This window comes from Solanum stenotomum, chromosome 6 (assembly GCF_019186545.1).
Source record: "Solanum stenotomum isolate F172 chromosome 6, ASM1918654v1, whole genome shotgun sequence".
NCBI classification, from domain to species: domain Eukaryota; kingdom Viridiplantae; phylum Streptophyta; class Magnoliopsida; order Solanales; family Solanaceae; genus Solanum; species Solanum stenotomum.
Window position 1 is genome coordinate 11,664,793 of NC_064287.1, and position 72,089 is coordinate 11,736,881.

At 37.0% G+C, this 72,089-nt stretch overlaps 1 protein-coding gene and 1 pseudogene across 1 annotated transcript; one reads left to right on the forward strand and one right to left on the reverse strand.

The window, feature by feature from the left end:
• Nucleotides 1-32,092: 32,092 nt before the first annotated feature.
• Nucleotides 32,093-32,590, reverse strand: LOC125868487 (uncharacterized). The gene is made up of 2 exons (XM_049549119.1): nt 32,470-32,590; nt 32,093-32,379 (listed from the first exon to the last, which is right to left on the reverse strand). Exons 1-2 carry the CDS (start codon nt 32,588-32,590, stop codon nt 32,093-32,095), a joined length of 408 nt encoding a protein of 135 aa, XP_049405076.1.
• A 79-nt stretch (nt 32,591-32,669) lies between these two features.
• LOC125868488 (serine/threonine-protein kinase BLUS1-like) lies at nt 32,670-57,497 on the forward strand (annotated as a pseudogene).
• The last annotated feature ends 14,592 nt before the right edge of the window (nt 57,498-72,089 follow it).

Genomic DNA, 72,089 nt, shown 5'->3' on the forward strand with positions numbered 1-72,089 from the left:
TAATGCAAAAGAAATACCAAACTCAAAATATTAAGTTGAATCTAACTATGTCTGAATTAAGCCTCTAAACTGACTAGAAATGTTGGGACATGCCCCAACTAGGTCTAGCAAAACTGAAACTAAAGACTAAAAGCGATAAAGATAAACATGTCACTAGTCCTCGAAGAATGAGGACTCACCACTGATGCTGAAGATCGGGAACCGATCTAAGCGTGATCTGGATGCTGAGAACCTAAACCTACATCACGAGAAGATGTAGCGCACGTATGCGTCAGTACTTGAAAGGTACTGAGCATGCAGGATAGAGTAAAGCTGAAATAACATATAACTGAACAGAGCAATAAAACAATGAAATAATCTGAACACGATATAGATACTGAAAATACTGAATACTGAGCTAACTGATGCAATGACCAAATTTATAACATGTTGAGACTGAATACTGACTGTACTGAAATATGGTCAATGCAAAAGAGTTTGACTAAACTGTGGGAGCTACTAATAACCGACATAAAACCACATGAGCTAAATGTGGAGTCCGATGTATACGCCCCATCGAGAGGACCCAATATACCCTGCCAGATGTATAGAGGCATGCTGGTGTGATCACTAAATTGATGTTGCCCACAGAGGGGACTTACACCTACGTGGCTCGTAGTTCTGGGACTATATGGGTACGCTGAACCCTAGTCCAACTCGGTATTATGCTACTCCCAATGAATTAAGTGGTTAACTGGTTATGCCTGAATTTCTGTAAATACTGGATAGCTTGAAACTGAACATGCAAACTGAGAATGCAATAATTAATCTGATAATGATGCATTCATGAACTGAGGCATGTATAACTGAATACTGAAATATCTGGCCTAGCATGTGTAGTTCAAGAACTAAAGAAATACATAGCTAGGGTTCTGAAATTTATGCGATAAACTGAGCAATAACATGAAAATCCGATTTGGAACATCTAAATAACTAATTCATGATGATCTATTGAAATTCTAGAAACCCTATGTCTATTCATGATAAGGGAATCAAGAAACTGACTGAATTCTAGGGACCCAATGGGTGAAAGGAACCCACAAGTGAAATCCCACATACCTGATGACGAATTCCACGGAGAAATCTTTCAATTTCGGGGTTGGAACTGATGGAACCTGCTGCGTTCTTGAACTAGGGTTCTTGACCTTTTTCTCCTCTCTTGATTCTAATTTTCTAAGTTTTGATTAAGGATTTTGACTAAGGTAAGTTCTAGTTATGTTTCTAGGCTTAAACTGACTAAAATCTCATGATTTAGGGTTTAAACGATGTATCTTAGGGGTTAAACAAAATAGGAAATTACCAAAAGACCCCTGAATTAACTGCTGTCGGAGTGACCGACGGAATGGACTGACGGGCCGTCTTTTAATCGACGGTCCGTCGATTGGATCCGTAGGTCGAGTCTGCCCTATAGGGCTTCACTAAAACAAGCATAACGTTTTACTCGGAGGTCAGAATTTAGCAAACTCGGTGGCGTTGGAAAGATAATTCAATTATATATCTAACCATAGGTCATGGGACACATAATTCATTTTGTACTAAGAGTTATGACCATCTGAAGTTGACCCATCAACAATTTTCAGCTAACTGGTTGCTGACCCTCATCTATTGTCAGACCTACGGACCGTGGATCAATTGACGGTCCGTGCTGGTCAACCGTAGTTTGTGTCAGAGGCTGGGTAAAGGAGGTCTTGATCCACGGATATAGACCACGGACCGTTGTCTAATCTACGGACCGTGGGTCTGTCCGTGAGTCAAGACTTAGCCGATTTTTCTGAGCTTGGCTGGGGAAGTTTTCTGTCACGAACCATAGACCTGCAGGACGGATCATGAGTCCATCTACGGTCCGTGGATGGTGTCCGTGAGTGCCACCACCTGTAACACCAGAAATCTGAAATCTCTATTTTCGCATACGGGGTGTTACAATTTGTCTAGGACCAAATATAATTAACACAACAAATATACCACATATAATAAATAATTCTTGTGCTTTAGGGTTAGAAGTAGAAGAAGCACTTGGTTATTTCTGATCTCCATAACCTCATATTTAATTCTTGTTGTTTCTAATGTTACTTTGTTCCCAAATCAATTTTTTAGTGATGGAGAGACCTTAGTTTTGTCCAACCAAAAATTTGAAATAGGATTATTTTCATTCTATTAGAATGCTTGGATGCAATAGTTATCAAGATTGTGGTACCAGAATATAAGGTTTGTCTGATATGGGTTGACAATAGATTAATAAATCCACTTAGATATGGTGAAATACTTGTATTCGACAAAAGACACATTTTTTCAAGGTTTTATAAGAACAATCATATGAATTTATAATTCAAATTGTTCCCGAACCAATTTTGCAACTCCTGGGTTGTTGTTATTCATTTTCTTAGCACAACATCTCTCGATTGAATATTATCTTTTTGGGTAGCATATTTTTAAAGATATAAAAGAATATTATTTTAAATAAAGTAAGAAGTTAAAAATAAATTATTTTCAAATATAGAAACGTGTAACTTACTTTATAACATAAGACCATACTAATATAAATAAAGTAAGAAGTTTAAAAATAAATTATTTTAAAATATAAAAATATATTTCTTTGAATATGGAGAAATTTAGAAAAACCAAACAATTAGAACAATAATTTTGAAATTTCACTTCATAAAGTCTCATTAGATAGAGAAATTATCGAAGATGAAGAAAAGTCTGGTGAATCGAGATATAGATTTTAGTGATGAATCTAAAATTAAAAATATCAAAATTAATTAGAACAATAATTGAATTTTCTAGTGTAGTTGATGATTTAACTTCATAAAATTCCATCAAGTTATAGAGAAATTACCAGTGATGAAGAAGAGTCTGATGAAGCGAGATAAAGATTCCAATGAAGAGATAACTCTTAGCCCATCAATTATGTTGACAAGAGAGAGAATTTGACAGAAGTTCCCAGAGAAAATGAAAAATAAATAAAAACTATTAAGACTTTATGTATTGAGTTTACTTTTATAGTTTAAATACTTTTATTGTATTTATGTTTTAAAAATATTACATCTTTATAACTTATACATTAATGTTGGCACTGTTAGAAACTAATATACCCATAATTAATGTCAATTTTAAAAAAGGACTCAATATAATTAATATAGTATTAATGTTGCGTTGACACAACTCTTCCTTTCATCATTCACAAAATTGTCATCCCTTTCAAACAAAGTTGACAAATCAATCTCACTTTAACACATAAGCCTACTTAATGTTTACGCCTATCATTAGTTAAATATAATGTAAAAATAAGAAACATATAACAAATTTAATTTGTAAACTTATCATTTGATAACCTCTCTTTGCATTGCGTTTTTCTATGGTCTATATGGGAGAATTTAAGTTATTTTCGATTTTCTGCACTCTGTCTCGGTCATACTAAAATATCAATTCAATTATATATACAGAATACAGCCAAATATGAACAAAATTAGCAAAATTGGACAAAAACGGTAGAAATTATGGACCAACATTACAATAAGAAGTTTTAATAAAATAAATCAGATATTAGACACTAAACTATAATAAAATTGGACCAAAACTGCATAAAAACAGAACAAAAAAAGTTAGAGAAGAACTAAGTTAAAAAATAGACAAAAACAACAACAAATTTGGACAACCAACTACATTTCACCTTTCCTTTCCTTCTATCCTTCTTTTTTTGTTGTTCAGTTCGATAGAATTGTTTAGAATCTTGTCATAGCTTTCTATTTTAATAGATATGAATATTATAGAACATCAATCGAATATCATATTTGTTTTAAGATATTAAAGTAGTTAATGTCTTAACTAAATAATAGACATGGGATTGAGGAGCATAGAATTAGGAAGTCATCAGTTAGATGAAAGAACAGGACCACCTTTGAAAATAAAAAGGAACTCTCTAGGCTTGAGCCGCATTGAATCCTAGGATGATCTATCTAATATTAGGGGAATCCTCAATAGTGGTAACATTTTAACATTTCGAGGAACTGATACTTGTACTAAATGTTCATACTGAAAAAATTGACTCCTAGATCTGAATTCTAGGAGGTTGCTTTTAGAATAAATTCTTTCTTTCTCATCAACTCAGAAAGATGTAGACATTGATGTTCGGGACAGTTACTGAGGTATATTAATGGTAAAAATAAATAAATTTATACTATAATGACAGATATATTCCAGAATCATCTATGTATGTAGATGGAGTAGAAGAGAAGGACGAAATGTGAAGGGTTAGGGTTCTTGCGGGAAGGACAAAGCAGGCCTCTAGTGATCCTTATCTCAACACGCTACATAGATGTTCATTCACACCATCGATCTAAAGTATTTTCACAAACGAGCAAAAGCTAAAAGTTAACAATCAATAAAACTAAATCAGTAAAAATATTTCAAATTATGCATAAATTTAAACAATAAAATATAGGTGGAGTGAAAATAAAGAGAATTTTCTTTATAAAATTGCTTCCTTCCCTAAATTGTTTCAAATTTTGCACAAACTAAAATCATCAAGAAAATTGATTGATTATTAATAAAAAAATTGACTTGAAAATTTAGGATAGCGAAGATTTGTTACCTAAGAAAAGTGACTATACCATTTTCGCTACTATTGATGCTCGAAACGTTGAAGTAGTCAAATCATTTGTGAGTGAAGTAGCGATCCTGGGTGAAACAATGATTTTGGGTGAAGAGCAGCGTTGCGACAATTTCGGGTGAAGCCAAATAAGAGAGAAAATGTTTTCATATAAAATAGGGTTTTGATAGAAAAAAGAGACAATAATTAAAAACAAAAGAAAGGTGAAATTTTAATACCCACCTATTTTTGTCACAATATTCTAGGCCAACAATATTTTACATCAATTTCTTATACATAGAGATTTTTTTATTTTTTTTTATAAATTTTATCATAATTTTTTAAATCATGACTAGATGCATTTTTTTTATCGTTAGGTGGAAAATCTATTTACAGGAAATATGTATACTTCATTAATTTATTTTATTTGGCACTGTGTTTATGAAATTAAACTTTTGAAACTTTGTAATTTTAAGTATAGGATGATATTTTAAAACTAAAACTATATTATTATAAATAAAGTAAGAAATCAAAAAATAAATTACTTTTAAGTATAAAAAATATGTCACATTTTTTAGGGAATTATGAAGAATAGAAAAAAATGAAAAATTAAGAAACAATTACAAATTTACATTAAAAGAAATTATTAGTCAGTTTGTAGTCAAGATATGCCAAAAGACTGTCAATTCTTATAGGAGCAAAATCTTCATATCAAATCACAAATTAAATGTCTAGCCAAATTAATGCAATTAAACTTTACCACAAAGTACAAAAGGGGAAGGAAAACACAGTGGTTGATGTTCTTTCTAGGTTACCACCACTAGTGGAGATGAGAATTCTTACTCTTTCAATTGTGAAAACTGACCTTCTGAAAATTTCTATGCCGAGTTGGATTTCAGATCCTAAAGTTTGTGTAATAACACAACCATTGGGTAAAATGAATAAATAATATCCAAGGTATACTTTCTTACATGATCAATTAAGGAGATAAGGGAAATTGGTCATTAGAGCAAATCCTCAATTAAAAAACAATATATTCAACTTTGGCATAACATTATTGTGGGGGACATCCTTGTATTGAGAACAAAGTTAGTTACATTGTTTTACTAGAATGGTTAAGAGATGATGTGCATGATTATGTCAAAGCATGTACTATATGTCAAAGACACATTAATATGCAAAATAAATCATACATTAGGCTTCAACAACTACTAAGTTTGCCTTCAACACCATGGAGCTACATCAGTATGAATTTCATAAACAAACTTCTGAAGTCCGATGGGAAAATAGTGATATGGATGGTGGTGGGTATATTGACAAACTATATGCACTTTGTGTTCTAGCTCATCCTTACTCAGCTAATAATGTAGCTTAAAAAATATTTACAAACTACAATGAATGCCTGAAGAAATTGTGAGTGACAGAAACTTTGTGTTTACAAGTAGGTTTAGCAAAAATAGATTGCAATGTTACGAGCGACTCTCAACACTTTAGCTATATGCCACCCACAAATCTATGGTCAAACATAAGTTGTTAATATATGATTGGAGACCTATCTTAAATGTTTTTACTTTGATTCACAGAAGAATTGATCTACCAATTTAGCAGTTGTTGAATGGTGATATAATACCATTTTTCACTCTTCTATACAACAAACCTATTATGAGGCATTATATGTCTAACTACCTCCCTTCATTTGCAATATATTTCTGGAGATTCAGCAAATGAGAAAGTAGGCAGGACATTTCTTACAAGTGAGTTTAAGCTACGACAATTGATGTATCACTTGTAGAGGGATCAACAAAGAATGACCGGTCAAAACAACTAACACAAGTCTAATAGATAATTTAGCATTAGGGATTAGGTGTATCTAAATTTAAACCATACGAACAAATTACTCCATCACGAAATTATTTTACAAAAGCCTTTGCTAAATACTATGCACCTTCTCAGGTTCTCGAGAAAATAGGTGTTGTAGCATACAGGCTCTCAGTCTGAAGACTATTCTTACTCCATTCTACATTTCAAGCTTATCAACGGGAAAAGTATGATCATTTGTCAACCTTCTCCACCAGTATATATCTAGTCCCTACTGTCCTCAATCAATTAAGATTATGGTTAGAAGAACGGTTCAAAAGAACAATAAGGTTATTGGTCAGTTAAGATAGAATGATTTGAAAGGGCAATAAGGTTATTTCTCAGTTTAAGGTTCAATGGACTTAGTCACCTTCAAAACAAGTTACTTCGAAGATTATCATGCCTTGTTAGTTAGATTTCCTTCTTTTCTTCCTTGAGGTCAAGGAAGTTTTACATGGATGGACTAATACGAGGGATGTTATACATCAAGCTTCAAAAGTATAGATAAAAGTTGTAAGTAAAGAGTAGTATCGTTAATTACTTTTAATATTTAAAAATAGGTCTCAAAAGTAAATACTTCGGGGGGGGGGGGGGGGGGGGNGGGGGGCATTTGAAGTGCCTAGGAGGTGGAGGTAGATTATATTTCAATATCGATCCCTATCAACAACCATTTTCAATTTGTCCAAACTAGGTAGAACTTTATCTTTCGGGTCAGGTCTATCTCTATGTCAAGAACGCAACGAGTTTTCATCAGTTCCATCCTCAAAATCGAAATATTTCTCCATGGAATTCATCAACAGGTATGTGGGATTTCACTAGTGGGTTCCTTTCACCAATTAGGTCCCTAGATTTCAGTTTGAATCTTGATTCCCTTAATATTATCTAGACCTAGGGTTTCTTGAATGTTAGAGATTGATGGGTTTTAGCTGTTGGAATGATCCAAATCAGATTATCATGATTTTAGTATCGTTTTGTGTAGATTCCTTCATAAATTCCGAACCCTAGCAATGTAGTTCTTTTAGTTCATGAATTACACATGCTAGGTAAGTTATTTCAGATATACATGCTTCAATTTATGAATGTCACATTATCAGTTATAATTGTTGCATTCTCAGAGTTTGCATGTCAGTAATTGAGCTATCAAGTACTTCACATTTTAGTGTTTATACATTCTAATTGGGAGTAGCTTAATACCGAGTGTACTAAGGTTCAGTGTACCCAAATAGTCCCAAAACTACGTGCCCCCATAGGTTTATAAGTCCCCTCTATGGGCATTCAGATTTAGTGATCACGTCAGTTATGCCTCTATACCTCTGGCAGGGTATATTGGGTCTTCTCGATTGGGCGTAGAAAGTCCAAGGAGTACGAGGGTGGACGAGTAGAAGAGATTATCTCACTATTTTCCACAAAGTCAAAGAACACGACAGAGTGTTGAATGAGATAAAACAAAATGCCTCACTGCTGAATCAGATGACTGCTTCCCATTCCCTATCTATTCAGATACTGGAGACCCAGATGGGTCAGATGCTGCCTCGTCTCTACACCACAAATCAATATTGAGTGGGGAAGTCGTGCTATGACGTAAACTAAGGAACTTCTTAGGAGGCAACCCAAGTTTTTACGGCTTTCTTTTTGTTTTACAAATAATCATGTGTTAATTTTGCAGGTTGAAGTGTAGAATGTGTTTGAAAAGTGAAGATTGACGAGCTAAATGTCCAGTCAACAACTCGCCAAAGAGGTCGGTGAGCTCGACTTGGACCGCTGTTGGACTTAAGGAATTTTGAAATTGGAGTCTGTAAAACTCGGTGAGCCCATGAGCAGATTGGTGAATCGTCGACCAGGTCGGCGATCAAGATTTGGTCCGCCTTTTGGACCCTCATATTAACTGAATGTTCTGTTAAATTTGGGGAGGTAAGTGCCCACTCGGTGTGTCACCGAGTGGGTCGGCAAGCAAAACTTATGTCGTCGAATGGGCGAGAACTGGATGGTTTTTAAAGGCCAAAAGTTCAAAAGTTCAAAATCTTTCATATTCCCTCAATTTTCACTTTCCAAACTAACACCCGCACTAGTTTCCCATAATTTTGCTTTATTATCGTTTTCTAGTCATCATTTGTGTGTTCAGGGTTGGGTTCTTTGCCGCCTAGGTTTTCAACTTGGTTATTCGGCATATAACATTGGTTTTTCGAACCCCAAATTCATATTTTGCGATTTTACTCATTTGCAAGTGATTTTATCTTAGTGATGTGTGCTTGGCCTCTCTGATCGTAATTGTATGCTTGAATGCCTATTTTAATTTGAATATTGTGCCTAGAATGCCTATATTGTTGATTTCCTGAATATTTTGTGCCTTAAAATGGTTCGAAATTGTTAGGTTGTGTTGGGTTGTTGTTGGGTCTAGTTAGGTGAAGTCTATGTAACCCACATTTGAGCCAAATGACGTATTTTACCCAATGACGGAGCAGTTGACGTCATTTTTAAGGGCAAGAGTCGTCAAATGGCCAAATTTGGCCAAACCGGGAGAAGTCTGAGTACCCTGGGGTCATAGGTGTAATGGGTTTAATTTTAATTGAATGAGTGCATGTTTGATTTTGTTTTTGGGGGCTGCGGAATTGAATTTTGAAGTCGAGGTTGAAAGTAGGCACGTTGGGCCATTTGGTGAGCTGGGTCGAGCTCACCGAACCACTCGATAGTCCACCAAATACCCCTTATCGCCCTTAATTTCTTCCTAAATTTTGAGTTTGGGGTCTATAATTTTTGGTGAGAAGCCGGAGTTCACCAAGTGCACTCGGTGACTCCCCGAAAGTCCTTCTTGATCGCCTTTTCTATACCCCTAACCCCTAAAATGCACTGTAACTTTCGGTGGGCTAGTCCTTGCTCGCCGAATACTGTCGGTAATTCACCGAAAGGCCTATCCCATCGCCAACATGCCAATTTTTCTACGATATTTTGAGCCAATCTTTTTGGCGAGCCCGATTTGGCTTGCCAAAGTGATTCGGCGACTAGTTGATCGGTTTAACTAGTCTATCTTGCACTATTTCTAATTTCTTTTAATCTTTTTGCAGACATGGCGAGACCAAAAGTGGCCGGTAGAGACATGCCGCCCTGTAAGCAGAACAAGGGAATAAAAATCAACGAGTATTCAGCTGCATCCAAGGCAAAGGTTACTAAACTTCCCACAACAGGTGGGAAGGGAAAGGGCAAGGCACCTGCACCTGCGTCACTGGAGGCCAGCTCTGACAGTGACAACATCTATACCACTTACCTCACCACTTCTAAGAGTGAGGGTAAGCACCAGGAGCATCAGGCTGCAATTTCTAAGCCTGAAGATGGCTACAGGCAGCCCAGAGAGCGGAGCTGAATTCCAAGAGGCTAAATGATCCATCTAGGATCAGGACCACGCAGGCCAATACTTCTCTTCCCGCTCTAGCATAGGTCGTGGTCTTAGCACCACCGGTAAAGAGACATCGTCCCCGTTCTATGAATAGACTGAAGATCAAGGGATTAAAGACCATCATAGAGGAGAAGAGGTTGTCTACTAATAGTATCATAGACAGGTATTCAAAGATTATAAGCTGCCTGAGGTTGCCCAAATTTTACGTATTCACCAAGCCCCGTGGCCCGTACATTCCAAGTTGGTTCAGAGAATTCTACAGTGCTTACAGTCCCCTTGTGCCACAAGAGAAGAAGCCGACAACCAAATTCAAGTCGGTTGACTTGTGGTCATTAGGGGTAGAAAGGTAAACTATGAAAGTGATGCCATAAATGCAGTCTTAGGTATTTCCACACAAATTGGGGATTCCTGCCAATATCTGATCAGAACAAAGACAGTAGAAAACATGAAAAAGTGGTTGGCTCCACTAATATCAAACAATACTCCTAAATGGCTTGAGATTGGAGCACCCATTGAGAAGAAGAACCAGAACATAGCAGCAAGGTTCTTGTTTGGCTTCATCAGCAGTATCATTATACCATCCCAAAATGAGTCGATTCTCCGCCACGCCAAGGCAACCTGTCTAGGTTGCATCATTGATGAGACGAGGCTCTATTTGGGGATGATTATGGCACAAGAGATGATCATGAGGCCAAGCAGCGCAAAACCTTTCTCCTCTTTCCGGTGTTGATCACTTAGCTTCTGCATGCAAGCTCGGGTGCTTAGAGATGAGAAAAAGGATACGGAAGTGACTCCCATATCCTGTACCAACATCCAGAGAATTGAGGTGGAATACTTGAAAGATGAGGCAGAAAAGAAGAAAGAAGCCCCGGTGGATACATCCCCGGTTGTTGATCCTCAAACACTACCTGCAGAGGCAGCATTGCCTACTCCGGCCCTTGGGCCTTTAGGTACATCTAGTGCTTCTCCTTCTGTTACTCCCAGTTCCTCTACTCCTTATGTGCCTCCTAGATCTGGTACTGCTGCTGCTGTTGGCCGACCTCCATTCACCCAGGCTGCATTGCTACGGTTGGGCAACTAGCCCATTCTTCGAATCGTCGTGCCGCCAGACATGAGGCCACTATTTTGGGCATGATTCAGATAGCCCTCGCTGATGTTGTGACACGTTTGAGTGCTACTATTAATGCCTATGCGGCTAGGATAGCGGTGTGCGAGCATGGCCAAGGGGCCACTAAGGAGGTGACAGTTCTAAAGGCTGCTATTGATGCGTGAAGGAGAGATGTGGACCAGCTGAAGTCCACTGACATGTCTATGATTTTCGACACAATGGAGATCCCAGAAATAGCAGTTGAGCCAGATATGCCTGCGGATGTTCGAGCTGAAGAGGTAGCTGATCTCGAGTCTGAGGCAGAGACCGATGAGGAGCAACGTGGTATTGATGAGGAGGCTTCCTATGAGGGCCTGACAGAGTTGAAGAGGTGATGATAGATTCAGTTGTCCGGATTTCTTTAACAGACACCAACATGGTAGGATTTACTATTGATGTGACTTCGGGCACTAATGCCCATGATCAGACTGCTGTGACACTAGGCACTGATACCTCAACAGATGGAGTGACTGCTTAGACATGAGCTTCTTTAATCCCTCTCTATCCCTTTTTATTAACTTTTGGATATTTTCTTGCAGTTGTGGATAAACTGCTTTTTGTTTTGTGGTGGGGTGAGGTATTTCCATACCTACCTCTTGTGTTGATACATTTTCGATATATATTGGGTTTTGTGATACATATTGTGTTTTGACACTGTTTTTGTGGATGTTTGAGCTTCTGGCTCCTTTTTCTGAATGTAAATGATTTTTGGACACTTCCAAAAAAATTTTTGCCACCTCTTGTGTATTTAAATGTGGTTGTTCTTGTGCAAATTTGAGTGTTGGTTTTGATCAATACCGATGACTTGAATAGTGATCTCAATCGAACAAAAATGAATGTGCGGCTACGATGAGACCAAATGAAGTTGCATAGACAATATGTGAACTTTGTGCATCTCATTGTGACTAGCCGGTTATCGAATTGACTCTGTTGTGATGAATATTGCAAACTAGCGAAAGTGGGGAGTCTTTTTTTATATTGGTTCCAATGCCTTGTGTGATGAGCTTACCGTGAACTATGTGTAATGACACCTAGAATTTGCCCCGTTGGTCCGGTTGACTAAGTGATGCAAGCTCTTGAAATGATTTTAGGAAACAATTTTAAAGAGCGAAACAATTTGACATTATACCTCTTTTGTGGCCTACCTTGTGAGTGTGTGAACTTTGTTTGAGCACCTTTGAGCCTTACCTTTTCTTGGAAGAAACGTGATGCAATTGTGACCTCTCTTTATCCCTTCACCCTTAATCCTTGTGAGATGTGATTCGTTGAATAGTCAACTTAGGCCAAAAGCCTAAGTTGTTGGTGTGGTGAAAAGAGAAGGTAAATCAAGAAATATGAAGAAATTCCCCTCTACCCATGGTTATGAAAAAGATAGAACCCCTCCATACAAAAAAAAAAAGAGAGAAATAAGAAGAAAGAAATAAGAATGAAAAAGTTTTGAAATAAAGTTGCAAAAGAAAATGGGGTGTCCAAAATTTCTTGGAAAATAAATAATAGGGTGAATTTTGAACATGAATGATATTGTTGAAGAAAAAGGAAGAAAGTGTTGTTCATACCACATTCCATGAGGATAGCAGCCACTGAGCCTAAATGACCATATCTTTACACTCAGCCTCGTTACAAGCCTTGAAAAGACCTTTGATCTTGAGTGAGCTGAAACAAGTGTTGATTGGAAAATAAGGGCAAACCTATGGGTGAAGTCATGCATGTGTTCATCTTTGTGAGCATGAGAGTTGTTTTTGATTTCGGAACTATAAATTGTTGAACCATTGTGTGTGAATATGGAATCATTCTTTTTGTGAGGGAATTTGAGTACTTTTGTTGAGCTTGAACTTGCATTTGAAGCAAGTATTGTGAACTTGAGATTCTTTGGTAATGGTGAGTCACAACTTGAACCATTGAGTGCACAACTGATCCTTGCATGAGTAAGTTGAGTCTTGTTGTATGCATTCATAATTGAGTCTTGTGTAACACTGTTTGAGACATCCTTTTTAAACTGCTGAACTTGACTTTTACTTGAGGACAAGCAAAAGTTTAAGTAGGGGATGTTAATGAGTCCACGTTTTGGACTCATTTAGGACTTTATTTGGATAGATTTAGTGTCCTCAAATGCTTATTTTGTGCCAATAACTGATAAAAAATTCTTGATTTTCAGGTATTTGAACGAAGGAACAAAGCATGTACACTAACTTGCAAAAGAGAATGAAGCGAGCTGAAAGAAGGAAGAAATGAAGGCCTGGTGATCGTCGAATCCCTGTGGCGAGTCGTCGAATGGCCACCATCTCGCCTAAAGTTCTAGTGTGCCATGCCCTAAAGGAGAAAATCAAGTTGGTAAGAGAAAGGACTTGTCGGCGTGTTGCCGAGTGGTTTCGCGATGCAGTGTTGGATCGCCCAAAGTTACAAAACTTGAGGATGTTGAAGGCCAAAGCAAAAAGGCGATGGAACTGACAAAAGGGTGAATCGCCGAGCTGATCGGTGAGCCTGACTTACTGCGTCGAATGGCCCTCGCAGCATATTTTTGGGCGACTATAAATACGTTTTGAACATCTAGGTTTAGGAGGATCGAATCATTATTATTATCTTTTACATTGGGAGATTGAACTCTGAGTATTCAAACTAAGTTTTCCTTAGCTTTGAAGAATTGAAGTTTTCCATTTTTGAGAAATTGGAAGTGGGTCTTTGAGATTTTTTAATTTGGACCTTTGTAAAGACGAAATTAATCTTACCCAGTTGATGGAAACACAATTTGGTAACGATATTTATCTTTTTATGATGTCTAGCTAAAACCCCAATTCTTGGGGTGTGATTATGGGCTGATTTAGCTTATGGGTATTGCTAATTGTTAGTTTAAATGATGTTTAGAAGTGATTTCAACCATTAATTGTGGTTAAAATTAAAGGATTGTAGTTGTAAATACAGTTCTACCTTTGTGTTTTTTGCTTGCTCGAGAGAGAGGTTTTAAAACCAAGATTATTGATTTATGGTCTGTGGGTATTGGGTTGTCATGGGGTCAACTCAAGAGAGTGAATCCTAAACCCTTTCTCTCGAGAATCCTAAACCCTTTTCCACACATTCAGCTCGAGAGAGAGAGTGAATGGACTAAGGCGTTATTCTTATTTTGTATGCTTGATGTTCGAGAGAAATTGACTTAATTCGGGGTAAATTGTTCTAGAGAAAGTTTACCTCCTCTATAGTCTAGCATATTCACTGATTTACTGCTAATTTTTAATAATTGCAATTACCCATTGTCTATATTAGCCTATAATCGAATCACATCCCAAGATCTCATCTCATTATTGTTATTCCGTATTATTTGCTACTGCTATAGTTGATAATTACAACCAAAACCCCCATGTTATTTGACATTCGTGTCACCCCCTGACTTGAATTATGTTTTTATTTGATAATGTTTATTCCTATGATTAACTTGAGCATATTCCTACTTTCCTATTGAATCTTAAACATGTACCACTCCTTGTGGGATTCGACCCCAACTCATTTAGTTGGGTTATATACTGACTAACGATCGTTGACGCTTAGAATTGGATGAAGTGTCCTTGATAAAGTTATTCAATCAGCGACTTTAGCAGATTTTAAGTCAGGGGTCGTTTGGTCTTTTCCTTATGCATTGGACCCCTAAACTCCGTAGTTTTTGTAAGTTTTAGCCTAGTAAACTAATTAGAACCTAACCTAATCAATTATTCACCAAAAATTCATCAAACATAGAGCAAAAATAGAGGGGAAAGTCGAGATGCCCTAGTTCAAGAACGCAACGAGTTTTCATCAGTTCCATCCCCAAAATCGAAAGATTTCTTTGTGGAATTCGTCACTAGGTATGTGGAATTTCACTAGTGGGTTCCTTTCACCCATTAGGTCCCTAGATTTCGGTCAGAATCTTGATTCCTTTAATATTATCTAGACCTGGGGTTTCTTGAATGTTAGAGATTGTTGGGTTTTAGTTGTTCGAATGATCCAAATCAGATTATCATCATTTTAGTATCGTTTTGTGTAGATTCTTTCATAATTTCCGAATCCTATCAATGTAATTTTTTTAGTTAATGAATTACACATGCTAGGTCAGTTATTTGAGATATACATGCTTCAGTTTACGAATATCACATTATCAGTTATAATTGTTGCATTCTCAGTTAGTATTGAGTTATTCAATACTTCACATTTCAGTCATAAAATTTCTTACATACATTCTAATTGAGAGTAGCTTAATACCGAGGGGACTAGGGTTTAGCGTACCTGAATAGTCCCAGAACTACGTGCCCTCATAGGTTTCTAAGTCCCCTCTATGGGCATTCAGATTTAGTGATCACACCAGTCATCCCTATATAGCTTTGGCAAGGTATACTGGGTCCTCTCAATGGGGCGTATACATTAGACTCCACATTTAGCTCATATGGTTTTATGTCGGTTATTAGTAGCTCCCTTACGGTCAAATTCTATTACATGTACCATGTTATCAGTTACAGTCAAATTTCAGTCTCAGCATGTTATAAACTTGGTCATTGTCTTCAGTTAATTAATGTTCAGTATTGTCAGTATAATATCATGCTTCCCTCTTATCATTGCTCATATATATGTTTTGGTTCAGTTATGTTTATTTTTCAAATTTATTCTATCGTGCATACGCAGTACCATTCAAGTACTGACACATACTGTGCACTACATTTTCTCGTGATATAGGTTCAGGTCCTCATCTTCCAGATCAGGCATAGATCGGTTCCCGATCTTCAGCTCAGGAGCATCAGTGGTGAGTCCTCATTCTCCGAGGATGACAAACATATTTCCTTTGCTTTGAGTCTTAGTTTCAGTTTTTGTTAAATTTAGCTGGGGCACATCCCAGCACTTCTAGTCAGTTGAGGCTATTTTCAGACATAGTTTACGGGTATTCCCCACCATTTCAGGTTACATGATGATTTAGCGTACGCACAAGTATTTATTTACATCAATTTATTTAGTATGCTTATTATATGCCAGCAGGGTTAGCTTGGGGTAACTCATGATCCTAGGTCCCATGTCCGCGTCCTGGGGGTAGCTTCGGGGCATGACATTCTTTATCCAGCAACTCCACCAAGTTATCCTCTTAAATAGCCATTTTCTACCATGTGGGCTAAAGCTATGGCTTATTTAGCAGTAAGCAATTGCAATATGACCATCCCAATTACCTATTCATTCATATATCCCCCCCCCNCCCCCCCCCCCCCCCGCCCACCCCCCAAAAAAAAGTGCTTCTTCTCCTTCTCACCCTTCTCTTCCTTCTCCTTCATATGTGTATACCAAACATGACAAGAAGTTTAAGTGAAAGAATATCTAGTTTATCCAACAAAGCACAAGAATTATTTATTATATATGGTATAGTTGTTGTGTTTTTTATTTTTAGTCCTAGACGAACCATTTATATAGTTTGACCAAATTAAACAAAGGCTAGGGCTAGTGTCATGTGGTATTTTAGTCACAAATCCTTAAACCTTTCATCCTCATTGTGACTATAAAACCAAATGACGTTAGCTCTAGTCTTTGTTTCGTTTGGCCAAACTATAGGAATTGTTTTTCTAGGACCAAATATAATTAACACAACAAATATACCACATATAATAAATAATTCTTGTGCTTTCTTGGATAAACTATCTATTCTTTCACTTAAACTTCTTGTCATGTATGGTAAAAATAGAAGAAGGAAAAGGATTTAGGGTTAGAAGTAGAAGAAGCACTTGGTTATTTCTGATCTCCATAACCTCATATTTAAGTCTTGTTGTTTCTAATGTTACTTTGTTCCGAAATCAATTTTTTAGTGATGGAGAGACCTTAGTTTCGTCCAACCAAAAATTTGAAATAGGATTATTTTAATTCAATTAGAATGTTTGGACGCAATAGTTATCAGGATTGTGGTACCAAAATATAAGGTCAGTTTAATATAGGTTGACAATATATTTATAAATCCACTTAGATATGGTGAAATACTTGTATTCGATATAGGACACATTTTTTTCAAGATTTTATAAGAACAATAATACGGATTTATAATTCAAATCGTTCCCGAACCAGTTCTGCAACTCCTGGATTGTTGTTATTCATTTTCTTAGCACAACATGTCTCTATTAGCTCTGAGTGACTATTATCTTTTTGGGTATCACAATATTTTTAAAGCTATAAAAGCATATTATTTTAAATAAAGTATGAAGTTAAAAATAAATTATTTTCAAATATAGAAACGTGTTACTTACTTTATAACATAAGACCATACTAATATAAATAAAGTAAGAAGTTTAAAAATAAATTATATCTAAAGTATTTTCATAGAATCGTAACATTTATGAGTTTGATCACAAATCACAAAAGAGCCAAAGCTTAACAATCAATAAAACTAAATCAATAAAAATATTTCAAAATATGCATAAATTTAAACAATAAAATATAGGTGGGGTGAAAAGAAAGAGAATTTTCTTTAAAAAATTGCTTTTTTCTCTAAATTGTTTCAAAATTTTGCACAAACAAAACTCATCAAGAAAATTCATTGATTATTAAACAAAAATTTGACTTGAAAATTCATGATAGCAAAGATTTGTTACCTAAGCAAAGTGAATATACCATTTTCGCTACTATTGAAGCTAGAAACGTTGAAGTAGTCAAATCATTTGTGAGTGAAGTAGCGATTTTGGGTGAAACAATGATTTTGGATGAAGAGCAGCGTTGCGGCAATTTCGGGTGAAGCCAAATAAGAGAGAAAACAATTTCTTATAATATAGGGTTTTGATAGAAAAATGAGACAATAATTAAAAACAGAAAAAAAGAGGTGAAATTTTAATACCCTCCTATTTCTGCCATGATATTCTAGGCCCACAATATTTTACGTCAATTAGAGATTTTTTTAACTTTTTTATAAATTTTATCATAATTTTTAAATCATGACTAGAAGCGTTTTTTTTATAGTTAGGTGGAAAATCTATCTACAGGAAATATGTATACTTCATTAATTTATTTTATTTGGCACTGTGTTTATGAAATTAAAATTTTGAAACTTTTTAATTTTAAGTATAGGATGATATTTTAAAACTAAAAGTATATTATTGTAAATAAAGTAATAAATCAAAAAATAAATTACTTTTAAGTATAAAAATATACGTCACATTTTTTAGGGAATTATGAAGAATAGAACAAAAATGAAATATTAAGAAACAATTACAAATTTACATTAAAAAAACTAAAACAATATAGACGGTTAGTCAGTCTGTAGTCAAGATATGTCAAAAGACTCAATTCTTATCGGAGCAAAAGCTTCATATTAAATCACAAATTAAATATATAGCCAAATTAATGCAATTAAACTTTACTATAAAGTACAAAAGGGGAAGGAAAACAGAATGATTGATGTTCTTTCTAGATTACCACTAGTGGAGATGAGAACTCTTACTCGTTCAATTGTGAAAACTAACCTTCTGAAAATTTCTAAGCAAAGTTGATTTCAGATCCTGAAGTTTATGTAATAACATAACATTTGGATAAAAAAAAAAAAAATCCAAGATATACTTTATTACATGGTCAATTAAGGATATAAGGGAAATTGGTCATTAGAGAAAATCCTCAATTAAAAAATAATATATTCAACATTGGCATAACATTATTGTGGGGGACATCCTTGTATTGAGAACAAAGTTAGTTACATTGTTTTACTAGAAAGGTTAAGAGATGATGTGCAGGTTTATGTCAAGGCATGTAATATATGTCAAAGACACATTAATATGACAATACATCATACATTAGGCTTCTACAACTACTAAGTTTGCCTTCAACAACATGGAGCAACATTAGTATAAATTTCATAAACAAACTTCTTGAGTCCAACGGGAAAACAGTGATATGGAAGGTGGTGGGTATATTGACAAACTATATGTGCTTTGTGTTCTAGCTCATCCTTACTCAGCTCATAATGTAGCTTAAAAAATATTTACAAGCTACATTAAATGCCTGAAGGAATTGTGAGTGACAAAAACTTTGTGTTTACAAGCAGGTTTGGCAAAAATCGTTCGCAATGTTAGGAGTGACTCTCAACTTCCGTTACATACCACCCACAAATTTATGGTTAAACATAAGTTGTTAATAGATGATTGGAGACGTATCTTAAATGTTTTTACTTAGATTCATAGAAGAATTGATCTACCTATTGAGCAGTTGTTGAATGGTGATATAATAATACCACTTTTCATTCTTTTATACAACAAACTTCTTATGAGGCATTATATGGTCAACCACCTCCCTTCATTTGCAACATGTTGCTGGAGATTCAGCAAATGAGAAAGTAGACATGAAATTTCTTACAAGGAAGTTTAAGCTACAACAATTGAAGTATCACTTGTAGAGGGCTCATTAAAGAATGACTGGTCAAAACAACAAACACAAGTCTGATAGATAGTTCAGTATTAGAGATTGGGTGTATCGAAAATTAAAACCATACGAACAAATTACTCCATCAGGAACTTATTTTACAAAACTCTCTGCTAAATACTATGTACCTTCTCAAGTTCTCGAGGAAATAGGTGTTATCGCATACATGCTCTCAATCTCAAGTCTATTGTTACTCCATTCTACATTTCATGTTTATCAGCAGGAGAAGTATCATCATTTGTCAACATTCTCCACCAGTATATATCTAGTCCCTACTGTCCTCAATCAATTAAGATTATGGATAGAAGAATGGTTCAAAAGAACAATAAGGTTATTGCTCAGTTAAGGTAGAATGATTCAAAAGGGCAATAAGGCTATTGCTCAGGTTAAGGTTCAATGGACTCAGTCGCCTTCAAAACAAGCTACTTGGAAGATTATCATGCCCTGTTAGTGAGATTTCCTTCTTTTCTTCCTTGAGGTCAAGGAAGTTTTACATGGATGGACTAACACGAGAGATGTTATACATCAAGCTTCAAAAAGTATACATAAAAGTTATAAGTAAAGAGTAGTATCGTTAATTACATTCAATATTTACAAACAAGTCTCAAAAGTACATATCTTATTTACTTTCGGTACTCATTAGTTAATTACATTGTGCTAGATGGTTATTTCCTACTCTATCCAATTAGGGAATATATATACTTGTAATAGCTGGTTTGAAAGGCAATCAAAATTATCATCTATCTTTTGCCCTAAGTTTCCTTAGCTAGTAGAAATTCTTGAATTGAATTTGAGTGAGAAGTATTTGTGATTCGACAATATCATATATAAGGTCATGTCTTTAGTAAGTTGGAGATGCTTCATGTCATGTCTAATCACCTCTCCTCAATATTTCTTTGATCTACTTCTACCTCACCTAAAACCATCCATAACCAATCTCTCACACCTCCACACTGGGATTCTATTCACATATCTGAACCATCTCTCTCACTTTTTGCATCCTTACCTCCATCCAAGTCACTCGCACGTTGTCCTGATATCTTCATTTCTAATTCTATTCTCCTAATATGCCTTCACATCTAATGTAACATCCTCATTTATGCAACTTCCAAGTTTTGAACGTGAGAGTTTTTGACTGGTCAATTCTTTGTCCCATACAACATAGTTTGTCTAACCATCACTCTATAAAACTTGTCTTACCAATCTACCAACAAAAGTGAGTCACTCCAATTTGAAGATGAGCAGCAAATTGGTTCAGCACACACAGCCCACTTGAATGAAAAGTAACTATGAGAATAATTTTAACCGTAGAAAGCAGACAATTATATTACATCAATTAGTTAACCACAAAAGCACTGTGTTGACGTGGTCAAACCTGAATTCTTTTTACCAATTGCAATTTTGAAGAATAACGTAAGATTTGTGACAACACTTACTGACTGGAATTCAAAACAAATTATCTACTGGTCTCAGTAGATATTGCTTCCCAAGAATCCACTCTCTCGAGGTTTCACACCATCAATAGTCGGAGTGATACCTCTGCTATTCTTCACATAGGCCACATATTCACCATAGTGCATAGTAAATAATGTGCTCTGGTAACGAGCTAGATGGATTCGCTTTCTCAGTGATTCAGTTTTAATTCCATCGTACCCGGCTTTTCTTACGAGTCAATTGCTTCAATCTGTGTCCAACCTGGGGACAAAATTCACGAAGTTCATCATAGAAATTAGCCAACTTCAGAAGTGCCAGACAAGTTTAACGGAAAAAAAATGATGCACCACATTCTTGTCAGCGATGAGGCTGAGAGACAAAAATCACCTTCGTGAGAAGCAATCTTAGGCAGGTATGTGTCACTTCTCCTTGCTTTATAATCAGGGTCAGTAAATTCAATAATGATTCCATGCCTTCCCACCTGGAGGAACCCACTACATTCTTCAGAATATAGACTAGTACATCCAATAAAGGAACAAAATAGAGTAGGAGAAAGAAATGCAGGTAGACGACATTTTTATCTATTGTGTCAAAAGCAATAATGAGAATCTTTGCAGTGGAATCATGATCACCTAACCATGCACAAGAACATAAGAGTATCATGACAATTAATCTAACAATCTGGATTGTGGGCAAGAAAAGACAACTTCTGTTTGAGCTTCAATTCACATGATTTTGGAAGATCTATGAGTCCATGGACAACTGATCAAGTCAACATGTTCCAAATACAAATTTTGAAGAGTACCTATATCCAAAGAAAAGCAAACAATTGTATCTAATCTACGTTCATAGGAACTCCTAGGGATTACACAATGAATGAAATGTTCCAAAAGAAAACAAGCTTCTTTGTCTTTTTTGCCCGTCCAATCTGAGTGTGGATTAGGGAAGCATTTCTTCTTATTTGAAATATTTTGCTGCTCATGAATTTGGTAGACTACACGATGATGCAATATAATAACAGAAAGATATGTCAAGCATGCATATATCCCCCTTGCTTTAAGAAACAGAGCAAGTTTGAAAGTAATACCTCCCAGTCAAAGTAGTTGGCTGCAGTTTATTAATTAGTTAGAATGGAAACTGTACATTCTAGAAAAGGTAATTCTTTAGCTTGTATTGGGGCGAAATGGTGGTCCCTGAGAGCACCGCAAATGGATTTTAATTTCAGTCAAAATATAACTATGAATATGATCACATGATATGATAAGCTTTAGTGTAGGCAGGAATAGACCTAAGAAAGAATAAAAGGCAAGCAAACATTACCTAAGAACCTAAGAGTCCTAAGAAAATGTTATAAATTTATATTGTATCGAACAAGGAAACACTATGTATAATCGCATTTGCACACAAACAGTGAATTCTGAAGACAGATCTCAAGAATTAACTCTGCAGCAATCAAATATATTTATACCACTATCTAATCATGAATGTAAGTACTACACCATTCAGCAAACAGAGCACCTTCAGACTCCTATCTCGCTCATTCTCCATAGCTGCAAACAGAGAACCTTCAGTGCCGGAGCAAGTAAACAATCCTTCAAAAAGGTTTTTGCCAGTAATCACCAGCATTCAGATATTTCACATGAACAAACTTTTAAGAATGAAATGAACACCAGTGTCACATAATGAAGCTCAACTATCTTACTCATTCTCCATATCGGCTGACAAGAATGAAATAGCATTGCTAAAAGAAGAGAGAGAGTTTGTCGCATATAACATACTTTAATCGTAATTTACCTTGTCAGAGCATAATCCTTAAAACCATTAATTAGGCAGTGAGCTTCAAGAGTGCCGATGCATCCACGTAAACGAGGCTCCCGACCATTCACCACCTTGCTCCAAGTCACAAACAATGGGCTGAAAATTGAAATGCCGTTTGTGCCACATGTGAACAAAGCATCCACAGCTATTTTACGCTTTGGTTTGGCATTTCATGCCTAATAAAGGAAAGACTAACAATGAGACATCAATTTGGTTAGCTTACAAAAAGGACAACAAAAAAACTTAACCTAGTCAAAACCGATACATTGATGCACTTTTCCAACTTAATTAAATAGACTCCTAAACTCATTGGATGAACAGACTGAAGAAAATGGGATTTATGCCTAAAGCAATCCTAGAAGTTAGCTCATAAGGTATGTAATGCCCGAGAATTTATAAGGAGATAACACTCAACTTCCTCAACCAATGTGGACACTTGAACACCTACAACACACTAGAACTGGACAGTTGATGCGTGGACAATATAACATTGGGGGTCTTAACATTGGAAAACCAAGACCATATACGTAGACAATAGCTTATTCCCTACAAATGTGGAACTCTTAACTCACAACATTATAAAAAAACTAGCCACAAAGAGGGAAAATTATAAAGAAGAGAAAGCTCCCAATATGTTTAAAAGAAGTGGCTTATATAAAATACTACGCGGAGAATGTTTGATGTAAAGTGAAAGATCATATTCGTAAAGCTATCATAAATCAACACTAATAAATGGTTAGAAAAGTGATGCAATTGGTATTAAGGAAAGTCTTCTGTTTTTCTTATAAATAAATAAGACAAGCTAAAGAGCATAGGTTGAAATAAGGCTGGCAAACGGACCGGTTTTTGTCCGGTCCGGTTCCCGTACCGGTAAGACCGGTACCGGTTGAACCGGTAAGGAACCGGTCTTATAGGTACCGGAACTGGTACCGAAACAGAACCCGGATTTTTATCCGGTTGATTCGGGTTCGGTAAGAACCGGTTCCGGTCCGGTTCAACGGTCAATTTAATTTTTTTTTTTTTTTAATTTTTTTTTAAATGTGAACGTTTTAGAGCCGTTGGGCCCTTTTAGCCGTTGGGCTGGGGCCCAAAACGGCTCCAAACAGCCCCCCACCCCTCTCTACCCCTTAACACTATAAATTTACTCATATATTTTCATTTAAATCACAAATTCACAAACTATTTCCATAATATCTTATAAAATCTCTTAATTTTCAATCTCTCATAAATTCATAATTATTATTTTGTGATATTGACTTGGAGTTCGAATTTCGGAGATTTATTTGAAGTAAATCGGAAGCTTCAATTGGCATCTCTCAATTTCGGCTTTGGTTATACGTCTACTTTTACGTAGACGTTCGGTACATTCGGTCCAACTTTAATTTTTTATTTGTTTATTAATTAAGTTATTTTATTTTTTTGTTATATTATCTTTGCTTGTTTTTCATAATATTAATTATTTTAAACTTGAACATGAATTTTGAAAAATATAGTGGTAAAAGACCAATGTCGGAAAGAAAAAATAATAGGGAAGGAGGAAGAAGTTCTAATTCTAAAAATTTGCCACCTCCTAGATTTAGAATTAATACTAATGATTATACTCATGTTGATGAAACTTCTTTTACACGAGACTCACGACCTATTGAATTTAATTTCGAAAATGAAGTAGATCATGAAACTTTAAATAGATGTTTTACTAATTTTGAGGAAGAATTAGATGAGGAAGTAGAAATAAATGAGGAAGATGATGAGACCCCTACCCCTACTAGTCTGGCTACCGAATTACCGGAACAAGATGAAGTCCCCTCTTTACCTACTTTTTCAAAGACCGTTGTACGTGTTAAAAGATCTTTAGTATGGAAATTTTTGGTACAAAATGAGGAAAAAACTACTGTTACTTGCACGAAATGTAAATTGATCATGAAACATGTAACTACGGGTACACAAGGGGGAACGGGACGACTAAGAACACATTTGAGAAAGTGTAATAAAGAATTTGCTCGCCTAGATGATATAGAAAGGGCTAATAGAAATGGAATACCTCAACCTGAAAATTCTATGGGAGCTGGAGGTTCTAATATGGTTCAAAGTGTATTAAATATGACTAACCCGGCTAGCCGAAGCACACACCGCACATATAGTAAAGAAAAAGATCGTAGAGAATTAGCTAAAATGGTTGCTGTTTGTGGTTTGCCTTTTTCATTTCCTTCACATCCTGGTTTTATTCAGTATATTCGGGAATTGTATAACCCAGATTATGAAGGTATTCCAAGAAGTACAATTAAAAGTGATCTTTTTAAATATCAAAAAGAATATTGTCATTTTCTTCGTTGTTTATTTGTTTATTATGATGGTAGATTATCTATTACTTCTGATATGGGACGTAGTCCTAATGGTAATGATTATTTTACAATTACTGTCCATTGGATTGACCATGAATGGAACATGCAAAAACGAATATTAGGATATAAATATGTTGAAGAAACTAAAACCGGTGCTTATATAGCAACAAAAATAGGCTCTATTTTACAATTTTATGGAATATGTGATAAAATAATGAGTGTCACTTTAGATAATGCTTCTAATAATTTAAAAGCAATTGATTATTTAAAATGTAGACTTTGTCCAATTGATAATGATTCTTTTCATATTAAGTGTGCCGCACATGTGTATAATTTGATAGTAAAAGATGGTATTTCTCAATTTGGAATTTCTTGTGAAAAAATTAGACTTGCTTGTAATTGGATTTTTAAAGCTAAAATAAAAGCTAGAATTACAGAATTTAAAAATCGTTGTAAAGAATGTGGACTTGAATATAGAAAAGTTCCAAAAGAAGTATGCACTAGATGGAATTCTTTATTTGAAATGCTTCAAGTTGCTTATATTTATCAAGAGCCGGTACAATTAGTTTTTAATGCTCATAATGCGGACCCGAATTTGAGAATTGGCTATGAAGATTGGGAAAATACAAAAGAACTTATTGAATTTTTAAGTGTTTTTTATAAAGCAACAAATGCTGCTTCTGGTCAATATTATCCAACTATTTCTTCTGTTTTAGTAAATATTTGTGCTATTTCATCTGAATTTGCAAAATATAAAGGAAAAGATCGATTTGAAAATTCCCTTGCTTTTATGATTGAAAAATTCAAAAAATATTTTTTCCCTATTCCTCAAATCTATTTGACTGCTACTACTTTCAACCCAAATTACAAATTAAAAGGTGTTGAAAGAATGGTTGAAAAGATTTATGCAAATTTAGAAATTAAAGATGATGAAACTCCTAGTGTTGAAGATTGTAAAAGTAGCATATATATAAAAGCTAGAGAGTTATATAATACATATAAATCTATGGAAAAAAATATTCCAATAGTTGAACCTCCATCTTGTAAACCTAGAAGCGATGATACGGATGATTGGATGGATGATTATCTTGAGCTTGAATCATCTACTAATAATGATTTTGATTTATATTTCAATCAGGCACGGGAAAAGATTAGGCATGAAGAAGGACAACTTCAAGCTCCAATATTAGTATGGTGGAAGAATCGTGAAAATCAATTTCCGACCCTTGCTAGGATTGTTCGAGATGTGCTAGCGATTCAAGCATCATCGGTCGCTTCGGAGCAAGCCTTTAGTGCGGCGAGATTTATGATTGGAGATCATCGATATTCATTAGCAAAGGATAGTTTGGAAATATCGGTGTTGTTTCGAGATTGGGTCAATGCCGAAAGAAGAAATACCGGACTACCACAATTAAATAGCCAAATAGAAGACGAAATAGATGAAATATTTGGTGATAATAGTGATGATGGTATGGAAGCAATGGAAGAAGAACGACAAATACAAGTTCCAAAAAATGTTTCTTTTGAAATGATACAAAAGTTACGAAAAGATTTTAAAAAGAGTTTCAATTGTTAGTACAATAATTAATATTCAATACCTAGATTATGTACTCTTTGTCTCTTTCTAATATTTGTATTGTACAATTTATTTATTTGAATAAATATACGGCTATTCGCCTTGATTTTCTTTTAAAATAGTCTCTTATATTTAATCCAAGTCATTTTAGAAATTTAATTTTCAACTATTTTAATATTAGTTTAAAGTTTAAACTTTAATATAAAATTAAATTTTAAGATTTAAACTTTAAATTCAATATAAACTTTAAACTTTAAACTTTAAAGTCAATTTTAAACTTTAAATTCAATATAAAGTTATAAACTTTAAAATTTAAAGTCAATTTTAAACTTTAAAGTTTAAGCTTAAATTCAATTGAAACTTTAAAGTTTAAAGTTTTAAATTGAAGTTTTTTAATAATATAATTTTATTAATTAATAATATAATATTATATAATAATTAAAGTTAATAAAAAATAAAAAAAAATTACCGGTACAAAATGATCAGGTAAGAACCGGTTCCGGTCCGGTCCAAACCGGTTCCAATCCTGTAACTAAGGGACCGGACGGAACCTTTGGAAAATTCCGGTAAAATCGGTTCCGGTAACGAAATCCGGTAACGAGGACCGATTCCGGTAAAACCGGTCCTGTTGATCCGGTCCTGTCCGTTTGCCAGCCTTAGGTTGAAAGCATATAATTTCCGGTAGCACTATAACCAAATTAAAGGAACATTTTTCCAAATTAAAAAAAGGCAACGGAATAGAGACTGCTTTGGACCTTCACAATGCTGCAGCGTCATTCAACCAGCTAACCAAGAAAGTAATTTGTTCCCTCAAAAAAACACTTTAGTAATCTGTAAAGCAAAATCTAATTGCTTCAATTCCAAGAGTTGCATCTTCCTCCAGTTAAATTACACTAGCCAATTACTAAAGTTAGTGAACACTTGTTTACACGTAGCATGCATATACACAATCAAAGCCACCTTAAGGTAAAAAAAAATAGGGGGAGATTTGTCTTTTTTCGACGTAGTGTCAAGGTCAGTTTTAACTCAAATTGATCTACCTACACATAGACATGGGTATCTCAATTTTGACACCAAAACAACTAGTTCACTCTGCTGCAACCACAAACACATATGCAGAGTGTAAATATTATAAGCAACCAAGCGGAAGTAGGTTTCTCTCTTTCTATTTACTAAACGATTAAACCAACCTCTACAGCCCACAAGCACATACAACAACAAAATACCAAGTGCAGTCTAGGGAGGGTAGGATTTTCACAGAGTTACACAACCTTTGTGGGGCAGAGATACTGTCCCCGATAGACCCTCGACACACAACCCAGAAACACATAGTTTAGCTCAAATTGGTCCACCTAGAACTCAGAAAAGCACATATGCAATATAAAAAATAGAATCTTTTTCATTTATGTACATAGACATGGGTATCTCAATTTTCACACCAAAAACAACTAGTTGACTCTACTACAACCACAAGCTCACCCAAGAGTGTAAAACAATTAACCCAATATCTATAGCCCACAAAGAACATACAACAACATACAAGTATAGTGTCTCGTAAAAAGAGACTGTTTCCGATAGATGCTCAAACAAACAGGATGTGGGTGTTTCAATTTTAAGGTAAAAGAGAAATTAGCTTACTGTTGACCCTCATAGAAAGAAGGAGGAAGAGCTTGTTGACTGTTGTAGTGAGCTACCAAAGTATCAAAGTATAAAAACAGAGAAATAAAGTAGAAGAAAGTATGCTTTTTTTATGAGACTCTTGTAGAGTTTTTATATAGATGGAATAAACAAAATCAGCTTAAACTAACTCCTAGAATGCAGGAACAAATAACGACAACTAATACAACTAACGCCTGAATAAATTGAACAAACCTAATCCTAATCAAACTATGCGCAATAAAACAATGTTACAACACTAGTAAAACACTAATGTTAATGCGCTATTACGCCCCCCTAAAGTTAGGTGTGAAGAAACAACACGTAACTGGGGAAGCATTCTCTGGAAAGCTGGTTTGGACAATGGTTTGGTGAGAGGATCTGGAAGTTGGTCAGCAGAGTGTATGTGCCTCATTTGGACCAGTCCATTGCGGACCTAGTTACGAACGAAGTGAAGATCAACCTCAAGGTGATTCATTTTGGTATGATGTACTGGATTCTTAGCAATGTATGTGACCCCAAGATTATCACAAAGTATCATTGGAGCAGCAGGGAGTGACACATGAAGATCTTTGAGTAAGTGAGTAACTCAATTCGTTTCAGACAAGGCAGAAGCAACTGAGCGATATTCAGCCTCAGTGGAGGATCGAGAGACAGTTGGTTGCTTACGAGAACTCCAGGAAATTAGTGTCGTGCCTAGATAAACAATGTCAGCCGAGATAGAACAGCGATCATTGATGTCACCTGCCCAATCAGCATCAACATAGGCACAGAGAGCAGTCGATTTCTGTGTGGAAATACGAATACCATACTGTAGTGTTCCTTTAAGGTATCGCAGGATGCACTGAACAGCCTTCCAATGAAGCACAGAAGGAGAAGTATTAAATTGAGTAAGCTTGTTGACTGAGTATGTGATGTCAGGTCGGGTATACGAAAGATACTGAAGCTTACCAAACACGCTTCTGTATTCTTTGCCATCAGTTTTAGGTGCTCCATCATCAACTAGTAGGGTCTCAGACATGTTCATAGGTAACTAAATACCTTTGCAGTCTTGCATCTGAGTGTCATGTAAAATCTCTTGTATATACTTGGATTGACTGAGAAACAACCCATCAGCATCCCTGTGTACTTCAACACCTAAGAAATAGTATAACAAACCAAGGTACCTAAGAGAATTTTTTTAAAAAAGAGAGGTAACAATATGGTGAACAAGAGTTTCATCACTGCCTATTATTATGAGGTCATCCACATATATCAGAATATATATAGTGACACCCATGCTATGAATAACAAAGAGAGAATTATCACACTCAGACATCTTGAACCCCATTCGATTCAAGGAACTAGTTAGTGCATCATACCAAACTTTAGGAGCTTGCCGGAGTCTATAGAGTGCCTTTTTTAGATAGCAGACAAAGTTGGGATGATCGGCGTCTTCATATCCAGGAGGTTGAGACATATACACATCTTCTTGAATCGTCCCTTGAAGAAAAGCATTGTTGACATCGAGCTGATGCAGTGGCCAATTCATCTGTATATCAACTGTAAGAACCATTCGAATTGTGGTTGGTTTAACCACTGGACTGAAGATTTTGTGAAAATCAATTCCAGTCCATTGAGTGAACCCTTTTGCTACTAAACAGGCTTTGTACCTATCAATGGAGCCATGAGCCTTAGTTTTAATTCGAAACAACCACTTGAAAGGGACAATATTCTGGGCATGGTCTGGTGGAACCAAGTCCCAAGTCTGGTTCTTCAATAGTGCATCAAATTCAGCCTTCATAGCGTCTCTCCAATATGAAAATTTTTGTTCTTGCATGTGGGTTACAGGGATAGATGGTGCAGGCTGGTTCATTTGGGCAGTGCAGTGCAGTCAACAATTTTTCATTGCTTGAAGATTTTGTTTTACAACTTCGTTACCACAGTACATTGTTCTATGGGTGGAATGTTAACAATAGGTTCAGATGGGGGAGGTAAACTAAGAGATGGGGGTGGTAGAGCAGATGATGAGGGTGGTCGACGCTGATAGACATGAGTAATTGGTGGATGATGATTTATGGAGATAGGACAAGTAGAGGGTACAAGGGGTTGGCTCTGGAAAACAAAATGAGGCTGAGGGTGACCAAAACCGGGGAGTGTACATACCTATTAGAAGAAGAATGTAACGAACTAATCGGGGTATTACCTGGTTCCTGAGTCTTGGAGTGATCTGCCTTTGGATAGTTCTCCTGTGTGGCACGAATTAAGCATGCATCTTTGCGTGGATCGTGCACTAGTGGAATAGTAGGGGTAACAGGGTGGTATTAGTATCAAGGGTAGGGTCTGGATGAGCGACAAGGTTAGACTCATTTGGAGAAGAAACGTTTTCCCACGTTAAAGAATTCTGATTCAAGTGAGAAAACGTATTGTCAAATAGAAAAACATTTTCACAAAAAATTTACATCGAGAAAGAAAAAGTTTGGAACTAGTAGGGTCAAAACACTGATGAGAATGATGAGTTATGAAGAAAGCTAGATACACACAAGGTTTGGAGTACGGTTCTAATTTATTTTGGGCATATGGTCGAAGACACAGGTAGCACAAACAACCAAAAATACGAAGAGATGCATAAGCTGGTTTGTCATTATAAAGAACTTCAAATGGTGACCTATTATTAAGGGTGCTAGTGGGTAGACGGTTGATGAGATATGTGGCATGATGACAGGCAAACGACCAAAAATTGGATGGTAAGGCAGCTTGATGAAGTAGTGTTTTGGCTATCTCAACTAGGTGACGATGACATCTTTCAGCCACGCAACCCGTTGAGGCGTGTATGGCGGAGAAACAAGGTGTTGTATGCCATTGGAGTGAAGATATGAGTCAAGTATTTGATATTCGCCTCCTCCATCAGTGTAAAGGGTGAATATTTTTGTATCAAAATGTTTTTCAAGCATACGATGTAAGTGGTGAAAAATTGTTTAACTTCAGTTTTGTTTTTCAGTGTGTATAACCAGATGTACTTGCAATACTGATCAACAAAAATACAATAATAACGGTTTTTATCAATTGAAAGCATTGGCGAGGGTCCCCACAGATCACTCTAAAGTGTTTCTAATGGCGATTTGCTGGACAATTTGTTTGAAGAAAAAGGAAATTTGTGGGCTTTATTGCAACAACACGAATTACAAGAAGTGAATTTATCTATTAAAGAAAGACTAAAATTATTGAGAATGCAAAACAAAACTCGAGAATGGGGGTGACCCAATCTTCGATGCCACATATGTAATGAAGGGCTGGTAACAACAACATTGATGGTTGGGCAAGATAGTGATGACCATTCATAGAGTCATTCTTTATTCGGGCCGCACAGAAGAGGAGTCCAATAGTCAGATCCTTCACAAGAAAATTGAAAGGAAAAAACTCTATTGAGGTTAGGTTGTCTTGGCAAAATTGAGAAACTAAAAGAAGCTTATGCTTGATAGCAGGAGCACATAAAACAATAGAGAGTTTAAAGTCATTATTTGATGAAGATAAATGAGTATTACTAGTTTGAGTAATAGGAATCACATTACCATTACCCATCGTCATGTCCTCCATCCCTTTGAAGTCTTGAACATTGTGCAGGGAGTTGGCATCGGAAGTAATATGGTGAGATGCACTCGAGTCGATAATCCAGGGGTCATGTGTCGGTGTTTGGGAAACAATATTAGCCTTTGCATCAAAGTGGTTATGGGATCGGGACCTACAAACATTTGCCGTATGCACAAATTTGTCACAAAGCTGGCAGTGGACTCATGAGGGTTGCTGTGGGAAATTGCTCCATTGAGAACTATTGTTCAAACTTTGGGGAGTGGTGTTTTGAGTGGGCTGTCTAGTTGGGGGGACTCCAGTTGTTGTTGTTTGGTGGGCGTTGAGTATTGCGTGAGGCTGATTGGGAATATGTGACGTAATGAGAAGCTGCTGTTGTCACCTGAGTGGTAGTCTTTTTTTGGTCCTCATGCTTGAGGAAAACTTCGTGATCAAGAAGTTTGTTGAATAGTTCAGCGTAGCTGATGGGAGAATCGCGCTCTCGTATTGCTGCTGAAATCTCACGGAATTCTGGACCGAGGCCACTGAATATTTTCACCACAAGTTCTTCGTTATTGACCGGTGAACCGGCTGTGGTGAGTTCATCAGATAGAGATCAAATCTCACACAGATAGTATATAATAGATTTGTTATCCTTGCTGACTCTACTTAGATGGTGACTGGGGCTGAAGATGCGAGTTTGAGACTTTTTCGCAAAAGAGGTGTGAAGGTGATCCCAAGCAGCTTTAAAGTTTTCAGCGGAAGCGACAATGGATGCGATTGTGGCATCAACAAAGGCCATAAGAGCATTTTGAATTAGTTTATCTTGTCGAAACCAATCTTTGTACTCGGGATTGACAGTTTTAGTTGCGTTAGTGACGATGATTTTAGAGGAGACAATGTGGTGCCGTCAAGATGACCATAGAGGTGATGGCCATGAAGTAGCATGGCAATCTGGGCTGTCCAAACTATAAAGTTGTGGATGCTAGACAGTTTAATAGGAAGTTGAGAGGCTGGGTTAAATTGAATCAGGTGTTTAACGACAGAGGGAGCATAAACATTCGCAACTAGTGTGGAGGAAGCCATTGATGAGAACGAAAAAAAATTACTCGTTAGAGTATTTATTGCGCTGATACCATATAAAGACAGAGAAATAAAGTAGAAGAAAGTATGTTTTTTTGATGCGACTCTTGTAGAGTTTTAATACAGATGGAATAAACAAAATCAGCCTAAACTAACTCCTAGAATGCAGGAACAAACAACTAATACAACTAACACCTGAATAAATTGAACAAACCTAATCGTAATCAAACTGTGCACAGTAAAACAATGTTACAACACTAGTAAAACACTAATGCTAATGCGCTATTACAAAGCAGTAGACAACAATTTCCTTATTTGCCAACACCATTTTTCAATCAAATTATACCCAAATTATACCATTTCCTTAAAGGATGTCTCCGTTGCATTCTGTCAACTCAATTTCATAATGGATTACCGGAGGATTGTATTGCTATTGCTCATAAACAAGCGCTTCTAGGTTTGTTTGACCTTCATAATTCGGGTCTTGTTCATAAGTGTTTCAGTGCTGAGAATATATACGTTAATTTCAAACAAAGACCTATTTGGAATGTCGAAATAAAATTGTGATTTGCAGCAACGATTTACGATTCAGAGTTAGAATCTCATTCTCCTGTTAGCATTCTACCAAGAAATCCTGGTGGACTTTCGGTAATACACAATTTTTTAGTTAAATTAAGGTGTTGAAATTGTGTTATTAGTAGATAATTTACTTGTGATTTTTGAATTTCCAACAGAATCCAGAACTATGCCAGTTGTACAAATGGGCTGCTGCGCCAGAGGTATTCTATTCAAAATGTGTTGAGGATCAAAGTCAAGCTCAACCATCTCAATTTCTATATAATGATTCCTACAATATTCATTCCGACATCTGGTTAGTCAATGTAGTAGCATTGGAATTAGCGTATAGAAATTTAAGAATAAGCAGTCACGAAGATTTTGTGGCGATGATCAAGAGGATAAAGAGGTCGAGGAGATTGCCAGATAAGTTGGAAGATATGCTTGAGGAGATTAATATAGAAGAGAAGGGAAAGAGAAAATGAAGAAAGTTGTGGTATATTTTAACGACAAGCTGAAGTATGTGTAAGGTGAAAGAAAGTTTTCTAAAGAGTTTTTGGGTATAGCAAGAGTTAATGAGAAATGGAGGGAAGATGAAAAGAGGAATTGGAAAATATTCTCTTATGCTTTAAGAAAAGACATTTCTCCCTTATTGGTGGTGGAAAGAAAAATAGAAGTATTTAAATAGAGAAAAACTTCTATTAATTGTTAAAAGGGTTGGAAAGAAGGACCCCCCTCGCGCTGTCGTCGTCCTCGCTCACTCGGGTTCGGCTTTGGAAAATGATCGAGAGATTATTTTTGCACAAATTTTGTTTTAATTATTTAGTTAATTATTTATTTAATTAATTAAATTAAATTAAATTGCCAAAACGTTTCAATTATTTAGTTAATTAACCGAAACCTTCCGACGCGACTCGGATCCACGAGACCCGTTTTATTTAAAATGCTTTCCCGTTTTATTTGAATTTCCCGTCGTTGAAGATAACTATTCTGAAAGGTAGTAACTTTCAGGAACAACCATGAGCGTTTGGAAGATTGCAAACTTTCATAAATGGTCGTGTGGTTTCTGAAAGGTTGCAATCTTTTGGAACTAGTTCCTCTTGGCTATAAATATTCGTAATTCTTCAGACATTTTACTTATGAAAATTCCTGATTTCTTCTTCTTCTTCTGCACAAATTTTCTTCGTGTAATTTACTGTCGTTGGGTGGCTCGCTGACACCAGTGTTTTGGGTATCAATACACTGGTGATTGAGATCATTCTGTCCTAGGAGGACATATTCCAAATCAAACCTTGGATACTAGAGGGGAATAATTTCCTCATGGGGACACTGTGCATTCAGTAGGCTTGATCTTCTTTCCATTTTGTATTTCCAGATTCTAGTATGTTTTTACAGATTTTAGTTTTGTGAATTAATTTATGTTCTTCACTAGTTCATTAAACTTTGGTAACTTCGTATTTCTGAAAAGTTTGTTGTAATCAATAGTACTGGTTTAGACACAGATTGCAAACAATCTTAAGGAGATTATTTTATATTTTAATCGGAAAAGGGCCTAAAATACCCTCGAAGTATTGGAAATGGTACACAATTACTCCCCATCCACCTATTGTCCCCCAAATACCCTTCCCATCCACCTTTGGGTCCAAATTTACCCCTTCATTAACAGAGTACAATTTAAAATAATTAAATAATATTTTTAATTACGTGGCACTCTGATTGGAAAGTTGCTTCCGATGAATCCAAAATTTTCCGGATGTGAAACCCAGTTCGCTGCTAAGAAAAAGTTCTACATTGTGCTGCATCCTTTTTTAAGTCATCCGCACATGTGGTTTGTTTTGAGAATTCATCCTTTTGGATGCTCTCGACAAAGACTAAGATAAAACTCATTAGAATAAAAATGCAATTCAAATGAAGAGACAGTGCCTTTTACCGTGTTGACACATAATTTCTCTCCTTGAATATTGATGTCAACTACATCAGGTTCGACGTAAAGCAAATAAAGCTTATGTCTCATATTTGCAGTATAATCTTCAATGTACTCTTTCTTTGATGTTGAAGTAATAAAATAGGCTGATGTAGTATGTTGATAGCTCTCTTGATGTTGTTGTTGATGGCTTTCTTGATATTGTCCTTGCAATAGAAATAATGACGATAACTTTATCGCGATGCATGACTCTTTCTCTTGTGATGCATGAATCTTTCTAATGCGACGTATGAGTTTTCTCTTGCAATGCATGGTTTCCTTCTCTTTCAATGCATGACTTCTTTCTCTTGCTATGCATGACTTCCTTCTCTTGCTATGCATGACTTCTCTGTGATGTATGACTTTCTCCTCTTGCTATGCATGACTTCTTTCTCTCGCTATGCACGATTTCCTTTTCTTGCTATGCATAACTTCTTTCTCTTGCTATGCATGATTTCCTTCTCTTGCTATGCATGACTTCTTTTTCTTGCTATGCATGATTTCCTTCTCTTGTTATACATGACTTCTCTGCGATGTATGACTTTCTCCTCTTGCTAGGCATGACCTCTTTCTCTCGCTATGCATGACTCTTTCTCTGAAGATGTCATCCTCGGTACCGAACGAAGATATTGCTTCACTGGACAACATAGGTCATCTTCTGGGTATCTTTTGGGTGGCGGTATCGTCCTAATCGACAATACAAATAAAAAATGAACCTCAGAGTGATGGTATCATCTCATTTGACAATACGATATAAATGACTCTCCGAGTAGGATATTATCATATCTGATAATATAATGTAAATAAACGCCCTCTAGGTATCTTTAGTTTCTAGAAATTAATAATGTTGCTCTCTTTGTGGTTTTCATTTGTTCCATCTCTGAATATAGTCGCGATGTTCATTATGGACCTTGCTTTGCTGAGAATTTAAATAAACTAATGTTACCCACATTCCTAACTCTTTAGCATAAGAAGTGTAAAATTTTCCTGCATCTACAGAAAAATTGTTAGTTTTAAGTGAACTTATCTGTGTCGATCTCTTCGATTGTCTGTTCCTTGTCTGGCTATCTCCGGTTGATTTCTCCGATCTCCCGCCTCTTGATAGATAAGACAAAATATTTTTATGTGAAATAATTGAAACATGAAAGGAAAGTTTTAGGGAAAATAGGTTTTTTTCAAAAAAGTAATATTAGGAAAAGGTCACTGCCAAGTGTCATGTCACGTCGAACTTTTAGTGAACGCCTTTGAAGTTGATGCTTCGAGGTCTATCTGATTACTTGATGGGAAGTATTCAAAGTTTTTCTAAACTTCTGATGAACTTTATTGAAATTTTGAGGTCCTCCTCAAAAATTTATGTCCCAGTTAATTGTCTTGGCGCATACCGAACCGTTAATGATTAAATGATGAAATTTTTGAGATCATCTCAAAAATTCTGTCCCACTTGCAAATCTCGATGTTGCTTCAGTCTCGACTTGTTGGAGAGATCTTCTTCTTGAGAATTTTTGAGTCCCTCTCAAAAATTTTGTCCCAGTTTCTATAATAAAGGAAAATAGAAATCTTACGGGAGATATGACCGAGCCGTTGTGACGCCTACGTATCCCGTTGAGATAGGAATCAGGTCAAATATAGTTCCCCCCTCGAGGATTAATCAAAATAAGAAAAATTACAAAGAAACCAACTGAGGCCGATATAGGCCACCTACGTATCTCATTCTTGAGAATTCAGTTCGAACGTAGTTCAAGTACAAAGAAATATTAAAAAGAGATAAAGGGGTGACCGAGGCCGACATAGGCCGCCTACGTATCTCATTTTTGAGAATTCAGGTCAGATGTAGTTCATTACAAGAGGGATGAAATTTCAGACAAAGCGGTTACAAGCAAATAGAACGATTACAAGGAAATGACAGAAATATAAACTGAAACTTCACACATAATATCTCTTGACAACATCTGTGTTGATCGGTTTGGGCCATTCGGTGCTATCCATCTCCGACAGGATCAAAGCGCCTCCATATAACACTTTGCGAAGCATGTAAGGTCCTTGACAGTTTGGTGCAAATTTCCCTTTGTACTCATCCTGATGAGGGAAAATGCGCTTGAGAACTAGCTAACCAATTTCGAACATTCTGGCTCTTACTTTTTTATGGAAAACACGAATCATTCTCTGTCGATACCGTTGACCATGGCAAACTGCAACCATTCTCTTCTCATTAATCAATTTCAACTGATGAATTCGCTGCGAACCCATTCAACATCACTCAATTCATCTTCTTGGATAATTCTCAATGAAGGTATTTCAACTTCTGTAAGTATGACTGCTTGTGTTCCATATACTAGCATATATGGAGTAGCTCCAACTGATGTTCTGACAGTCGTTCGGTAACCCAACAAAGTATACGGCAGTATCTCATGCCAACCTCTGTGATTATCAATCATTTCCCTCAAAATCTTCTTTATGTTCTTATTGGCGGCTTTTACAGCTCCATTCATTTGGGGACGGTAGGCAGTTGAGTTCCGGTGAGTAATCTTGAATTGTTCACATATCTCGTTCATCAAGTGGCTGTTGAGATTCGCTCCATTATCAGTAATGATGGATTCTGGCACTCCAAACCTACATTGTTGCGAACAAAATCAGCTACAACCTTCTTGGTCACCGACTTATACGAAGCTTCTTCCACCCACTTGGTGAAGTAGTCAATGGCAACCAAAATGAATCTGTGTCCGTTAAAGGCGGTTGGCTAAGTTGGACCAATGACATCCATGCCCCAAGCTACAAAAGGCCAAGGTGAACTTATAGCATTAAGTTCATGGGGCGGCACTCGAAGCAAATCTCCATGCACCTGACATTTATGACACTTCTGCACAAACTTACAACAATTATGCTCCATAGTCATCCAAAAATAGCTGTCTCGAAGGATCTTCCTCGCCAAAGTGAGTCTATTCATGTGAGTACCACAGACTCCGACATGTATTTGTTCCAGAAGCTTTGCAGCTTCACTAGCATCAACACATCTGAGAAGACCGAAATCCGGAGTCCTCCTATAGAGTATTTCCCCACTTAGAAAGAAATTGAGGTCCATACGGCGTATCAACTTCTTCTGATTGAATGTCGCATTCTCAGGATAAATTTCGGTCTCCAAGTACTTCTTGATATCAAAATACCAAGGCAAACCATCTGGTTCCGCTTCAACATGTGAACAATGGATGGGCTGCTCTTTTACCTCTATATCCACTGGATCAATATAACTTGTATGCGGATGCTTAATCATTAATGTGATGGTGGCAAGAGCATCAGCCAACTCATTCAGTGTCCTGGGAGTGTGCCTGAACTCAATCTTGGGAACTATCTTACACAACTTTTGTATATATCGCATATACGGTGTGATCTTTGGGTTTCTTCACGATCCATTTTCCTTGAACTTGATGTATCAGCAAGTCTGAGTCTCCAAAAATCAGAAGCTCATGAACATTCATGTCGATGGCCATCTTCAAACCAATGATACAAGCCTCGTATTTTACCATGTTGTTCGTATAATCAAATCGGAATTTAGCCGCCATAGGATAGTCCTGACCAAATTTGACATTAAGACTGCTTTAATACCTCTTCATTGGTAGCTCGCTGCTCCATCAAAGAACACTCTCCAACCAGGGTATGCTTCAGAAATATCTTCACCCACAAATGAAACTTCCTCGACGGGAAAATAAGTCTTGAGCGGTTCATACTCCTCATCAACTAGATTATCCGCAAGATGATCAGCCAAGACTTTTGCTTTTATCGCCTTTTGAGTCACATACACAATGTCAAATTCACTCAAAAGCATTTGCCACTTAGCCAACTTCCCGGTCGGCATTGCTTTTTGGAAAATATACTTCAATGGGTCCATCTTGGAGATAAGGTATGTGGTATAAGAAGACAAATAATGTCTTAATTTTTGAGCAATCCAAGTCAAAGCACAACATATCCTCTCCAATAGAGTGTAACGAGCCTCATATGGAGTGAATTTTTTACTCAAGTAATAGATGGCTCGCTATTTCTTCCCCGTTTCATCATGTTGACCAAGCACGCATCCAAATGCATTATCTGAGGCAGACAAATACAACAACAGTGGACTTCTTTCCTGTGGAGGAACTAATACCGGTGGATTGGATAAATAGTTCTTGATGGTATTGAAAGCAGTTTGACATTCTCCGGTCCACTTGGTCAAGGCATCGTTTTTCAACAACTTAAAGATGGGCTCACACACCATGATGGATTGAGCTATGAACCGGCTGATGTAATTCAACCTTCCCGAGAAACTTATCACCTCTTTCTTAGTCTTTGAAGGAGGTAACTGTTGAATCGATTTGATATTGGAAGGGTCAAAGCTCAATTCCCCTTCTACTGACTATAATTGCCAATAACTTGCCAGCTGGCACTCCAAAAGCACAGTTGGCGGGATTTAACTTCAAATTATATCAACGTAGACGATCAAATAATTTCCTCAAATGAGTCACATGATCCAAACTCTCGCGTGACTTAATTATGACATCATCTACATACACCTCGATCTCCTTGTGAATCATATCATGAAAAATGGTTTTCATAGCCCTCATATAAGTAGCACCCGCGTTCTTGAGGTGAAAAGGCATCACCTAATAATGATATACACCCAAGGGTGTAATGAAAGCTATCTTTTTTGCATCTTCATCATCCATCAGGATCTAGTTATAACCTGCGTAACAATCCACAAATGACTGCATCTCATGCTTACCGCAGTTATCAATGAGAATGTGAATGTTTGGCAATGGAAAGTTGTCTTTTGGGCTTGCTTTGTTGAGATCTCTATAGTCAACACAAATTCTGATCTTTCCGTCTTTCTTGGCAACTAGAACAACATTGGCTAACCAAGTCGGATATTGCGTCACTTCCACTACTTGAGACTCGATCGGTTTGGTAATCTCCTCTTTGATCTTCAAACTCAACTCAGGCTTAAACTTCCAAGTCTTTTGTTTTACTAGACTGAATTCTAGATTAATCGGTAACTTGTAGGACACCATATTCATACTCAGGCCCGGCATATCTTTGTAAGACCAGGCAAATACATCAATGTATTCTATAAGCAAACGGACAAGGTCCCTTCTTTGAGCTTCAGTCAGATGGACGCTTATTCTTACTTCTTTAAAACACTCTTCATCTCCAAGATTCACTGTCTTTGTTTCTTCCAAATTCGGTTTGTGCTGATTCTTAAATTGTTGAAACTCTTCAGCAACAAGTTCGGGTGCCTCATTTTTCTTCTTCATATCCCTCGTACTCATCATCACCTGCCTCATTTTGTTCACTCGGTTCATGACATGACATGACATTGACAGGTTTTAAATTATTATTACTAAAATCATAAACGAACAAAGTTAAAAAATTAAAATATAGACAGATAAGCAAACAAATTTTCGATAAAAGACACTTTCATTTAAATTGAAAAACAAGCACAAACTATAGCCAATGCTAAGGGCCATTTTGCCTTTTTAAACATCACAAGGGAATTTAAAAACTTCAAACAAGTAAAAATTACATAAAGGGCGAGTCTCAAGACTACCACCGATTTTAAAAACAAACATAAACACATGTCTTTTCTACCAAGATGCACGGGAAATTAGGAGTAGTGTGGAGGTCCAATTTTATAATTGCTCCTCAAGTTCTGCATCACGGATACCTAATGTCCCAGCCTCTTCCTCCATGACCGCATCAATCTTCTCAAAAAGGCCCCAGATTCCTTCCCTGAGACCATCATCATTGACATATTCTTGCACCGGGAATGACTGGTACAAATGAGGAATTTGCCTGGCTAATGCTTGTAACACTCTTGTTCTTCACCTCTGCTTCATCATCTGTGGGGACATACCCCAAACCAAACTTCGCTCCTTTGGCAGGGATATGAATAGGCTTGATAATTCCTTGAAAATGCTTCCCCAATCCAAAACCTGGTTCGAAATCGCTTTGGAGCATAACAATAGCAATCATCTTGTACACAGAAGGCATAGGAGGTTATGGAGCCAAGTCAACACTGGTGGCATTTACCAGCTCCACCGTATAGAAATCACAACCTCGAGAGATATCATCAACGATCAGTGCATAGCCATTGGAATGTCTCCCTTCACCATAAATGACCAACTCCTGGTTCTTTCAAACAAATTTCATTAGTTGGTGAAGGGTAGATGGCACAGCCCTAGCCATATGGATAAATGATCTTCCCAGAAGTAAATTGTAACTGGTATTGATATCCAACACCTGGAACTCCACGTTAAATTCCGCAGGACCCACCTGAATATCCAAGTTTACCGCACCCAATGTGTCTCTTTGCACTCCATCAAAAGCCCTCACCTTGACTTGGGTCTGGTCAAGCTTTCCCAAGTCAAATTTCAGCTGCCTCAGAGTCGAAAGTGGGCAACTTTTAAGACCGGATCCATCATCGACCAAAACGTGATTAATTATCTTGTCACGACACATAATGGTGACGTGCAAAGCTTTATTTACCTTTAAAGGGCAGCTCTTCATCACAAAAACTGATTCGGTGTCCTCGAACAACTTGGTTTATCTTGGCTACCAGATTATCACTATTAGTACCCACGGGTACGTAAGTGTCATCCAAAGCCTTCATCAACGCTTGCCTATGCAGTTGTGAATTCATCAACAAAGCCCATACAGAAATCTGACCGGTTTTTTTTCTAGATGCTTCACGATCGAGTAATCTTTTAGTTGCATCTTTCTCCAAAATTCTTCTTCTTCAGCTTCACTAATTGGCCTTTTACGCTAATCCTTTTTCTGCATTCTTGGGCTAACTCTTCTGGTGTGTAGCATCTACCAGATCTGGTCATACCCTTGGTAACAGCCGTTTCAATCACAAACTTTGGTCGGTCAAGAGTTTCTCGTGGCACCAAGGCAACAACCTTCTCGGGTGTCAGAATCACAAACTTCTTTTCCAGTTCATCATGAGCGATCGGAACTATTGCCTTTGTCACGCACCAATCATCATATGTCTCTAACATATTGATAGTGACGCCTCCATGATTTGGCAAAAGGTTACTGTTGACATTCGACACGACTGTCTGGAGAGAGACCACTTTCTGGCCAATCAGGTCTTGGATCTTATGCTTTAGGTTGATACAGTCCTCGGTATCATGCCTAACACCGTAAGAGTGATATGTGTACCTTTGATCAGGTCTGTAAAACTTTGAACTAGTGTCAACCGGCTTGGTCTTCACTGGATGAATATATCCTGCCGCAGTTAATCGCTCGAACAACTTTGTTCGGCTTTCAATGAGCGGAGTGAAAATTCTAGCGGGCTTCTTCTCAAATCTAGGACGGGGGAAATCATAATTGCCTTGTTGAGGATGAGGCATTTGATGATAATTTGGAGTGTTTGGACGGGGGGCTTGATATCTGGGACATGAGTTGGTTTGGTAATTTGGATGTGGAGCTTGGTAGTTCGAGGGGGTGTTTTGGTAAAGTGGAGCTGGGGTTTGGTACACTGGGGGAGGAGTTTGGTAATTTGCCTGAACGTTGACACAGTTGGGGGCGGCGTTTCGGTAGTGATCAGATGGAGTCTAGTAAACTGGAGGGGGAGTTTGGTAGATAGGAGGGGGAGTTTGGTAGCTAGGAGGAGGGGTATTTTGATAACTGGGGGAGGGGCATTTTGGTAATCATTCGGTGCGTAACAAATCGGGTACGAACTCTGTGAAGGTCGGGAATGACCTTGGTATGATGAGGATTTCCTTGGGGTCTTCTTCCCCTCATAAGAGATAGAAGACACGTCTTCTCTTTTCTTCTGCAACAAACCCGAGGATTCGGGCGAGGCAACAACACGGGCAATCTTTCCGGTCCTTAATCCCTCTTCGATAGGCTCACCTACTTTGACTATCTCAGCAAAATTTGCTCCAACGAGCAACATAATTCTATCATAATATTCGAGCTCTTGAACCCGTACAAATACTTCGACAATTTCCTTCTCAGACATAGGAGGCCGACCTCTAGCTGCCTCATTTCTACATCTGTATGCAAATTCTCTATAACTTTCATTTGATTTCGCTTCATTTTTTCTAAGGAATAACGATCGGGAATGATCTCCACATTGTAGGCGAATCGTTCGATAAAGTCCTTAGCCATAGTATTCTTGTTAGGCCATTGTCTCGTTTCATGAGATGTAAACCATTCCAGAGCCGTTCCACTCAGAATTCGGCTAAAAAGCCATATTAGTAAAGCTTCATCTCTTCCAACTCCCATGAGCTGGTCATAGTAGGCCCTCATGTGCGCTAAGGGGTTCCCTATTCCTCTGGAAACGTAGAATTTTGGCACCTTGAATCCATCTAGGACGTCTAAATTCAGATGGATATACAAATCCTCATAACTCAAACCAATGACTTCAAGAATACACTGTAACTCTTTTATGGCCTTTCGGATCTCTTCCAATGTCTAGCTTGGCGGCCTCTTCCTTTGACCTTCACTATCTCTCTCGCTCCTCATAGTGGTCGAGCTCAGAACCATTAGCGTCATGCTCATTGGGGATCGGGATTTGGAAAGTGGCCCTTTGAGGTAGGGGTGGAGCAATGGAGGGACTCTGGGCATTTTGAGTGGCTTGGTAGTTTTGAGGGAAAGTCTGGGGTTGGTATGTTGATTTTGATGATGGAGGGAAGTTTGCAGGTTGTCAACGTTTTGGTTTTGAGGGGTTGGACAAGCTTGGAGGTTGGTATTTTGAGGAGGGAGTGGCGCTTGGGGGTTGGTATTTTGAGGATGGGGTGGTGTCTGATAAGAGGCAAAGGCATAATGGGGATTTCGGGCGGTTAGATCAATGATTGAGGGGTTATGAGCAGGACTGGAGGGTAGGCTTTGTGCCTGTTCCACACTTGAAGGAGGAAAGTGAAATGGAGGCCTTCTATCTGCTGGAGCATTGAAAGCAAAAGCTAGATTAGGTAATTCTTGCCTTCTTTGCATTTCCACCCGCATCTCAGCGATCTGTTACATCAACTGTACGATTAACTCGTTCTGATCGGCGATGACGAGATTAGCCACAACAACATATGTTAAGTCAGTATCCTCAACGTTATCGCCCATTGTTGACTTGCCCTTCCGAGAACCTTGATTGGGGAAGGAATTTGTAGGGCCTTTTGATCTTGTAAAATAGGGGTGTTCAGCCAGTTTATCAACATCGATCAGTTCTAACTACCTGTAAAGGAAAACAACTCAAAGGCAAATCTGTTAATTTTGATTCAGGACAAATAATGCTAAGTATCACATAGAGGGCATATAAACACATAAGAGTTGCTTTGTTTGAGAACATGTTAACCCACGATTAATGAGGACTGATGATTTTTTTTGAACAAGCAGGAATTTGCTCATTTTATTTCGAGGCTAGTGACTCAGAAAGGTCAAATTGCGTTGAGCTAAGGTCTTCTTGCTGCATCTCCCGGCATCTGTAGATGTGAATTTAACGTTTCCTTGTAGAATGAAAGGGGGGAAAGAAAATTTTAAAGATAGGGGCCGTGCCTTGAAAGGCTGCCTACGTATCTCGCAAGGAGAATTCAGTCCCTACATAGTTCGAATACAAAAGAAAATTCTCATTTTCATTCACTCATTTGATTGATTACAAGGAAAGTGAAAGGAAAACGTGCAATAAAGCTCCTAAAAGATAAAATGTCCCTCTATCCAAGCCATTCTTCTTCCAATTATCGCATTAATCACGGGGGGTAAACTCATATGCTTCGAGGGTAATTTTCTCATTCCCTTCATTCCACCGTCCCTAGAAAGGAGGCCTATAGACAATTTCCTCCTCGGTATCTTCTTTAGTAGCTCCAGGGTAAGTGTCTTCGGGACCACTATTGGCTTCTTGATTGAAGAAAGAGCATTTTCTGTGTATCTTCTGAAGCCTCATGGTTATATCATTGTTGAAGACATCATGTTCCTTCCGCATAACAACCGTCTCCTCGTTCATGATAGCATATCTTGCCATCTTAGCCGCTAACTCCGCGTCTAGTGCTGCACTTTTGGCTTGCGCAGCTGCGGTGGCTAGTTCTACTTCTATTCTTCTTTCTCCCATTTCTTGAATCTCTTGTTTGAATCAGCGCAGTTTCATTCTTAAATTCTCCTCAGTCGTCTCCACCTCAACATTCTTGCCTTTTTCCATCTTAGCAGTAATTTTACCTTTCATAAGATAATAGAGTAATGTTTTAGGATTTGGTAGTAGGATTTTATTTCTGGCTGAGAAACTCAAGACTCATGGAATTTTGGTCGGACATTTTGGTAGTGACTTATATCTGGCATTGTGGAGATTTTCAGAATTTTTTTGAAAAGGAGTGGGCTAAAACTGTCGTCATTCAAAGCAACATATCACATAAACAGTTTAAAGCACACAAACATATATCGTGCACCCTAAACAAGTAGGGGGCCCTTTTGTGCCAAGGGTAGGCCTAGCGTATTTGAAAGATGTATGTGTAGAATTGAACCATTTTGTTACCCCAAAGAAAATTTTGCATATAAAATGATGTTCAAGAAGTGAAAATAAGCAGGGGAAGTAGGGAATAGATGGGAAACACAAAAGAAAAAGTCCCACGTAGGGGTCATTTGAAAAGAGTACCAAAATACAAGAAAGGCAAGCCCACACAGGAGCAGATAACAACAAATACACAGAAAAACCCACGCAGGGGCAAAATCTACTAGGAGGTTCCTGACGGCCCCGCTTCTATTCTGCTTCTCTTATTTTGTGTCATGAGATCCTGAAGCCTATATTGAATCATTAGTAAGTATCAGTCGCTCCGACGACCTTTCTCTTCCCATTCTTCGAAACACATTCCACTTCTCTTATCACCAATCCATATGTTGAGCTCTCTCAAATCACTTATCAAGCTTTCTAATTCTCGATTTACACTCTCAAGGGCGTATTTATCCTCCTATTTCTTTCGAAGAAATTCATTGTGCGTTTCCTGAGCTTCCCTTTTAACCTCTCTTAACTCTAGCAAAGCTTTGGACTCTTTGTCCTCCACACTACGGTAAATGTTCGAAATTGAGAAGGAGATACCTTGTATATTGCCTTCCAACCAAGCTTTGTAGGTTTCATTGTACCCCGCATTAAATCGATCTGGGCAATGGTGTCCTTTTTCATTCGTACAACTTTTTTACATTCTCTTAGTATCTCTGAAGCCTTATGCACTCTATTGTCCCCGATGTCGCACACATAAATACGATAGTATGCATTTGGAGGCATAGTTTGTCTTCTTCCGAACTGTCTCAGGACCCGGATGGGTGCATACGGGCGGATACCTAGAATACCTAGTAGAGGAAGCACAAGTTGCCTGTTGCCCTGCACTATGACATCTTTCGAGATGAAACGGTAGAACATCTACTGAATATCTTCTTCTCTTAACTCGGAGAAATTCTGAGCCCATCTTTCCCTGGTTTTCCTTTTTTCCAAATCTGCCCAGAACAACATATCATTCAAACTCTTAAGAGCATTATTCTCATCGAGGGTATGGAGCTCTTAAGTCCCGTGTCCCTTCGCCAAGTGACTCATTATCCACCATTAGAGGGGGAGTTTACAACCTTGAAAGTAACGATGCTCTTCCTTGCATTTTCCCAAAGCACGGTATATGTCGGATAGAATGATAGGTGTGACAGGATAATACTTCGCTTGCACTTGGTTTTCATACCCATGGAACAGAGTGTTCGCGAGCATAATTATTTGGGTGTTGATGTTGAAGCTCGGGCATTGGGGAAAAACCATAGTACCTAACAATGCAATAGAAAGTTTCAGGGGTTTGATCGCATCCCATTCTCTAAAACTGACTCTGAACTCTCGGTTATATTTTGCGTAGAAGCTTGCCTACCCAAATCTATTACACAAATCTCTGAAAAAATGCTTGATCCTTCGGCCCAGTGAGCGCAATCTTTTCTTAATCCAAGCCATTTTGTAATTTCTTCGACAGTAGGCTTGTTAGGGATTAGGATGTCCTCATGTTTTCATACTCTTTTTTCAAGTCCTGTACCTACTGTGTCTATGTCATCACCAATCTTCCTAATTGTCGGAGTGATTTCCATGGTTCCAAACCAAAACACCAGTTTTTCATTGTCCCAGTAGCCGGTAAGGATTTCAATCAGTTCAAGCCACCCAACCATGTTGATGAGTTCTGTTAGGGCCCCTACATATTTGTTAAGGTCCCTTCTGTGATACGTGTTAAATACGTTGTGCCATAACTTGAGCATGTCTGGAGCCTTTACAACCATGTCGAACTTGGGAAATCGATTCATACCTACAAAATAGAACCCGATTAAGATCCCCCCCCCCCCAAAAAAAAATAGGTAACAATCAGGTTTCCACACATACATCTTTCAAATGTCAAAAAATATGACATGTCGTTAGGTCGTGGACCTTGGACATGATTTTTGGCAGTTGTACTAATAAACTTAATACGCCTTGGGTATTAAGCCGTTTTAGGCTAATGCTTAGATTTGGATTATGTTTCACTCTACTCTAGGTTGACTAGAATTGGTTTAGAAATGACGGTTACCCGAATTGGATAAACTACTGGATGAAGATTAATAAACGACGTTGGATGACACAAGCCAACTATTCATTTATCACTTCCAAGAAATTCAACTTGTGTTTTTTTCTGAAGGACAGCCATGGTAAGCCACGTAACCGCCTTTTTTCTAATGCAATCTATTTGCCGTTTGGCGATATCGGATGCCATGAATGTCACAATTAATATAAGATACGATAATTTAAACAAGTAAACAGTTAAACACATAGCCAAATAATTAATCTTAAGATTAGAACCATTCAAGTCCCCAGCAGAGTCGTCATTCTATTTTTTTTAAAAAAAAATATAAATTTAGACTGGTTTAGAGTCGCCACTTAATTTTTATAGGGAAATTAAGAAAACTGAATTTTTCCAAAAGATTAAAAACAAAAAATATAATGAAAAATAATTAAGGGATTCAGGGTTCGTATTAGTGTTTTAGGAAGGGTTTTAAAAACATCTAGATCACTCGCTAATGCGGTTATCCGTCAATTAATCATTTGGCTAAAAATTAACTTAATTTGAATTGAGCAATCTTTATAATTACAACCATTTTAAAAGGGAAGAAAGGGGGGAAATATGATAATACTATCTAGGTGAGATAATTTGTAAAATTTATTCTTTAAGTCTTATTAAACGATGACTGATTTAGTTAAATTGTTAAATCAAGATGGGCGTCTTTCGGGGATTTAAATTTTTTGACCTTAAGAGTAGCGGCAAATATTAACAAACACACAAACACAACAAAATAAAGAGGGAAAGAGACTTAGGCCCAAATTTGTTTTTTCAATCTGCTTGGACCAATACTTGGGCCCATTTGAGTCACCTGCACCTGTCCTCGTCTAACATAAAATAAAATATTATTTGAGCCTTAGGCCATATTTTTCACCTGTCCTAAATTCTAGCAAGACAATAGATAAGTGGGCCTAGGGCCAAAAGTAACAAAATACAATTTTGAAATTAAGAGTGGGCCTTTGGCCCAATGTTTTCAATTCTCCGATCTGCTTCAATATTTTTTCAACTCCGGGACCTGTACGTCGATTTTCAATGGCCGGTTGACTCGAAAAGGATTGTTAGGCCTCCATGGCCCAATGACAAAATGCAAGGGAAGGAAAGAAGTCCATGAGGACTTAGGTAAATTTCATGCAAAACAAAATTATAAGAATTAGCATTTCATGAAATGATAAAAATAAAATAAAAAAATAAAATAATGCCCCCACTAATTTCCATTGACAACACAAGACTTAAACAAACGTTAAAGGGATAATGACACTAATTTATCATTCTTCGAACAGGAAATGACAAACCGTAAAGGGAACAGGGAAAAAGAAAGAAAACTAATATTCTCATACATGGCAAACACAAGGATGCTTTGAATATAATTTGCAAGGATAAAGGGAAAAGAGATTACATGGGCAAGGGATGTACTTTGGAGATAAGCCAATTGACTAAACTTTCCTTTATGCATAAATAAGCTACTGGAAAACCATCCTTTAATAAAATTTTGACATAAAAAAAATAAAGTTTTGACATTAGAAAAAAAGTAGATGTTTTAAAGGAAACCAAAATCTTCTAGCAAACGAAACACTTCAAATGCTTGAATACCAAGATGACACTTGCCTCCACATGATACACCCTTCCACTTTCCTTGTACTCCATATGTCTTTCCATATCCTAGAAACCTAAAATTCCCTTCCAAAATTCAGAAATACTCAAAACCCTCTTTTCTCCTCTCTCAAAAATACTTCAAATGCTTAAAACCTTTGTTCCTACTGGAGAATTTTCAATTAAGAATTTTTGAGTGTGAAGAGGGACCAGGTCCAATAAGAAAAAAGAAGGTGTAAAAGATGATAATAAAAATGAAAAGGTTGATAGTCTGAGAACTCAAAGTATGTTAAATAGGAGGGTGTCTGACTAAAAAATAAATGGAAATGAATACAAATATATGAAATGGTTCCTCAATTATTGATCTATTCATCTCGGAGGCCTTGAGTAGGTTTAATCTTACTAATCTTTTGTCATGAGAAACTCAGGATTGATATGGAAGATATGACAGTTGCTCCTGCTAACAGGGATACTAAATAGTTTATTTAAAGGCTTAGCTTCTGGAGGAACAATCAGAGGGACCAGGTTGAAAACAAAATGACAGCAAAGCATGCTGAAATTTAAGAGAAGCATCTAAAAAAACCATGCTAAGGGATATGTTCTACTAATTCTATTCTTATCCCTTGCTCCTAAGTCATCCCTTTTCTCCCTAAATTCCCATGTCAGTCTTCATTACTCTTTTCTATCGAAACTCAATGAGTATTTCCTTGGTTCTCATTCATAAAAATATTTGCAATGCTTTGATTGCTGATCTTTTATTTATGAATGAAAAATGTCTTGTTTCTACTGACTTGTCTCATTACTTCATGCATTTTTACTCATGCTCAATGTTGCCCAAGTGGCCATGAACTTGCTTGAACTACATTTCTGGCAACTTGGTTTAATGGTTTAACCCCTTTTTCTGATGTCAAAAGGGGGAAGATTGTTAGGGTATGAGATCAATGAATGATCGTAATCAATGATGACATGGTCTTGCCGATAGGGGGAAGAAGTGCTACTTAAAGAGGGCATGCTCATGCCGATAGGGGGAAGAAGTTGAAAAAGTTTGTCATCATAAAAAAGGGGGAAAATGTTATTTTGTATTCGATGTGAAGTTTTGATGATTTGACAAACTTTGGGAATGATGCAAAATGGGGACCAATCCAGTTACCTGAAGAGGCATACTGATAAGGGGAACTAGTGAAAGGGGGAAGAATGTGAATAAGTCTGTTATCATCAAAAAGGAGGAAAATTTTACTTTGAAGCCGATGTTAAGTTTTGATGATTTAACAAACTTAGGGATCGACCAAGGGACCAGATCTAGGAAAGGGTCTTTTGGTATTGGGACTGATGAAAGGGAAATGAATGAATAAACTCAGCATGAGAAATATTTGTGTGTCTTCATCAAAAAGGGGGAAAATGTTATATTCTAGTGTTTTGATGATCCTCACAAATATAGGGACCCGGTCCTTGGCAGAGTACTTCCGTCCAGATTCAAAGTGGTGCACAGCTGTAAAGTTAACTTTACATCTGTCATGTCAGGTTGGTTGGTGAGATGTGTAGCGTACTTCACCAATAGGAAGGGTGGACAGAGTTGTTTGTTTAATTGTCAAAACCCTTGTTGGTAACGAGTATATACAACAATAAACAAACAACTTAAATCATTTAAGAAGAGAGAAAGCTAGCAAGTCTTTTTCAAGAACTCAAGCAGCAAAGAACACAACAAGGGACCTGGTCCCGAAAAGTCTACGTATGAGAAAAGGACGAAAAGACAGTTGTCAAAAGGTTGCCAACTCTGATATGGTTGGTGCACAACCTTTCATGACATCAGGCTTTCAGCTAATGGCCTTGTCCCAAGGGTTTGTGTCCATTTTGATATAGTCTCTTCTCCAAAAACACAAACTCAAGATTTGTCAAACAAAAGACTTACATTTTCTCTGAAAATTCATAAGCTTGAAAATAAGGTCATGTTCAAGGAAGAAAAATACTCATGTTCAACAAAAGGATCTGACAGAGTGCTGAAGCATCTTTGTTAAGTTTGAGTTTTGTGTCTATCATTTTATAAGATTTTGCAACTTGAAAAATATCAAGAACACTTGCAATGACCTACTTTCAAGAAGAATCATCCTCAAGACAGGGACCTGATAAAGGTGAAAGTTGTCTAGTTGTCTTAAGATTATATCTTTCGTGCTTACAGTGTAAATCTATTCCTAATCTATAAAGGATTCATATATTATTTTGTGTTTGTAAAAGTCAAAATCGGTTAGAGTTAACTGATTTAGTGGTCAGTGTTGTATCTGCTTAGTAAAATTCTAAGTCATCTAGGAGCTAGTTGATTTAGTGGGCAGTGTCGTATCTTCTTAGTTGAATTCTAAGTTGTCTAGGGGTGATAGCTTAGTGGGAAGTGTGGTATCTGGTTAGGCTCAGTAAGTAATAGAGTTATTACTTAGTTGTGAGATTAATAACTTCTTCTCACTTTGGTTGTAACTGTGTTTCACTTTTTCTTAAAGATATTAGTGAAAACAATTGAAAATCATGTGGGACAGGTTTTGGTTTTACTCCCTTGAGTAAGGAGGTTTCCACGTAAACTGCTGGTGTTGTTCTCCATTTGTTGTTTACATTTTATTATTGTTCTTGCTGAGTCAAGGAACCTGGTCCATTGACTGATAATGGATGCACACAGTCCAACAACTACATTCTGAGTGCTTTAGATGATGACATGTATAATGTCTATAGTGCAATGACAACTTCGAATGAATTGTGGAATTCACTTGACAAGAAATATAAGACAGAAGATGCATGCTTGAAAAGTTTTGTGGTCGCAAAGTTTTTAGACTATAAAATGTTAGATAGTAAAACAGTTGGATCATAAGTGTAGGAACTTCAACTTATTTTCCATGATCTAATTGTTGAGGACATGGTAGTTAATGAAGCGTTTCAAGTGGTGCAATGATTGAGAAGTTACCTCCATCGTCGAACGGCTTCAAGAATTATCTAAAACACAAACATAAGGAAATGAACCTTGAAGATCTTGTGATTCGGCTCAAGATTGAGGAAGATAACAAGACCGCCGAAAATAAATCTCGAAAGAGTACGACAATAATTGGAGTTAATATTATTGAAGAAGCTCCTACCAAAGGCAAAAAGAGAAAGAAGTCCAACAGATAGAAGTCAGAACAGGCCAAAAAGAAATTCAAGGGCAACTGTTACAACTGTGGTAAGGCTGGTCACAAGTCTTCTGTTTGTGATGCACCAAGAAAGGACAAGGACAAAGACAAAGAAAAAGGAAAATGTCAAGAAAACATCATGGAATAGATAGAAGATACAGATGAACTTAGTGCAATGATCTCGGTGTGTAACTTAGTTGGAGATCCCTAGGAGTTCTTTCTCGACTCAGGTGCCACTCGATATATTTGCTATGCGAAAGAAGCCTTTGCAACGTACACTCATGTTGAGTTCGATGAAGATTTGTTCATAAGGAACACATCAACAACAAGGATTATCGGAACTGGGAATGTTGAAAATGATATCCGACAAATTGTTGACTTTGAACAACGTTCTGCACGTTCCTACTATTAGGAAGAATTTAGTTTCTGCTGCACTGCTCGTTAAGAATGAGATTAAGTGTGTCCTAGTTAGTGACAAAGTTGTAATAAGTGAGATTTTCTTAGGAAATGGCTACCTCACTGAGGGCATCTTCAAACCGAATGTAATGTGTATTGATAGTATTGATAAGAATTTTGCTTTTGTTTACTTATTGGAGTCAACTGATTTATGGCATGCCCATTTGGGACATGTAAATTACAAAGCCTTGCGAAAATTGATCACTTTAGAAGTTTTGCCTGATTTCAAATGTGATAAATCTAAATGTGAAATTTGTGTGGAAAGTAAGTTTGTTAAACATCCTTATAAGTCTGTTGACAAGAATTCAAAACCTTTAGACTTAATTCACACAGATATATGTGATATGAAGTCAATACCATCTCGTGCTGGAAAAAAGTATTTTATAACTTTTATTAACGATTGAACTCGATTTTGTTATGTATATTTGCTTAATAGTAAATATGTAGCAATTGATGCATTTAAGCAATACAAAAATGTAGTGGAAAATCAAATAAATCTAAAGATAAAAATGATTCGGAGTGATAGGGTGGATAATACGAATCTTCTTTTTAAATGATATGTTTGAAATATGGTATTATTCAGCAAACTACTGCACCTTATACACCACAGTCAAATGGTTTGGCAGAACGGAAGAACATAACATTAAAGGAAATGATGAATGTCTTTCACCGTGAAACCTGTGAGGGAAGCCATCCTTACGGCTAACAAGATACTCAATAGGGTAACCGTAGCAAAAAACAATCAATTCCATATGAGTTATGGAAAGGAAGGAAACCTAACTTGAGATATTTCAAAGTGTGGGGGTGTCTAGCCAAGGTAGAGGTCCATTTACCCAAGAGGGTGAAAATTGGATCCAAAACAGTGGATTATGTATTTCTTGGTTATGCTTCGACCCAAAGTTCAAAAATCTGATAATCCTGAAATTCATGTGAATACGGTAACTGAGTCAGATAACACTAGGTTCTTTGAACACATTTATCCGTATAAAACTGAATGTGAGTCGACAAGTGAAAGACCTATACGACCACATGAAGAATCAACGGAAAATACACTACGTAGTGAGAATCCTAGGCGTAGTAATCGCTAATGGAAATCCACTTCTTTCGAACCAGATTTTGTGGCATTCTTGCTTGAAAATGAGCCTCAAACATTTAAAGCAACTATGTCTTCGTCTGAGTCAATTTATTGGAAAGAAGCAACCAATAGTGAGATCGAATCAATTTTAAGTAACAATACTTGGGAATTGGCTAATCTTCCTCCAGGAAATAAACCTTTAGGAATAAAGTGGATCTTTAAAAGGAAAATGAAAGTCAATGGGACTATTGACAAATATAAGGCTAGACTTATAGTCAAAGGATACAAACAAAAAGAAGGTCTGGACTACTTTGATACATACTCTCCAGTAACAAGGATAACATTAATTAGGATGTTAATAGAACTAGCGACAATGCATGATCTTAAAATCCACCAAATGGATGTAAAGACATCCTTCTTAAATGGAGAGTTGGAGGAAGAAATTTGCATGGTACTACCTGAAGGGTTTGTAGTTCTAGGTAAAGAACATAAAGTTTGTAGGATTGGGAAGTCACTTTATGGGCTCAAGCAAGCACCCAAACAATGGCATGCTAAATTTGACCAAACAATGTTGGCAAATGGATTCAAGATTAATGAATGTGATAAGTGTGTTTACATTAAAAATGTTGACATGTAATAATGAGTAAATATATTGACGATATAAATGCTACTAAGCGCATGCTATCCAACAAGTTCAATATGAAGAACTTAGGAGCTGTTGATTTGATCTTAGGGATCAAGATTCTCAAAACTCCTCAAGTACTAGCTTTATCTCAATCTTATTATATTGAAAGAGTATTGGATAAGTTCAAGTACTTGAATTTCAACGTTGTCAAAACTCCAATTGATTCAAGCATTACATTTCAAAAGAATGAAAGTGAAAGTGACTCTCAATTGGAATATGCTAGAGTGTTGGGAAGTTTGATGTATATTATGAATTGTACGCGACCAGATATAGCATGTGTTATTAGCAAACTAAGTCGGTTCACTAGTAATCCTAATCAAAATTCACTAGATGGCAATGAAACGTGTGTTGGGGTATCTGAAACATACACAACACTATGCTTTGCATTTTAATAAATCTCCTGCCGTGATTGAAGAATATAGTGATGCAAATTGGATCACCAGGTCAAATTAAGTAAAATCCACAAGTGGTTATGTGTTTACACTTGGTGGAGGAGAAGTCTCTTGGAAATTGTTGAAACAGACATGTATCACTCGCTCTACAATGAAATCTGAAATTATTGCTTTAGATAAGGCCAGTGAAGAAGCTGAATGACTCATAAATTTCTTAGAGGATATTCCATTCTGGCCCAAACCTGTGGGACCTATTTTCATACATTTTGATAGTCAAGCAACAACAGGTAGGGCAGGGAGCATCATGTACAATGGGAAGTCTCGTCATATACGACGGAGACATAACACCGTAAGACAACTGCTCTGTAGTGGAATTATCATAATTGACTATGTGAAGTCAAGCGATAATGTGTCAGATCAACTAACGAAAGACCTAGTAAGAGAGGTAGTTGAAAGATCATCTAAGGTAATGGGTTTACGGCTTAGGACATGTCATCATGGCGGTAACTCTATCTAACAAGCTGGAGATCCCAAGAGCTAGATTCAAGGAGAAAAACAAAGTTGTGACTGACGGTTCGACATTGTCAATCAACTCAATCCATTATCATGATGAAGACAATGTTCAGGAATGAAATTAAAACATTAAGGCTTGTTAATGAAGTTAATAAATGATTTTCTAAGTTTGGCAGATTTGACCTAATAGTGTATCTACGAGATGACACGGTTAGAAATCACCTATGTGAGTGTGAAGTTTAAGTTGCTTCAAAGACAATTTTTTGTCAAAAGCCTATTATCTATACACTCATAAAACTAGGAGGTGTTCATGGCTGAAATGAACACAACCGTAAGAACCATAAACGTTAAAGGGTTAATTGTGTAACATATGGTTGTCTAGGTATACACCAAAGCTCGACGGTTCAAAGATATCGCATCTACCGATTGACTTAGTATATCCGACATATGTTCACTACGGAAACTCCAAGGGAAAACCTACTTATCCAGATACAATTAATCCTTGCTTATAAAGTACACACTCGTCCATGCATTCCTTTATGTTATGACCATTCCTCATTAATTTGGGGGATTGTTGGGTATAGAAAGAGTTCATGGGAAATGGAGGGAAGATGAAGAGATAAATTGGAAAAGATTCTCTTATGCTTTAAGAAAAGGCATTTCTCCCTCATTCATGGTGGAAAGAAAAATAGAAGTGTTTAAATATAGAAACACTTCTATTAGTTGTTAAAAGGGTTCGAAAGAGGGACCCCCCTCGCACCGTCGTCGTCGCTCGCTCGGCTTGGCTTCGGCTTTGGAAAATGATCGATCGAGAGATTATTTTTGGACAATGTTTGTTTTAATTATTTAGTTAATTATTTATTTAATCAATTAAATTAAATTAAATGGCCAAAGCGTTTCAATTATTTAGTTAATTAACCAAAACGTTCTAACCCGACTCGGATCCTCGAGACCCATTTTATTTAAAATACTTTCCCGTTTTATTTGAATTTTCCGCCATTGGAGATGACTGTTTTGAAAGGTTGCAACTTTCAGGAACAACCATGACCGTTTGAAAGGTTGCAAACTTTCATAAATGGTTGTGTGGTTTCTGAAAGGTTGCAACCTTTCGGAATTAGTTCCTCTTGGCTATAAATACCCGTAATTCTATAGACTTTTTACTTACAAAAATTTCTGATTTCTTCTTCTTTTTCTGCACAAATTTTCTTCGTGTACGTTACTGTCGTTGAGTGGCTCGCTAACACCAACGCTTTGGGTATCAATACACTGGTGATTGAGATTCTATCCTAGGAGGACATATTCCAAATTAAACCTCGGATACTAGAGGGGAGTAATTTACTTATGGGGACAGTGTGCATTCAGTAGGCTTGATATTCTTTCCATTCTGTTTTTCCAGATTCTGGTACGTTTTCACAGAATTTAGTTTTGTGTATTAATTTATGATCTTCACTGGTTCATTAAACTTTGGTAATTTCGTATTTCTGCAAAGTTTATTGTAATCAATAGTACTGTTTTAGACACAGATTGCAAAATAAGAGTTTGACAAGTTGGTTTTGGATTGTGTTTCTAGCAAAGAATCAAAGAGGCCAATAGTCGAAGATCTACTGCAGAGACTATTTTTTTGGTATGCTAAGAACTTGGAATGGTTTCAATGTCGCGTGTTGTATGCAAAGAATCCAACGTCTTATTGCTGATGTCTGATGATGAACAATTTATGAAAGATCAAGATCATCTATACAAGTATAAATCAATGTAAATATGTTACCCATTCATAGCTAGATTCAATTTTTACATCAGAGAAAGGTCATATTGTTACATAGAAATATTGGTTCATAATATTGATAGAAATGTCATACTGTAGTAGTTCATGTTTTTAGACACTTTATTGCTGAAAAGGGAATTACATTTCTTCTCTTGGTTCTATATTATTCCATGGTAAAGATAATTATATTAGAATTGTAGTATCAAAAACATTTTAAAAAAGAATAGAAACAATGTCAAGGCTAAGTGGAATGCCATACTGGCATTGTTATCTGGAAAATGGTAAACTTAAATTTGTAAGAGGTCAAGGACACACATTATCAATTTAGTGTGCGATGTTGCTTATTATAATTGAAAATTGTGCAATCAATAAGTAAAGAATTAAAGTATGAGTAAAGGATCTCTGTGTATGAAGCTTTCATGCTTTAATGCCATCGTAAACGTTGGATCCGGGGATGGGAATTGTTGTTCGGAGAAGTCCAGGAATGCTAAGACTCAACATCAACAAAGCAAAGAAAATTTGGAGCTTAAAAATAAAAGTGTTTCTATTGGATTTCCTTAGGATCAAAATGTTCTGTACAAATGGATGAAGTATACTATTTATACATTACATAAAGAAGACATCAACTAATGAGAAAGTTTTACCCAAGCCCTAAAGTACTGAGACTAATATTTAAATAGGGCAACATTCTTCTCCGAATACCCTTTTCCCTAATAATTCGTAACTTTCTTCTAGTGTGAGCAATCGAAGAAAAATAGTACCAAGTTAACAACATTCCATAGGTAGCGATTTCTTACATTCCATAGGTAGCGATTTCTTTCTATCAAAAGCTGAAGAAGAAGATTGCAAAGTTAACAACACGCCATGGTTAGCGACTCAAGAACTAGTGGAGATAAGGGGCTTATAAGTTATACCCTGCCCCTAAAATTGATTTGGAAAACCCGTGGCAGATCAAGAAACAAAATTATTGTAGGAATGATGTTGATTCCATTTTTCAAGACATTTGAGTACATTCTCCCATACTGGACTTTGGACATGGAAAAGTTTGGAGAACGAGTGCAAGGTGTGTGTTGACGTATGTGATGTAACTGAGGAGAATGTCCCTAAGAAGCCTCAAATGTCTCAGGCAAGAATTTACATCACCAACCTTGTATACCTTTAATGAGAAGAGGTGTTTAACATAAAGATTTTCTTTACTGGATAGAATAGGACAAAATTTTCATCCGAATGGAGATGCTGATCATAATGGATGGTCATTGCTCGTGGCTCGTGGCAATGGTTGAAAATGCCAAAAGCTTTTAATGAATTCCAGATTCTCAGTTTCTCTTAGAATTTTGATTGTATATAAGCAGAAATCATCACTACTAATCCTGAATAGAGTGCAGTATTGGGACATGTTTGAATAGAGGAATGTGATTTCTAAATTTATTAAATCGACTATTCGAATCCTTGCACTTATTATATAAGAAATTTGTTTCCACATAATACAAGTTTAATGATTTGTGGTAACTGAAGAATACATATTCGACGCCAACAGTCACAAGCTTTCAGTCCAAGTGTTTTGTAACTGCTGCTTGGAGTGCCTTCTTTCTTTCTCCTCGGGAGGACTATCTTTCAATATTAGACGGGTGCGCTTGGAACCTTTTGGTTTGGGAGAAAAATCTACCCGTGGAAGCTTGATACGCTCAAATTACACCTCCCTACAAAAGTATAAGCGATCGTTATCAAGTAAAGAACCCAACTTGTAGGTTGGGGTCGAGGAAAATGGTTTAGACTTTTCATTAACCAACAATTATATTCAATTAGTCAAATTACTTCCAGAAACAGGAAATTAAAAGGGGGGTTTTGTTTGTGTGAAACATATAGTAAGAATTTAATAAGTAATCAGTATTCAAAACTCAATTTTGGTTGTTATCAAGATGAGAGAAATAACTAGGGTATATGTGTTCCCCACAAGCTCATAACGCAGTAATCCTAGTAATAGCAATCTTTTCCTAGTGTATTACATGCAACGTGATAAGTTAGGTATTTCTAAATCCTTGGTCCGGCATCTAGAGAATTTCACCCCACACCTTGGTCCGGCTACATGTGTATAATTTACTAACCCTTACCTCTACTTCATATTAGACATCATAATCGATGTTCGGCTTAGTTATTACTTCGCACCAATCGACACTAGCCTATTAGATAGTATCACACTAAATCTATGTTGATAATTCTTTTCTCGTTAATTACCTCCTTGATCCGGCAAGTAGTAACAAGGCAAGTTCTAACGTTGGCCACCGTTAAAAAGACTTCTAAACGAAAAAATTATCAATGCATGCAAAACACTATTCAAGATTTGCTTATTTACTATTCATACTTTGTTAATCGCTCATGGTTCCCACAACCCTAGTTGTGGATTTAGTTACCCATATTAGTAAGAACACAATTCATAGTTTTAGATGACTAAATCATGAACTTACCTAAAGAGAAAACTAAACCCAGAAATTCAACTTGAATTGCAAAGCCAAAATCTTCAAAACGAACTTAGGAAATCAATAATTGCTAGGTTTTCGAATTAATCTCACAAGTCACAAAGTAAAACAAGAATAATAATGTCTAACTCCTAAAAACGAGGTTTACATGCCCTATTTATAGAAAACAAATCCTAAATTAAAAGGGAAACAAATTAAGGAAAGTTTGTTCAGGCACGCGTCTTCATTCCATGAGACTGACTTATGGACCGTCAATGGATCTACGGTCCGTAAGTCCCTTCCGTCAGCCAAGACTTAGAAAATATTTCGGCTTCCAAAATTCAGCTTCTCTGAAGCAAACGACAGACTTGCAGTACGGACCGTAGATCGATCTACGGTCGGTCAATCCCCTCCGTAGCTCCACACTTGGAATCTTCAAAAATCAGGTACTAGAACCCTCGCAGTATCAATCTACGGATCAATAGTACAGTCCGTAGATCAATCTACGGACCGTCAATGGCCACCGTGATTTCACACTTGGTCAGATTTCCCTGATTTATCTTCCATATCTTGCCTGCTGATCTACGGTTATCACCTACGGACCGTCAATGGACCTACGGTCCGTAGATCACCTCCGTGAATGCCCTTTTTCTGCATTTCTTTCAGCTGTCTTTATACTTCTGCGCCTAAACATCTTTCCTGCAAAATATGATAAAAACACATAAAAACCAATACAAAAAGGCCCTAGACACACACAACTTGTAAGTGAAATGTATTAGAAATATCGTAAACTCACAGTATATCAACACCCTAAACTTAAATTCGTTTTTTGTCCTCAAGCGACGCACTACGACTCTAAACGACACTTGTATAGAAGCAAGCATTTCAGGCCCAAGCAATCACATGGCTCTCTACCCCCTCACTTTTCGGGTGCAAATTCGTTCTTTTAGACTCGACAAGCTAATTCATACGAATCACACCATGACACAGATCGACTAACTCACACACAACATACACCTTCTAACTATCACCAAGGTACCAATTTTCCGACAATGTAACTAGTGCCCTTACTTCAAACGAAATCCCTTTTTCACAAAAATGAATGTCATTCATGGTACAAGGATTTATTCAACACTCACGCTCAGAAGTAATTTCAAATACAGTTAGCGCTCAATGCCATAAGCTTGCCCTTATTTTCATTGCTTAGACTCTCCAAACTAGACTTTAGGATCACTATTGGACTTTCTTGACCTTGTAACATCGGCTCAGGGTCAGGTGTGGTACATTTGGGTACTATTTAGTGACTTTCTGCCCTCCTTGACATTACACTAGGCTTTCGACCTCTTTTTGCCCTATTTTTGTCATCCTATCGTGTTACCTTCTTTCCTTTAATTTTCTTCAACCACGGATGTGACATCAGGCTTTGTAGCTCTTTTTACTTTTATTTTATTTTTCTTTTAGTTTTCAACAAGTCACATCCTTTCCTCTTTTTTTTTTTTCAACATCACGCTTTTCATACCCATTTTTTCTTTCAGTTTCCTCTTTCATAGCCACCCTCAACTTATGAATTTTCCATTAGTTGAGGTGTACAATACCCTATGTCGGGTCAGGACTAAGATTGAAGTTACTTTTTACATTAGCCACCCTCAACTTAGGCTTTTGGCCTAAGTCGAAGTGCACATGTCCAAGGAGGGACCGGGGCCAACATAGTAAAAACAAATGGTTTAATTTTAGGCTCAAAGTGTTTGGATCAAAGGGAGGATTTATTTCGTTTGGTTGGATGCTTCTTTTAGGCAATTTGTGGACTTTTTAGAACAATGGTCTATGATCATTTCCTACCCTCTAGATTGAATTGTCTTAGCAGGACTAACTGGGCAAGTTCTAGTTTTGCACAAAAACTATTTGAACACTCAACGATTCTCATCCACTGTTGGCACATTGTTTCACTATCATATTATCAGATTATCAGATTACCTAGTCCAAGTTTCAGCTTAAGTCATGTCATCCAGTTGATTCGTTATTATGTCATACTCAGAGCCAACACTTTCAACTAACCGTAGCCTACAAATTCTAGCATACATCCCAAAATATGATGGGTATCATTTTTCATAAGCCATCATGCTTCTACACATACGATCCTAAGACATGCCGGTTCAACAAAAAAATTAAACAATCTCTTGGGGGAAAAAAACACAAGCAAGAAAACCCTAAGAGAGGATTTATGAGTTGGGTTATTCAGACTTCAGCCTATCACTCACAATCCATTTACCCCACCCCCAACAAAAATAGATGTGATTGTCCCCAATGCATAGAAAAACAATAAAAGAAAATGGATTGGGTGAAGAAAGCCTGTAGCGCAAAGCGTCGGTGAATCATCAACAAGCAGAGGGTCCGATTTCCCGAAGCCCGCTGGAACAATAGTGGGGGCACCCTCAGTAGTGCCCACATCAGCAATCATAGCACACTCAGTAGTGCTCTTTATCAATCTCACCGCACCATCAATGGTGCTTACAACGTCCCCCAAAATAGGCTGGACCTCTACAACTGGGGTAGAGCTCGATGCCTCTGCAACTCTCTCACGCACCCTTTGCTGGCACAACTCTTCATCTAAAATTGAAGCCATCCTTGCCTCTTTCTCCTGCCTACGCTGTCTCTTTTGAGCTTTCTCCTCCTCAGTGCGATGAGAACGGTGTTGCTTGCCTTTGGCATGTGTTGGTGCAAGCCCCTCCTCGGCGGTCCCACTAAATAGAGCATCCAACACTGTATCATCAGCTAGTGCAGTAGGTGCAACCTGAGGCTCAATTAAAGGGGCGGCAAGAATGGCATCAACATCGGTGCGGAGGCTGGCTAAGTCAACCTGCAAAGCAGATAGATCTATGGTCGGGGCTGATCGCTCGAGGACTCGTAATTCAAAGGCATCAAGACGCTTATTAACAGCCTGGACCTTCCGGTCCATCATCCCCTCCATCCTACGCTTCATTCTAGCCTCAGACTCAGCTATCAACTTTTGTACCCACGACTGGATGTGATGCAACAGTGTGGCCATTTGAGCCTCTAATTTTTGTACTCTAGAAATGGGACAACAGTAGCTCCTAACTTTGGTGTGGACCGGGAAGTATTGGTGTGATCTGGGATGCTGGGGTCACCGTCTTGTGCCTGCCCCACTGTGTCTACCAGATCGGCACCCAAGAGAGGTACCTCAACCTGAGGCTCTCTGCGAGGTGCTGCCATATTTTCCTCATCTCGAATGAGGCCTATGTCCAATGCCCCTGTAGGGTGGACTAACTTGTCACAATGCCAGACCGGTACTCTAGAGTCCCTGTACAATTGAAAAATTAGACATGGGAATGGGTAAGTAGTGGATGTCTTGAATGCCCTCTCGTGAATCTCTGCCAGCAACATGCGGGCAAAGTCAATCTCCACTCCTGCTACTAATGCCGTAACCATGACCGCTCTGTCCCATGTGACTTGGTTGTCAGCTTTTGTAGGCGACACTCTGTTCCGTACTAGCAGCCAGAAGAACTTGGCCACAAAATTTAATGTGGCCTTTCGGATGCCCAACCGTGGAGCGGCGACCCATTCTGCATGCTCGCCATCTGCAACAATGTACCTGGCCAACCACAGTAGAACAACCTCTCGCTACTCAGCGTTCCTCTGGAAAGCGCCACTCCGCACGATGTCTAATCTGTAATCAAACTCTGCTGTGTTGAGAGACCAAGAGTGACCCGTGGTAGGACCATAGAGAAAACGGCTGATCGTGGCAGGTGATATGTCCACCGGACAACCTTGAACCAAAGTGGAAGTGAGAGGATCTTGAACTAGAGGCTTTAACTGCTTGGATATTGAACCTCTGAGGGTGGCAGCATAGGAGGCGTAGAATTCCCGCACAATATCCTCGCTATACGTCCCTGAATCTCAAGCCATCCATTCACACTTGTGAAGGTTGAACAGCCGGTGAATGTCCGGAATAGCGTGCAAGCTCCCCGTGAGGACTCTGCGCTCCTCTGTAATTAGTCGGGCCATCTTCTGTTTGTCATTTATCATCTTGGCATCCCGATAAATTTGCCATTGGCCTTCTACACACCACCTATTTAGCTCGCTGGCTACTGGAGTGGGCTTATCATTCCGTGGTGCAGGTATGGACTCCAAGCTAGTGGCCTCATCAGACGAGGCTGTTTAGTCATTCTCATCGGACCCTGTGGCTGATTTATCACTGGACCCTGCAGCATGGGCAAACTCGGAGCCCGAAGCATGGGCAGACTCGTATTCGGACATAGATCCCTCTGAACTAGAAGCAGCCCCAGTTGGAGATCCGATCAGTGTGTGCTCCTCATCAGACTAGGAGACAGTGAGTCGAGAAGCACCTTCCGGGGGGTGCCTCTGGTGACTCGAGGTGCAGTGCTAGTGTTGAGAGGAACATATGTTGGATCTGTGTCTGTGTCCATGTCCTCATCGATTAACCTGAAGCTAGGAGCAACAGATTTTGACTTGCCCTATTTTGAGTAGGTGACCAGCTTCTTGGGTTCCATCGTACCTGAAGAATCGATATTAGTGCCCAAGACTAACCATAAATATCCTAAGAAAAAGTTGAGAACTATAAACGAACAGTAACAAAGTCCCAAAAAATAATTTCAGCCAGAGGCTACAGTGGTCATCCACGGAGGATACCTACGGTCCGTAGACTGATCTACGGTCCGTGGAACTCTTCCGTGGATTAGGGAGCCAACAATATAGGTCGCAGATGGAACCCACGGATGTGCAGAATGGTCCGTAGATTGATCTACGGACCGTTGTCCACATCCGTGGTTTCATACTTGGTGAAATTTTTCATGTGCATCCAGTCAAGAACCTCATCTACGGTCCGTAGATGGATCTACGTTCCGTAGGCAGGGTATCGTGGATGCCATCTGTGCCAGGTTTCAGCCAGTCTTTACTTCTGATCATACATTTTTGGCCTTATTTTCAACAATAACGAAGTCTAATCGTGTCTTTCAACATTCAATTATGCTAGTTCTTCATCCTTAGGATTCCGAATGATCATTTTACCAAATATTTAAGACAACTAGTGGAACCCTAAGTCAAAACTTACATTTAGACTTATAAGCACATACAATAAAGCTACACAATCACTATCTATCGTTCCAAGGGCATTGTAATTTTCAAGTTTATCATGCAATTTCATCTAACAATTACCCAAGGTCAAGACCCAACTCCCGACTTTCTATATTCAATCTATGAATCGAAATTCAAAGCGAGGGGAAAGTCTATTACCTTAAAAGCAACGAGGAGTGGGGTGATTGCGTGACGACACTAAGCTTAGCAAGACCAAGGAATCAACTATTCATTACTAACCAAACACCGGACCCTTTTTTGTGGAATATGGAATGAGTTGTATTTGAAATGGAAGGGAATTGGGGAATTATGGAAGGCATGATATTATGGGGGAGTTATGGAGTGATTTAGGGAGGTTATGAGATGGTTGAAACGGTTTTGGGAGTAATGGAAGGAAGTGGAATAGTTTAAAACATGGGGGTTTTTAAATAGGGGGGTCTGGGTCGGGTCAGATAACCTTAGGATTTGGACTCACGAGACCCCGTCTACGGTCTGTGAGTCGATCTACGGTCCGTAAATCAGGACCGTAGATCACTCTTACACTTAAAAGAAATTGAGGCTTACCTGGGATCTACGGGCACCATTTACGGTCCGTTGATGAATCGACGGACCGTCGATGGGGTTCGTAGACCTCTGCACCAGACCATTTTCTGCAAAATTTTCATGGCGTACCTGCATATGTAGCAAACCTTAGGCTATTCTTTTCACATTTTCTGGACACTTTTTAGACACGGAACCTATGCTAATTTTAATCAACACTAGTACAAAACTAAAACAACTATCTAATTTGATACGAGGATGAAATCAAACAAAGCAAACTACTAGAGAAAAACTATATCCTATCGTTGGCTAGATTATACATCTTGGGTTGCCTTCCAAGCAGCGCTTGATTTAACGTCGTGGCACAACGCAGGCCTCTTGATTACTCAGACTTCATCAAGATGATAGGCCTCAACCATTTCTTGCACGCTCTCAGCATTTCCCACACAGACCTTGATCCTTTGCCCGTTCACCATGAACCTTGTCCCATCACTATTTGCAAGCTCAACCGCTCCATGGGGAAGCCCTTTTGTGAGCAAAAATGGCCCAGTCCATTTGGACTTGAGTTTGCCTGGAAACAAGCGAAACCTAGAGTTGAATAGAAGCACAAGATCACCAACCACAAATTCTCACTTTTCAATTCTTTGATCATGATACCTCTTCATCTTCTCTTTGTACAAGGCTGAACTTTCATAAGCTTTTTGGCGAAACTCATCAAGCATATTCAAGTCATTCATTCTTTAATTAGATGCGGCGCCCCAATCCAAATTTAACTTCTTCATTGCCCACATCGCCTTATGCTCTAGCTCTACTGGTAAATGACAAGATTTCCCATATACAAGTTGGTAAGGAGACATACCTATGGGGGTCTTGTATGCAGTGCAATATGCCCATAGAGCATCATCAAACTTTCTTAACCAATCCGTTCTATTAGAATTCACAGTTTTCGCCAATATCTGTTTGATCTCTCTGTTGGATACTTCAACTTGACCGCTAGTTTGTGGATGGTAAGGAGTGGCTACACTGTGACACTACTAAAGACACAGTGAATATCGATCTAAAAATTTCCGACCTCTGGAGGTCGGTATTTACAAGTAGTCGGTTTTTATGCAAAATAAAGCGGGAAAATCAAATTCCGACCTCTGGAGGTCGGAATTTTTCCTGGAAAAAAATGAATTACAATAAAAACCGACCTCTTGATGTCGGTATTAAACAAATAACAAATAATACCGACTTCCATATGTCGGTAAAATTAAATAGTATGTAAACAATAAATTAATATAAAATACCGAACTCATGAGGTCGATATTTTTTATATCTAATTGAGAAAATAATACCGACATCAAGAGGTCGGTTTTTGTTTCTGGGAAAAATGTTGACCTCCTAAGGTCGGAATTTGGTTATTTTGCATAAAAACCGACTTCTTGATGTTGGTTATAATATCGACTTCTGAATGTCGGTAAAATTAAATAGTATGTAATTAAAATACCGACCTCATGAGGTTGGTATTTTTTCTAATTACTATTAATTAAAGTGATATCCGGAGGTCGATATTTTTATTTCATCTATTACTTTTAAAAGCGGCATTCGAAGGTCGGTATTTTTATTTCATCTATTACTTTTAAAAGCGACATCCGGACGTCAGTATTTTTATGTCATCTATTACTTTTAAAAGCGACATCCGGAGGTCGGTATTTTTATTTCATCTATTATTTTTAAATGCGACATCCGAAGGTCGGTATTTTTATTTCATCTATTACTTTTAAAAGTGACATCCGAACGTCGGTATTTTTATTTCATCTATTACTTTTAAAAGCGACATCCGGAGGTCGGTTTGTTGTTCATTTTACACCGATAACAATTTTTGTATACTATGAAATTACGTTGATATTAAAACCGACAACAAGTAGTCGGTTTTATGCAAAATAAAGCGGGAAAACTAAATTTCGACCTCAGGAGGTCGGAATTTTTCCCAGAAAATGAATTACAATAAAGACTGACCTCTTGATGTCAGTATTATTTTTTCAATTAAATAAAAAAATAAAATTGAGAAATATTTTGATTTAATTTTATTTAAATCGTCTTTCGGAGGACGATTTTGTGTAATATAAAAAATAAAAAAATTATAATACCGACTTCTGGAAGTCGGTAAAATTAAATAGTATGTAATAAATTAATATTTTCAATCAACTTTAAATAAATCATTTTCCGAATGAAGGTAATTTATACAAGTTAAAAAATAATTTAATATAAAATACCGACCTCCCGATGTCAATATTATTTAATTAGCATGATTACTTTTTAATGTGATACCAACCTCATGACGTCGGTATTTTTTTATTAAATCTAATTACTTTTAATAAAAGTGACATCCGGAGGTCGGTTTGTTTAAAATTTTCCTATTAATAACCATAATTTTGCTATTGTGCATAATACTAAAATTTCATTTTACACCTAAAATTAATTGTTCAAAAAGTGTAACAATTTTGTATACTTCTATAAATAAAAAGTTAGAATTCGTGGAATAAATAAAAAAATATCTATAATCCATATTTAGAGTATGAAACTACGTTGATATGAATTAGGAGATAATTATACTTATATTTCTAGAGTAATGTACAAATTCTATCAGTCATTCATCTAATCATGAACTTAATATCTGATGTCATGATGTAGAGGTGAAGAGCTAACATATAATCCATTCAAGTATGAAATGTGCGCGAGATAGCTAGTATTATTATATACGTTCGATCTAATTGAATTGTCACGCCCCAGATTCAAGGGCGCAACTGGCTCCTAATGCCAGAACTCAGGCTCGAGCTGACCCTGCTGAACCATTTGCTAGTAGCGCATGACAGCCACAAACAGTCAAGAAAACAAATAAGTATATCTTGGCTTAAAATTAAGCCCTCAGCCGGCAAGGCCCCTGTCAACTGATCTATAAAGGAAACATCTACTCCCAGGAAATCATATAAATAAATAGCCAACTAGCACAGAAGTCCTGATTGGGCCGTCGAGGCCACCATGATATCTATACCAAAACTAAAAACAGGTAAATATTAGTACAATACATCAAACAGCTCACAAGCTTCAGCAAACCAACAACATAGGCCAGCATGGCCATAACGTAGCTATAAACCCCACACACTAGTCTGCAAGCCTCTAAGAGTAGTAAAGATTGGTGGGACAGGGCCCCAGCCTACCCATGAGAATATATACAGCAAAAGGTAACAAACCTCCTAACTCTGGTAGCTCCGGAGGAAAGGGGTTGACCAACCGAATAAAAGTCAATCCTGTTGATAAGGAGGTCTACTCGGTCGTCTGTCAGGACCTGCATGCATGAATGTAGCGCCCCCAAGGCAATGGGGCGTCAGTACAAAATAATGTACAAAGTATGAAAGGCAATAGACTATGATGAGGTATCTTGACTGGAATAATCTGATAAATAAATTAAGGATAAGATAATTGTACTGACCTGCTTCTAAATCTAAATTTATCAAAAATAGTAAAACAACAACCTAACCAAGCCCCCGTAAGCCTGGTAGGTACAAACAGCACACAAGACCACCTACTCAGGCCCCCATAAGCCCGGAAGGTGCCAATCAACCTGTATACCCTTATCGGTAGTCCCCTAGCCCCGCAGGTAGTCACATAGCCCTCTTAGGCATCAACATATCTTATAGACAACTCATAGCCCTCTTAGGCATCAACATATCTTATAGACAACTCATAGCCCTCTTAGGCAACAACATGGCCCTGTAGGAAGCATATAACCTTCTTAGGCATCAATATATATCCCTGTAGGCAACTCATAGCCCTTCTAGGCATCAATATAGCCCCGTAGGCAACTCATAGCCCTTATAGGCATCCATATAGCCTTGTAGGCAAACATAACCCTGCTAGGCATAGATCACATTCCTGCAGCTAACCACAATAGCCCAAAGGCAACAATAACAATCCAACAGCTAAAAGTGAGCAATTTAGTTATAGGCAACCTATACAAATAGCCTCTAAGTCGTGTCCAACATACAAATGTTACTACTGAATAAGAATCCCGATAAGAGAGGATTATACGCACTCGAGCAGCCAACAATCAACAATAATGGCTACAAGTATAACAACGATAACAACTCAATTACATTGCTCTTAAGCTTTAAGAAAACATGCCATAGAAAGAGAATAGACTTAACATACCTTTTTCGCTAAATTCACGTGGCCTAAAGACTTTAACTCATAACTTCCTCGATACTACAACAAGGTAGGACCATAATCAACACACAAAATAAAAGATACCATGACAATACAATAAAAGATATGTATTTCCGTCGCAAATTGCTATTTGCTGCTTATAAAAGCTAGAGTCGATGAAATAAGTGTCTTACCTCGATCTTAGTTTCGTAATTCACCTCAAAACCTTCAAATATATTCAAACCCCTGCTGTACCAACACTAAAGTATGATATGCAACGCAATTGATAAAACAAATTATACCATGATGATGAGCCCAACGCGTAGAACAACTTTCGTCAAGGACTTAAGTCAAGAAAATCTATACTTCACTTGATCCTAGAAATGGGTTTCTCTAATTTCTCTGGTTTTTAGCTTAAAAATGAAGAAAAATGTCGAAGGAGAAGATATATGTAACATTCCACCGACTTAGGGCCCCACCTCACGTGTCTGCTTGTGCAGTCCCACGAAAATGCAAATATCTCTCTATTCTGAAGTTGTATGAATGAACGGTTTGATGCGTTGGAAACTAGACTCGTAGACCTTCGATTTCATAGTTTGCGGGGACCACAAATCTTAATAGATTGGGAGAAAACGTCAGAGACATTTGACTCAAATTTCAGACAAATCTTTAAAAAGGAATTTACGGTAACTTTCGCCAACTTTTATTTTGCCTCTTATCTAACTTCAAAACTTGAGATACAACACTTGAACACTTAAAATATCACATAACACATCATTTTTAATTTATTACTCGCCCTCCTTGTCTTTCCACGAAGATACGAGTTAATTTAGACGTTTTGAAAAGTCGGGGTGTTACATGAATGGATGTTAAGTGTAGTGATCACCTTCTAATTATGATGACATGTAAATGATACTTTATCGGAGTATAAAATACGTTGATTAATTATATACTCCTCGAGTAGTTTAACAAATCAAGTCTTATATACTAGTGGTTTAGATATGAAATACATTATCGATTAAAGAAATATCGATGATCAATTCAAGGAGATTTATATAATAAATTTGATATTGATAAACTTTTGTTGATCAATAAAATTAAATTTATATAATTAGGAGTTATATAATTTAAATTTATAAAATAAACTTGATCGATAAATTAAATTTATTAAATTAAACTTCTGTTGATGTGTAGTTAAATTATATATATTTATATACGTATATATATATATATATATATATATATATTTAATTATATACTCCTCGAGTAGTTTAACAAATCAAGTTTTATATACTAGTGGTTTAGATATGAAATACATTATCAATTAAAGAAATATCGCTGATCAACTAAAGGAGATTTATATACTAAATTTGATATTGATAAAATTTTGTTGATCAATAAAATTAAATTTATATAATTAGGAGTTATATAATTTAAATTTATAAAATTAACTTGATCGATAAATTAAATTTATTAAATTAAACTTCTGTTGATGTGTAGTTAATTTTATATATATATATATATATATATATATATAATTATATACTCCTCGAGTAATTTAACAAAACAAGTCTTATATACTAGTGGTTTAGATATGAAATACATTATCAATTAAAGAAATATCGATGATCAATTCAAGGAGATTTATATATTAAATTTGATGTTGATAAACTTTTGTTGATCAACAAAATTAAATTTATATAATTAGGAGTTATATAATTTAAATTTATAAAATTAACTTGATCGATAAATTAAATTTATTAAATTAAACTTCTGTTGATGTGTAGTTAAATTATATATATATATATTTGATATTGATAAACTTTTGTTGATCAATAAAATTAAATTTATATAATTAGGAGTTATATAATTTAAATTTATAAAATTAATTCGATCGATAAATTAAATTTAATGTATTATATATATATATATATATATATATATATGTAAATCAACCTCATTCAATGAGTGATGATTTTGTGATATTTGTCGATACCCAATTTGATAAACGTACAACACTTTCGGAAGTGCTATTCGATTAAAACGTATTTTCAAAACATATTTTGGGTTTAAAATTGTAATCGATTTTGGCTAAAAATTACATATTTTAGTATGCAATAATTTATAAAAATTATTAGTAAATTATTATATTTATCGATAGTTAAACTCGAAATATACTTTACTTATTTATTTAAATGTTTTTAAAAATTTAGGTGTGTTTAATTATA

Excerpts from the sequence above, each read along its gene's own strand:
- LOC125868487 (XM_049549119.1), bottom strand. The coding sequence starts at position 32,590 with ATGGCCTTTGTTGATGCCACAATCGCATCCATTGTCGCTTCCGCTGAA. Across the intron at positions 32,380-32,469 it reads AACTCGCATCTTCAGCCCCA|CCGGTTCACCGGTCAATAAC; the intron begins GTCACCATCTAA and ends AACTCACCACAG.